The sequence below is a fragment of the Anolis sagrei genome, chromosome 2, assembly GCF_037176765.1.
Source record: "Anolis sagrei isolate rAnoSag1 chromosome 2, rAnoSag1.mat, whole genome shotgun sequence".
In the NCBI taxonomy this organism is placed as follows: Eukaryota; Metazoa; Chordata; class Lepidosauria; order Squamata; family Dactyloidae; genus Anolis; species Anolis sagrei.
This window is the reverse complement of record NC_090022.1, coordinates 52,379,929-52,452,017: the sequence shown is the minus strand read 5'-3', so window position 1 is coordinate 52,452,017 and position 72,089 is coordinate 52,379,929. Positions and strand designations below refer to the sequence as shown.

Here is a 72,089-nt window from a genome sequence, read left to right as displayed (position 1 = left end):
CCAAACTCAAGATCAATGCCCATGAAACTCTTCCAGTATTTTCTGTTGGTTATGGGAGTTCTGTGTTTCAAGACTGGTTCAGTTCCATCATTGATGGTGTTCAGTATGCTCTTTGATTGTAGGTGAACTATAAATCCCAGCAACTACAACTCCCCATTGACAAAATCAATCTCCACTCCCCAACCCCAGGAGATGCTCGGATGTTTTGTCATCCTGCGGGAGGCTTCTCTCATGTCCCCCACATGGGAAGCTGGAGCTGACAGATGGGAGCTCACCCCACTCCCTGGATTCAAACCGCCAACCTTTTGGTCAACAGTCCTGCCAGCACAAGGGATTAATCTATTGTGCCACCGGGGCTCCATTTTGATGGGGAAAGCTATTTGCGCCCAAAAGCACCAGCAAGGAGGATTTGTCTGCCAAAATTGAGCTTCCTTCCTCATCTTAAAGGCAGTTCTAGGGTCCCTGTCAATGGTTATGTTTTCCTCTGTAATATATTGACAGTTGCATGAGGAGCACGTGCCTCTTGTATGTGGAACCCCACAAGTGACTTTGTGTGTAATAAAACAGGCAGATGTGCAGAAAATGTTATATTTTCTCTCATCCTCTTGAGCAAAAATATGAGAAATCCAGATAGGCTGTGAAGAGCAGAGAGGCTGTGCTGGAACAGCTTCAGCATTAAGCAACAACAAAAACATTGTATAGTATTTCATTCCTGGAAAAGATACACCCAGGATGAAGTGGTCCTGGATCTTGGACAAGACAGTCAAGGCCTGTAGAACTCTAATTCTGAAACTCCGTGCCAGACTGCAGGAGCATACTCGAAGAAAACTATTTGCGTGCCAAAAAGAGGCTCCTAGGAGCTCAAGGGACCCAATCTTTTTGAACACACTGCCAGTCATCTCTCCGCATGATTCCCTACTCTAGCTACCCATAGTTCTCTCATCCCTAAGGGATGGTTTATCTGCCATAGGATCTCTTCATATTGATTGAAACTGGCTCATTGGCTCAGTCTTGATGCTGGAACATAGCAGAATCATTCAGGCTGAGAAGTGAATTGAGTTTCAGAGAAACTTTGAGAGGCTGTATTCCAGTAGAGGGTGAAGTAAAAAAGACAAGATCAAAAAATATTGAGGTGTTTTTGTTGAAGTTCTTGCTGCTGGTGAAAGCCAGTGTGGTGTAGTGGTTTAGATATTGGACTATGACACTGGAGACCACCCTTTGTATCCACACTTAACCTCAAAACCCACTGAGTGACCCTGGGCAACTTTCAACTCCAGAGGAAGGAAATGTCAAACTTCTTCTGAACTTTGTTAGTGCAAAAAAACTGCATAGTTTCTCTATTTCCCACCAGTTCTGAGTGATTGTATTTTTATGAAAAAGGGATCAGACTTTTCCACCTTTCTTGTTCTTTGTAATTCTATGGGGAGGTGTAACCTGAAGCCATCATCTCACCTGTTAGACTAGAGCTTTCAAATTTGTGTGTCATGACACGTCTGTGTGTTGGCTGCAGTGTGTGTGTCACATGAACATAATGAGTGTATGTGAAATAAGCAATCATATTTTTAAAAATTATAAATTATTTATTTATTTATTTATTTACTGCATTTGTTGACCGCCGTTCTCAGCCCTAGGGCGACTCACGGCGGTGTACAACATATAAAAACAGTTTACAATGAAGCAATAACACAACAGCATATCAACATAACAATCAGCAATACAACAATAATATAATTACACTAAATCATCCGCGCCGTCTCATCGTAGAATCATAAACCAATCTCGTAATCCATATTCCGTTCCAGTTGTCATTGCCAATTGTTATAGCACTTAGTTAAACACCTTCTCAAATAACCATGTCTTTAGGCTCTTGCGGAATGACATAAGGGAGGGTGCCTGTCTGATGTCTACAGGGAGTGTGTTCCACAGCCGGGGGGCCACCACCGAGAAGGCCCTATCTCTCGTCCCCGCCAGACATGCCTGTGAGGCAGGCGGGATCGAGAGAAGGGCCTCCCCAGACGATCTCAAGGCCCTCGTGGGCTCATAGGCCGAGATGCGGTCAGCAAGGTATTTTGGGCCGGAACCGTTTAGGGCTTTGTAGGCCAACACCAGCACCTTAAATTGGGCCCGGTAGCAGATCGGCAGCCAGTGGAGCTGGGACAGCAAGGGCGTTGTGTGCTCACTGCGTCCCGCTCCTGTTAGTAACATGGAAAGGTTTTCATGAGATATAGTGTGTCCCCATACATTTTATTATTACAGTGTATGTATGTGTTTGGATCTCTTATAAGGGGTTTATTTCACCTCTAGTTTGCTAGTAAAACTAAATCACTGTGTTACGAAATGATGCATTTCTAAAAGGTCTGTCACCAACATCAAATGTTTGGAAAGATCTGTACTTGACCCTTATTTGAATATCTGAAAATGTCTCTTGCCCATACTCATCTCAAGTCTAATACTTCAGCAACTTCCCCAGATGCTTTTTTTGAAAGCAAAAATAATGATACATTATTAACTTTGTATAGAAAAAAACAGGATATCAGCTATGATTTAAAGATGAATCCACATAAAATACAGTAAATGATTTACTGACCAATACAACACTGTTAGTATTCATAAATCACAATGAAAGATTGGAGTCTTGAAGGGTTGTTATAATTTATATACTCAAAAACAGGAAAGCAGCTATCATAAAGTACTATCCTGTGCTTCATTATTTCTCACTGCTCACAAGTGTTGTGTACATTCTATCAAATCTAAAATTCCATATTCTTAAGGAACAGCAGAATAGCACAGTCCTATCATCTGAGCAAGCTTGTTTTCTGCTGCTCCAGGTGAGCTTGATCCATTTGACTGACAAACAGATTCCAGCAAACTATTTGAAAGACTCTCCTGCTGGTAAGAAATATGTGACAGTGAAATATAGTTCCTTGAAAACTCCTTCATCCCAGATTTTTCAAAGAGACATTTGATTGGCATCAATCAGCAGGGCTTTGGTATTGTATATATGATCCTTTGCTCTGCCTTTTAGTTCTATGATTTTAACATGAATTTATATAGGTTTTCTTTCCCACTTTTTCCATACCAGTGACTGTGGTTATGTTTCCATCTCACTGTAGGTTTGTTCTGAAGTTTAATGTTCTTCGCTTTCTTGTTCAGTATCCCACCTTTCTTCTAACATGGAACCCAAGGTAGGATACAACCTTTAAAACACAATACTTATAGTACAAAATTTAAAACATTAAATTATATTTCTGTTTTAAAAACATTGGTTAAAATGCAGGTAAAAATCCATTTTTCAAAACACATATGCAACATAATGAAACAGAAAGAATCCCCGGCATGTAAAGTTCAGTCTGCCACATTGTATTAAAACCCAAAGGTCACTTTAATAAAAAGGCCTTTACTTGTTAGCAGAAAGGCAGCAGGGAGAGATTCAACTGTATCTCATGTGGAAGGAAGGCCTGCTTTATGACAGCAGTCTCCCATGTCCTCTCCAAACTTGTCTATGGCAGTGATTGAACTAGGGTGGGGAGAGCTTCCTCTATAGATCTTTGAGCTTAGGTGGGTTCATACAGAAAGATAGAAATTGTCTGGATCCAAGCCATGCAAGACTTTAAAGGTCATCACCAGCACTTTGAATTCTGTCCAGCAATGGATTGGCAGCTGATTCAACAAGAAGACCACATGATCTCCTTAACTTGCCCCAGTCAGCAGCCTGGCTGCAGCATTTTGCACCCACTGAAATTTGCAAACAATTTCCAAAGGCAAATCCACAAAGAGTGTATTAGAGTAATCCAAAGAGGATGTAATCAAGGTGTGTGTATCAAGAGCCATGTCGGGCTTCTCAAGAAATGGGTGCAATTGGTGCACTAGTGTTAGCTGTGCAAATGTACTCTTGGCCAAAGCAGATACCTTGGCACCCAGACTCAGCTCCGAGTCCAGAAGTGCACTCAAGCTGTGATCCTGGCATTTCAAGGGAAGTGTAACCTCATCCAACACATACTGAACCTCTAGTTTTTGTTCTGATTTTTGACTGACCAAGAGTACCTCTGTCTTGTCTGGATTAAGTTTCAAACTGTTTGCCTTTATTCAATACATCATCATACTGGTGACACGCAACCCCTAAACTCAAGAGAACTTCTCCAGCAGTTTCATTTATATGTTAAATAGCATAGGAACCCTGCAAACCAATGACCATGGGTTCAAACTGGAGTCCAACAGCACTAAGTCCTCCTTCTGAGTTTGCCCCTCCAAGAAAGACCAGAACTAATTCATAACAGTGCCCTCAAGCCCCATCCTAGAGAGGAAACTCAGAAGAATACCATGATTGATGGTATCAAAAAGTGATGACAGGTCCAGCAGAACCAACAGAGACACACCCCATATCCAGTTCCCTATGTAGATGATCCACCAAGGCAATCAAAACTATCTCTGTTCCATTTCCAGGCCTGAAGCCAGATTGGATATCGATAGTCCATTTCATCCAGGAACCTCTGGAGTTGAGAAGCCACCACAAATTGCAGAACCATGCCCAGAAGAGGACTGTTCTACTGCCACAGAAGACACCATTCATCACTTTCCACAGAAAAGCAACTTCTAGGCAAGTAGCCATGAAAATTCAGACAATGAAAAGTTGCAAGACTATTTTACTATTCAAATATAAAAATAGTAAACATATTTTAATTTTATTTATTTATTGCTTTCATATCCCCTCTGCTTCCTGAAACAGTTCTGTACATCCAATATCACCACATTAATGCATCTCACTATCTCTAACATTTATCCTTAACAAAGGAAAATATGTAGTCCAGCTTTCATAGTGCTACATAGGAAATATATAGGAAATGACTTTGTTCCGTTGTTTCTGATCTGTGCCAAGACAAGAGCACCAGGTTATCTCTTTACATATTTATCTCATCCCCTTGTTTGACATTTTCATTAAGTGGCATTCCCAAATTAATTTTGTTCTTTCTCTCTTTACCTATTTATTGTAAAGCTAATGAGATATTTTGAATTTCTTGCAGGATTGTTTTCAGTCTAGCAATGTTCCAAATTTGTGAGTAGCCATATTGGTTTGATTTGACACTTGAAATAAAAACAAAGTAGTATAATTAGGGACCCATTATATAACCTACAATAACCATTTTTTTCTTATGTAAAATTTAATCAAATGTATCCTCTTCATAAAATTAACAGATGGCATAAAAGAGAGGAAGAGAATGGAAATAATTTTTGATATTTCCTAAAAATCTCATAGGTTAATTTTAAAAAGAAATTATTATTTTTTTAAAATCCTATCATGCTTTCATTCCTCTGCAGGATCTTTCCTGAAATCGGGACTGGAAAATCTCAAACATTTAGCTACTTTTTGCTTGGTTTAATAAAGATGTATTTTACAGTTAAGATGAAAGATTGGAGGAATTTGCAGACAATCAGATTACATTCTAACAGACCTTGCAATTGTTTCAGGGAACATATCTGTTTGGACACTTCCTCAGTAGCAAGTTCAAAGGTTTGTTGGCAGTCCTAACAGTGGTAAGCTCAACTCTGATTCCAATTTTCTTTGGGTTCTTTGACCTCTGCTGCCAAACTGTGGGGAAATCTAGCAGTGCAAATTGATGAGTATCCCTTTAGGAAACCCATCTGAACTGCACATACTGCCATTTGGTAACTTATTAACCGCGTCCCCTGGATCGAACTACCATTATAGGATTTCTATCACTCAGTGACAGCAGCTGCAATCTCATCAGGAAACCTTAGCGCTGCTGGTGTTGAAATGATATACAGACAGGAGATTGCAGGCTTTGACGTCATTCCAATAGGACAAAACTCAGCTGTTTGTCCAAAGTAAAGATTGCAAACAGGTGCCTTGGAAAACAGTTCTTATGCAAGGGAAGAAGCATGTATTTGATCTGAAATACTATTCTGCTTTCTTCTGCTTTGGTCAGGCATCACTATAATGTCCACTTCTGGGTACCACAGTTCAAGAAGGATAGTGACAAGCTGGAACATGTTCCAAAGAGGGTAGTGAAAGACCAAGTGGGTAGTGAAAAGTCTAGAAACCCAGCACCATGGAGAATGAATGGCTTGAGGAACTGGGTATGTTTAACTTTGAGAAGAGAAGATTGAGAGCCATATATTTGAAGGAATGTCATGAAGAATCAGGGTTATTTCTGCTGCTTCAGATATTAGTACATAAACCAATAGATTGAAATGGCAAAAGAAGAAATTGGTTGTTGCTGTGTGCCTTCAAACCATTTACAATGTATGGTGATGGTATCATGAGGTTTTCTTGACACTGTTTATTCAAAGGGGAGTTGCCCTTGCATTCCTCTGAAGTCAAAAAAAATGTAACTTGCCCCAGGTTTCCATGGCTAAGCACATATTTGAACCCTTATCTCAAGAGTTGTAGTCCACTACATTACACTGTTTCTCAAAGGAAGAAGAGGAGGAGGAGGAGGAGGAGGAGGAGACGACTGGGCAGGCATATACTGAATAAACCTGCAAGTTATCCCTCAAGGCAGTAAAAAATTATTCCGAAGGATGTGTAGTCTTTTATTTGTTTGTTTGTTTGCTTGCTTGCTTGATTGTTGATTTATATCCCACTTTTTCTCCAATATTGGGACACAAGACAGCTCACAAACCTTAACAGAAGTACAACTAAAAGCCTGTACAAAAATGCAATCATATAAAGTTATTGTTAAAATAAAACAAAATAATCTATATACAATTACAAACATTCAAAACAAATAAAACAGCAAAACAGAACACTATTAGACAGATGTTCCTGCAGCCAGTTCTCAAGAACAATAGATTGAGTTTTTTCTCAGACCCACCACCATCACAGTTGCATTTAGTTACGATGGTGGGGATGGTCTTCTCAGTGCCTGCTACCAGGCCATGGAACCTTCTCCCACAGGAGGTTCAGCTTCTCATTTCAGGAGGTTCAGCTTCTCCTTTCTCTGCTGTCTTTTCAGCAGGCAAAGACCTTTTTATTTTCAAAAGCCTTTGATGTTTTCATTGATTATGCAGAGTATTTTTAATATAGTGTCGCAAACTTTAATCTTATATTTAAATATGATTTCAAATGATTTTACATTAACGTTATCAACTCTAAATAATACAGTACAATCCTTGTATCTATTGGTGATATGTTCCTAGATAGTCCCACAATATTATATATTGCTTTTATTATATTTTCTTTTCTCACACCATATTGGGAGAAAGGCAGTATATCCCGGACATCCCGCAAGAGCCATACACACTTGGCCAGTCTTGGGACTAACATAGTCAACTTTAGATGTCTCATCCTAGTTATCAAGATGGAGGGGCTTCCTGGTTTCATGTTTTAAAATGGCAAGTTACAAACAATGGCAGCTGGTGGGGCTAACAGTGGGATGGGGCTTTAGTTTAAAAAGAACTCTCCAAGTTGCTGTGCCCTGTTCCCACCATAGGTTTGGCAGCATGCAAGTTAGGTCCTTTAAAGTTGAAACTGAAACCTGGAGGTTGATTCATTGATCTGGCATCAGAGTCACCAGCCATCACTGATGTTACACCCAACCTTGGACAGGTAATAATTAATGTAGCAAGGACACAATTTATTTATTTATCATGTCAGAAGCAAGTTGAGGGTACAGTTAAAATGCATTTAAAAGCCCAAGCAAAGTTAAGAAACTTGGCATTATGCTTAATGTCCTTTGACCAGTGCCTCTGGTGTCGCTGTGAGAAGATCCTCCATTGTACATGTGACAGGGCTCAAGTTGCATTGTAGTAGGTGGTCTGTGGTTTGCTCTTCACCGCACTCACGTGTCATGGACTCCACTTTGTAGCCCTGTTTCTTAAGGTTAGCTCTGTATCTCATGGTGCCAGAGCGCAGCCTGTTCAGCACCTCCCAGGTCGCCCAATCTTCTGTGTGCCCAGGAGAGAGTTTCTCATCCAGTCCCTGCCACTGCTGGGTTTTAACCTGCCACTTTTGGATTCTTGCTTGCTGAGGTATTCCTGCGAGTATCTCTCTCCATCTTAGGAAGCTGTTTCTTGATTTAAGCCATTCACATGCTGGCTGATATCTGAACAGAGGATGGGCTGGAGATGTCACTGTCTTGGTACTTTCATTATTGGCTGCTACTTCCTGGCAGATGTCAAGGGGTGCAATACCAGCTAAACAATTTAATTTCTCCAGTAGTGTGGGGCGTAGACATCCTGCGATAACGTGGCATGTCTTATTAAAAGCTACATCCACTGTTTTAATGTGGTGCAATATATTCCATAATGAGCACAATAAAATCACACCCCATAAATTATGTGAGTGTGAACAACATCATTTTTATTGATGTAATGAGTTTATTTTCCAGTCAATCTTCTTCATGCACAACAGGTAAAACACACAGTTACTTTTTTCAAATTGTAATAAATAATTATATATAACAATTTTCAAAATAAATGTAACAAATAATGGCCATGAATTACTTTTTGAAAAGTCAGTTTCTGGCTTCAGTGTTTATTTTATAGTTCTTGCTGTGCTGTTGGGCAAAACAGGGAAGCACGAAATATCTTTGACCTCCCACAACTCAAGATTGTCTGGATAGTGACTGCTAAAAATAAAAAAGAAGAAAGAGAAGAGTTCCTAACAATTATCTGCATGTTGTTTTTTCCCCATGTCCAGTTTCATGCCATGTGCTATGTGATCAAAGGGATCAGGAGCTTTCACCCCAAGGTGCCAGAATCAGGCACTTTCTTTATGCCCATTGGCTACAATGACTTATTTGCTTGGAAGCTGTCCAGGGAGCAGATGACTTATGAATCAGCAGCATCAGTCCATGGATTAAAGCTTTGAATTCCACTGTTCTATATAAAAATCAGAGGGTGTTTGGGACTGTGTACAATCCCATACATTTCTGTATTACTTGAAGACCCTGCCAAAATGAACAGGAGTGAAATACGATGAGGGAATTCTTTACCCTAGGACTTATCTTGCACACATGCAAGAGCAGATAGTGATTGATCTTGCCTAAAGCAAAAAGTGGATTCCTGAGCCATTTTTCAAGCAGAGACATATTGTTCTCTTTTTAAAAATTTCTCCTTGTTTAATATTTCTAAGAAGAAGCCAAAGCACTAATATATGTTATTTCACGCTGGGAGCCTTCTGCAGCCACCTCCTGCCCTGGGCCTGAGCAAAGCAAAAAGCTGAAGGATATTTTGCTTCCGTCATTACAGCTGCAAGATCACAGCAGGTGCAACCAGTCTATTTATAGGCCTCTCAAGTGTCGGTTCAAACTGTTTGCACTTTCTATAGATTATACATCAAGTGCAAGCAGAATACTCTTTGGAGACGGAGGAATGAATTAGCCCAGGTAAAAGCGGCAGCCTTTTAATTGAAAACATCTGGGAAAAGACACGTTCTGGCCTTATGCCCAAGCCTTTGCACAAAGCTCTCAGAAAGCCAAGTTGATTACTTGACAAACAACACTGAGTCCAAAGGAAAGTTGCAGACAGATTGTTGTTCTTGTTATTGTTGATTTGCATTACCACCCAAATAGATTTTTAAAATCTCTATTTTATTCCACTGTTTGTGGTAAGTATGTGTTGTTTGACCTTATTATGCTTTAGAAAGTAGTATATTCTTAATACATCTGGGGTTATGAAGTTATGACCAAAGCTATTCTTAATAATCTTATTATATTAATTAGGATCATGGTAGATTTGTAGTGGAGGAGTGGGGGAGGGTAGGACCAGGTTGGTAGGTGGTCACAAAGGTTGCATGGTCACCTAGAATAGCCAATCATTCCTTCCAAGGAAGGGTAGTTCCACTGTTTGTACTGGCATCTGGAAAAATGGTCTCCTCCCCCCCCCCCATTTTTTTCTGAATATGGTGTTATATGAGAAGATTTGGATACATATCATTGCAGATATTAGCTGGAGTTACCATAGATCAGAGTTCTCCAAATATTTCATGTTGGTGATACAGACATGCATCATTTTGCAACACGGTAATCCAGTTTACTAGCAAACCAGAGGTTAAGCCAATTCCTTATAAGAGATACAGACACATACATAAATATATGGGGACACAACATATCTCATAAAAACCATTAATTAATTAATTAATTAATTAGCTGTATTTATATCCCACCCTTCTCACCCTGAAGGGGACTCAGAGCGGCCTTACAATAGGCAATAATTCAATGCCACATAGAACTGACATATAATAAAAACATATATATTAAAAACATACATTTAAAAGACATAATAACATTAAAACTGATTATTAAAACCACACAATCCGAAATCATAGTCCAGAAGCCATTCCAGTCATAATTGCACATACTTATATTTTTAAAAATACTTGATTTGTAGAATAATAACATTTCCAAGATTTTTGTCACAATATGTAAATATGTACAATAATTTTAAAAATTCTACCTTTGCAACACACCTACACATTGCAGTTGTCACACTTTGGAAAGCTTTGCCATAAATTCATGTGGGAGAACCAAGATTTCTAGGGCCTCCTGTGCAATTCTATGGTATGCTTTGGCTAGAAAATTAAAATGTCGTTTATTTCAGGTATGAAAAATAGGGTTCCACATTATACATGGAAATCATTATATATGAAGGATCCTGGAATAAACCCCTTGTGTAATAAATAACTGGACTGTACTTGCTATCCTGAGAGTCTCTCACATCACCTGCCCATTATGTGTTCAGGCTGTTTTACATTACAGACACACAAAAGTACCTCTTCAAAGCTCAATTTTCCCCATAATACTTGCCTCCAATCCACCTTTAAAATGTATTCATTTTTCTAATACCGCACACTTTCAGCAGGTCTCCCTTCTCTCATTAAACCCACTGTTATAGCAACATTCCCTTTTTTAACACTTAAGCGGTGTCTCTCTGTGTCCTGGAAAATATGGTTTGACCCATATAGCCAGCCTTTGCTTCCAGTTGCCTCTTGCAGTTGCTGCTGAGTGTGTGAAAAGGAGTCCCACGCTATAGCATCTAACATATGGAAAAACTCTTATACCCTATCTTCTGGAGTTTCTCTATATTTCAAGTATTCCATTCCATCTATCCCCCAAAAAGATTTTCCTTTGATTCTTTCAGGTTTTTCTCCAATAATTGTGGAAGAGTTGTACGAAGACAAACACATACACCCAACACATGTCATGAGACACATCACTGTCCAACAAAGGCAGAAGTGTAAAATCCCATAGTACATACATAGAAAGCAAGCCAGTGGAAAATACTGATTATTGTTTCTTAATGAGTTTTTCCTGGAATTAGAAAACTCAGAGGTTTACTTGGAACAACCAAAGACAAGAAGACATCACTTGGATTGAGCAAAGGCACACAAAGTAAGTATCCACCATAGCATGTTAAAAAGCCCATCTGGATTGCCTCTCTGAGATGTAGTGGGGACGGAGCTGTGAGGAAAATATTCGGGTTCTGTGAAGCGATTAGTGATATATGATCATTTGCTACCACAAATGGTGGAAGGAGCAGAATGAAAGTTTTAGCAACAGCCCCCTCTGGCAGCAAGTGTTGTCATCACCACCGAGGGAGGGCATTGACCTGCTGTGCAAAGTGTGGATGGGAAAACTCGCAAAGAGCAAGCTTAAATGTAATATTGACACAAGAGGACATTTAGCTAGAAAACAGCTTCCAGGATCCGTTGACATCCTGGTTCATGGAACAGCTGCACTTCCAAGCAGGTGTGGCCTGGGGGAGATCAAATGATTGGCCAGGGAGTTGGATCCTTCCAGCTCCATGTGGGTTGGAAGCAAATCAAGGGATGACGGCTGCTTCCAGGATGCATAGAGAGCTAGAGCCTTCATTTCAGAGTCGCCAGATGACTCGAAAAACCTGCCCTGGGCTACTCCTGTGCCATTAACAGCAGCAGGAACTGGTAAAGGGAGCAGCGGACACTGTTGATTATGGAGAAGAGTATTGTGTGCCTTTCCTTACTTATAATGCTCTTTGAGGGAAATGAATGAGAGATACTCCTGAAAATAAATCCACACAAGATCTGTAATCTAATCGATCATGTGATGATTTTTCAGGAGTTCCTTTTAACAGGGACAGTTCTCATCCCTTTCTTCAACCTAAGTAGTGCCTTCTCAGTTTGGAGCTCCGCAGTACCATTAAGATGTTTTAATGTGTTGCTTTAACAAATCTTTCATGTTTTAGTTGCTCCCGTTTTATTTGATTTTATTATTAGCTGTCTTAAGACGCATCTTATTTTGTGCAGGGAAAGAGAAAAAGAGAAGGTAAGATCCAAGTAAACAAGCAAACTTCTCAGACAGCTATGGCACAAAGGCCATGCTATATTTAATCTATAGCCTGCAGCTGCTCCGCTGTATTTTCTTCAACTAATTAGAGAAATGTGAAAAAGGAGTTTCTGGTAAGGCAGAGGAGATTTAGTTCCTTTCTATCCAGCATCCATCCCCCATAAAATCTTTCATTCAATGATAAGGAAAATATAACTCCTAATGCCACAAGCATATGAAAAATCACACATTCTCACTCTCCTGATCCTAGAGGAAATCCTAGAGAAAGCTTGGTAGTTTATTTAACCTCATTCTGAAATTTTACCAAGAACTATTTTCTTCTACATTGTTAATTAAATAAAGAAAAAAAACTCTGGCATAGCTGTTGGCTACATGTTAAACACTGTGGGCATTATATGACACTGTTCAAGTGCAATTGCTGCACTATAATAGCGTATTTGTCTGGCGATTACTACATGGAGCATCTTACCATAGTTGGATTGTTTCCAACTTGCTCTTGAATAGTGTATTTTGATTTACAGGGGAGATGTATTAATGGCTCCAATATCATTGTGGTTGCAGCACTATTTCTGGTGCAATAGTTTCCCTTGGAAACAGTCTTGTAATTGCTGCAGTCAGGTACAGAGAATTCGTGTCAACTACCTCCAGTGCCCTTCCTTTCCCAACCGATATGTGGTCATTGAATGCCACTGGGCAAGGCAATGCCACTGGGCAAGGCAAATGCACGAAAGGAGGAGGAGCCAATGTGACCATGTAGAAGACTTGTCACAAGAGGAACGATCAAAAAAGTGGCAGCATTACAGAAACAATGTGATTACTATGAGACCTCAAAGTGGTGTGATAAAGTTCATTGTGGTCTTTTAGTCTTGAGAACTCAATTTTAATATTTCTTTCTCATTCCATGTTTCCCTACATAAATATGTAGGCCTATATGAGAGTATTACACCTTTAAAATTTCAGTGTCTGCAGTCAAGAGCAACTTACAGGTAGTAACCACAAAGCCCCCTTCTACACTGCCATATAATAGGTTATCAAATCTGATAATCAAGTTTTTCTATTTTGTACTGGTTATATAAGTCTACACTGCTATATAATCCAGTTCAAAGCAAATAATCTGGATTTCATCTGGTAGTGTAGAAGGGGCCAAGGGGAACTTACTAAGAAGTGTGGGAATCATCATCATCATCATCATCACCATCATCATCATCATCATTATGTATAGCCCATTCTATCTCCCCAAGGGGACTCAAGGCAGCTTACAACAATATAATTTACTTACTACTACTTAGGCGATCCCTCGTTGTCTAAGTAGGATTGTTTTCCAAGGTCAGTGTACTGGCAGTGGGTACAAAGGTGACTGTGGAGCCCTATTCTTGATCTGCATCTTCTCCCACAGTAAGGGCATTGGTTTCCAGGTGGAAGGTGGTCCCAGTTGGGTTTGGCTTGATGCGCCTTCCTCTTGGCACATTTCTCTCTTTCGCCCTCCATTTGTGCCTCTTCAAATTCTACAGCACTGCTGGTCACAGCTGACCTCCAGCTGGAGTGCTCAAGGGCCAGGGCTTCCCAGTTCTCAGTATCTATGCCACAGTTTTTAAGGTTCACTTTAAGCCCATCTTTAAATCTCTTTTATTGCCCACCAACATTCTGTCTTCCATTCTTGAGTTTGGAGTAGAGCAACTGCTTTGGGAGACGGTGGTTGGGCATCCAGACAATGTGGCCGGAGGACCATCACTTCAATGCTAGTGGTCTTTGCTTCTTCCAGCATGCTGACATTTGTCTGCTTGTTTTCCCAAGAGATTTGCAGGATTTTTCAGAGTCAGCGCTGATGGAATTGTTCCAGGAGTTGCATGTGATGTCTGTAGATAGTCCATGTCTCGCAGGCGTATAGCAGGGTTGGGAGGACAATAGCTTTATAAACAAGCACTTTGGTATCCCTACATATGTCCCCGTTTTCAAACACTCCGTGCTTCATTCGGAAAAATGCTGCACTTGCAGAGCTCAGGCGGTATTGTATTTCAGTGTCAATATAAAACACAATGGCAAACATTCAATGCTAGGGAAGCATATAACAAATATAAAACAGCTTAAATAAACATGACATAATACATTTAACACATTTAACATATTAAATACATTAAAAACTCATTAAACCCAATTAAAATAATGGGGTTTAAGATGCTATACAGCAAATTAACAAAGATTAATATACAACAAGGCAGGCTGAATATATGGGATAGTTTAGTTAGTCTTCCTCCTCTCCATATGTTAAAGGACATAAATGTGTTTTAAAAAGCTTTTTAAAGGAGAGGAAAAAGGGAGGCAATTTTTAATTCTTTAGGAAGGGATTTCCAGACCTGGGGCAGGTGGGGGGGGATGATCATGGGGAAGACCCTTTCTCTCGTTCCCACCAAATAATAAGATATAGTCAGTTCAGTGATATATTCATAGTGTTATCTACTAATTGGAGATAGCAAGAGCTGCAGAATTAAGGGGCAATTTGTTACAAATCCTCCAACCATGTTGGACCACAACTATGATGAACAGGAACCAGTTGGTCCAATTTCAATTAACATTGCAGAAGACACTGGTAAATAGGTCTTGAATAAATGAATAAAGAGCGAGCAATCTTAACCGCAGAGAAGATCCATTTTGGATATAATACACCGCTCTATATTAAGTGCTGAATAGAATCACTGTGTTTGTTCTCCATCTAGCTACTTGTGGAAAAAACAATGCTTCAGCAGCACTAGGAGAAAATTAGCAGCAATAATTTGGCAAAGCTAGAAAAATGTGTAAATAAAAACTTAAAGGTGGACAATGTGTTTTTGTATTAAACTAGCCACACCCAGATAATTGATGTTACTCATGGTCTGGAGAAATGGTCAAAACAGGAGCTTTAAAAATAACAAGTATATCCTACGAAGCTGCTGGCTTCTGTCTGACTCACCACGCATATGATTTGATTGTTGGAGGTGGGGAGAAATTGACATTTTTGTACAACTCATGACCAGAATACACAACATAAAGCCTGCCCCTTCCACACAGCCATATTTCCCAGAATATCAAGGCAGAAAATCCCACAATATCTGCTTTAAACTGGGTTATGTGAGACCATACTGCCATATATCCCAGTTCAAAGCAGACAATGTGGAATTTTATTCAACTGTGTGGAAGGGGCCCCAGAAATAGAAGGCAACACAGCAGAAAGTAAACCACACACAAATGTGCTATGAAAGATCAGGGGTGGGGCAGAGTTTTCCCCTTTACACATTTAATCTAGTACAGACTGGGGAAGACTGGATTTAGGCAGTCAGAAGTGTTAAGTATTAAAAATAAAGCAAGCGATGTTTACAGGTCAGAAAAGAGACCTGCAGTCATGCATCCTCAAATCATAACAACTTCAACCTAATAATAAAATACTAAAACATGCAATTACACAAGCATAGACATCTGATTGCAACTTAAAACTATCCTCGTGGCCATAAGAGACCTTAGATACCCCACAGAGAAGCAGATAGTTTTTACAATTTTTATTATCAAGTTCATCAGCTCGGGCCAAAAACATTAATAAAAAACACTCAATTTTAGTTATTGTGTTATTTATGTATTTAAAACTGCAAGCTTATCCACATTCACGCCAACTGAGTTTAGTTGTGCGTGTTCTAACCTTTCTGCTGAATAGATTGTCTTTAAGGTTCATCCAATCCCCCCCCCCCAAACTTCTTTCCAAATAGTTTGAAAAAAGTTGAAGACACATAGCTATCTTGATAAATGTTGCCCCATGGGAAACTCCATGTTTTTATTGGGAAATCAGGACATTTCTTTCCTAAGCAAGTGCAGGCCTGGGTAGACCTCCTTACAGCCTAACATTTAAGCAGCAGTCTAACCAAACTCTCACTTCTGCTTGATGGGATTTTTGAGGCTATGGGTCCAGTGCTAGACATTTTTATTTATTTATTTATTTTTACAGTACTTACATTTTGCCCTTCTCACCTGATGGGGACTCAGGGCAGATCACAGAACACATATACGGCATACATTTAATGCCGATTATACAGTGACAAGACAGACAACAGATAGAGGTATATTTAGGCTTTTTCTTATCATTCGGCATCTTTAGGAGGCTGTGCTCAGTTCTGGCCACAGGGGGTGCTATTGCACCATCTCCTTGCTGAAGAGCTTTCTTTGTTCGTAAACCTTCCTCCAAAATGCCATGCCTAAAATACCTTCCGGTTTAATGTGGTTCATGTTCATCTACTCACATTTCTGTTTTCGATCCGCTGGGTGGACGGGGGAGCTGGGCTGAAGGTCAGGAGCTCACCCTGACCCGACTTCAAACTGTCAATCTTTCAGTTGGCAAGATTTACTGCAGCTGGAGCTGGTGATTAACCTGCTGTGCTAAAGCCAGCCTTACCTTACAAATCAGCTTGGGATCTGAACTATTTATAGGAGTATATTATGATGGCAGTTTGATATTTATTATTTATTTATTTCAAATATTTGTACCCTTCCCTTCTCAACCCCTGGAAGGGGACTCAGGGCAGCTTACAGTCGGCAACAATTTGATGCCCCCATATACAAACAAATAAAATAACAGTTACATAATAAGTAAAACAATAAATTAAATTAAATTAAAATCCATTTAAAATAGTACTAAATTGGTTGGCCATATCTAAATCCGAGTTCTATGATCAACGACTTAGTCCGAAGCCTGTCTATAGTCCATTTTCCATAGCATTGTCATCATTTTTATTTTATTATCAGCCTGCTACCCAAATGCCTGGTCCCACAACCATGTTTTCAACTTTTTCCTAAAGGAAAGGAGGGAAGCAGTTGACCTAATTTCGCCGGGGAGTGAGTTCCTTCTTGATACCACTTCAAGTGTCCTTCAGTGATGGCTGGTGCCTTCAATGTCAGTGGAGCACTGAATCTGTTCTACATTTTTGTCTGAACTTTAAAGAGCTGTTCAGGGGGGATGGAGGACTGGTATGGTTCAACACCTTGGGAGTCTCTTTAAAAATTCAGACTAGCACTCAGGACAGATTCACAGACCCATCATAGGATGTGCAGTTTAGTAAGATTCTTAGAAGACTCTGTTCTTGTTCATTCTCCAGAACTACACTAGATTCCTGTAGCAGAGAAATGTCTCACCAAACTGCAAATCTTATGGTTCCATAGGATGCCATCATTCCAGTTAAAGTAGTATCAAACAGGTATGACTATAGGAACAGAATTGCTTGATTTTGTAAACATCTGGAGAAATGCAAACATTTATGTTTTGTACATTTATGTTTTGTAAGGTAAGACCAGACTGCAGCCCTACACTGTAGCAGGGATCCTTTGAATACAGCATACCTAGTGTCAAATGAAACCTGAACTGGATTGAGCAGCAGTACTACTTAGTGATAGGACTTCTCATGAGTGATCCACCTCTCCACTGTTCTTCTTGCTTATGGTCAACTGTAGATCTAAAATAAATATAACCTTGCTTAGCACAGCCTCCAGAGCCATTGAACCGGTCTCTTTCAGCCTCCGGAATGGCTGGTCTCTTTCAGCTTCCAGAATTGTCTCTTACAGCCTCCAAAATGGAAACAAGTACCCCTCTGCTCTCAACTTACTTCACCTTGGAAGTTTACTAACTGTGCTCTTTTATTTACCCAAGAGTGCAACATTTCAAAATGTTGTGACCAACCCCTTCATCTGGTCAGTTCAGCTGGATTTTGTACAGCTCTAAATAACAGCAACTTGGCATTTCATAGTTGTCCTGCCCATATTGAGTGAGCGAGTTTATCCCTGAAATTAACTTGGCCTTGCTTGAACTATGAAGGAGTGAAAGCACTCTAAGTCACCCTCACAATGGACAATAAGGCATAGCGGAGAGGCATTCTATCCAGTTCTCTCTGTGCTTTCTTTAACTCCCAAGCAACACACCTAGAAGAAGCTAGCAGGAGTCTCTGAATTGATGTAGAAATTCACTGAAAGCCATCACAAGTTGGCATTCAACGCGACCCTTCCAAGCTTCCTGGCAGCTTATAACTATTTTAAAAACATCAATTTGAACCTTTAAGTTGTTTGTTCACTTGTGGCAATCCTATGAATTTCAAATACTTTATTTAGTTTTTGTATTTCTTTTTTGTAAAAATAAAGATTCTCAAGATAATTGATGGCAATAACACAGTGGAATAACATTTAAATCCTATAAATCAACAGTATGTAAATAGTTAAAATGAGAAGTAGAAGTTAACACAATAAACTGATATGTTAATCAAATAGTAAAAACAGCCATTCATAATAGCCATAAAGTTTCTTAAAATCAAAAAGAAGAAATTATGGTCATACACATAAAGAGTTTGTTACTAGAAAATAGCAGGTAGTTGGCGCATGCAGCTCACTAGATATTGCATCATTGATCACCTCGTACCACTGGCTAAGATGACTAGAGTTTACAGAGGCAGTAGCTTAATGGGATCTGGAGGATGATACATTCCCCCAAAACTGATATTTTGTACTCTGGAAATGATGGATACAAAAGTTCATAGACTGTCAAAGGTATCATTTTACAGCAAGGAATAGCTAAAGCAAAGAAAGAAGTTAAACAGAAGTTGTGAGACATGAACAAATGAGATTTGTCCATCAGAGGTTCTAGGGTTGCCCAACATTTTTTCAAGAATATTTGGCCCTCAGAAAAAGCAGATATTTGAGAAGAAAAAAAATAAGGTTTTGCAAGAATCTTATGTCAATAAGGTAATATTTATAGTGGGGTGTGTGGTAATAAAATGGGTGATGAGGCTGGATTATCCCATTTCCCTGGGCCAGATGACATCAGGGTCATCTGGCCCTGGAGAATGCTGTGACTTGTACTCTGGCAACAACCAAATGGTCACACAATACCCACCCTGGCTCTAGGAGGTAAATTTTAGAGAAACAGGGATGGAGCCAGAATGAAATAACCAGCTGAGTCAGAGTAACCTGGTAGTGTCTACTATTTACTGCCTACTGGTTACCTGGGAGATCACAATTTTGCAAGCTGGGCAACTACAACATTGTTTCTAAAGCTGTAAAATTGCTAACAAATGAAATATCTGCATTTTTTAAAAAATACTTGCTTTGCCTAAGATTCGGGGTTCTGATGGAGTTGTTCCTTATGGTTTGCATCATCATGAGGTCAATATATACCAAGAACCTTCAGGAGTTCACATTCTGTTGTGATAGTAACCTCTTCCCAAGGCTTTGTTTCTATTAATTACCATCAGGTCAACTTAGACTTCTCGGAACCCTTTAAATGACAGACCTCCAAGTTACCTCTACTCAAGTGATGCAAACTCAGCTTCCTTTATTGAGTCTATCCAACTATAATACAGCCTTCCACTTTTCCTGCTGCTTCCATCATACCAAAAGGTATTGCCTTTTCTAATTAGTCCTGTATTCTCATCTCAGTTTAGTCATCTTGACTTCTAGGGAGAATCCAGGCTTCATTTGCTTTAAGATCCAATGATCCAGTATACCTGTCTGAACTCATCTCTTCCTATGAACCATCTAGGTGTTTAAGATCTGGAGAGGCCCTGCTCTTGGTCCCGCCTTCTTCACAGATCCGATTGGCGGGAGCGAGAGACAGGGCCTTCTCAGCGGTGGCCCCCCGGCTATGGAACACTCTCCCTAAGGACATTAGATCAGCACCCTCCCTCCAGACATTTCGTAAGAGAGTTAAGACCTGGCTTTTCGAGCAGGCATTTGCAGACACAGTATAACTGCTTAATTGAGACCCATGGAACGACAGGACAATGCGATGGAAAATGATTTTAATGATGAGATGCTGGGAACTGTATTTTATAATTTTAATTGTTTATTGTTATTGTTTTTATACAGTTTATACCAGGGGTCCTCAAACTCCAAGGTCATTTACCCGGCCCTCGCTCAAGGTCAACCTATGTCTGAAACGACTTGAAAGCACACAACAGCAACAATCCTATCTCATCAGCCAAAAGCAGGCCCACATTTCCCATTGAAATACGAATAAGTTTATATTTGTTAACATTGTTTCTCATTTTAATTATTGTATTGTTTTTAAGTGTTTTTTACACTACCAATAAGATATGTGCAGCGTGCATAGGAATTCCTTCTTCTTTTGTTTCTTCAAATTATAATCCGGCCCTCCAACAGTTTGAGGGACTGTGACCTGGCCCTCTGTTTAAAAAGTTTGTGGATCCCTGGTTTATACTATATGTAATTGTTTTTGACAGTATTTTATCTTGTGGGGCCAAAAGTAAACCACCTCGAGTCGCCTCTGGGCTGAAAGGGGCAGTATACAAGCAAAATAAATAAATAAATAATTTTGTCCCTTTGGTTGTCCCCAGTATCCACAGAACTCTTTTCCAGGAACATATTTCAGATGAGTTGATTCTTTTCCTACTAGATTTCTTTACTATCCAGTTTTCACAACCATGCATAGAAAACAGAAATAAGAAGGCATAAATAATCCTGACTTTGGTATTCAATAATATATCTTGATACTAGATGATCATGTCTAGTTCTTCATAGCTGCCCTTCCAAGCCCTAGTCTGATTTCTTGACTGCTGCCTCCATTCTGATTAATGACTGAGACAGGAATGGAAAATCTTAAAATAGACAACTTAACACCTGCATAGAATTCAAAGCACCAAAAGAAGCCATGCTTAGAGAGAGAAAATAAATTTCTTCTGAAGATAGCAGATATGGATTGGATAATCTCCTCTAGATTAAAGGCACATAGTAGATTTTAACAAATTAATAGATCAAAGTACTACACTGATCAAATTTATTGTATTAAAAACTCTAAAATTATAACAGTAAAATAACACACAAACACAGGGGAACTCCAGACAAGAAACAATCAGGGACAGCTAATCACCCCTCAACAAAGGATTCTTCCAGGCAGTAGTATGCCACACTTAAAAACTGCCAGACCATCAAATGCTAATCAAGGTGGCCAATTGCAACATTCACACCTAGCTCCAACAGACAAGAGTTCTTTCTCCCACTCTGGACATTCCACAGATACATAAACCCAATTTTCCTAGTTTCCAACAGACCTCACAACCTCTGAGGATGCCTGCCATAGATGCAGGTGAAACGTCAGGAGAGAATGCTTCTAGAACATGGCTATATTGCCCAAAAACTCTACAACAATCCAGTGAGTCTGGCTATGAAAGCCTTCAACAATACATCAAATTTATCGTGTTGTTGGGAGAATCTGCTTCAAAGCATTATTATTTGGGATTGCAAACACTCCTGAAATCTTTTTTAAAAAGACAAGATGCCTAAAAACATAGAGAACTGTATAGTTCTTTATGGACAATACAGTTTCATATTTGGATCATTACCAGCAGACCATGATAATATCCTTCAATGGAATTTGCACGTCAACAATAGTTCATTTAAGAAAAATGCAATTTTTTTTCAGTACATTAAATTTCTGAGACCTTTTCACACTGTAGAGTTATAATGACATGATTGGACTTTAACTGCCATGATAATATCCTATGGAATGCCTAGGCTTGCAGTTTAGGGACGGATTCTTAAAATTCTCTGCCTGAGAGCTCTGGCTCCTAATCAAACTACAAATTTAGGATGCAATCCAATATAGGTGAAAAATGCAATAACATAACTAGGTTGCTGTGACTTTTCCGGGCAGTATGGCCATGTTCCAGAAGCATTCTCTCCTGACATTTCTCCCACATCTATGGCAGGCATCCTAAGAGGTTGTGAGGTCTTTTGGAAACTAGGCAAGTGTGGTTTATATATCTGTGGAAGGTTCAAGTTGGGGAAAAGAACTCTTGTTTATTAGACGTACATGTAAATGTTGCAATTGGCCATCTTGATAATCATTTAATGGACTTGCAGCTTCAAAGCCTGGCTACTTCCTGCCTGGGAGAATCCTTTGTTGGGAGGTGATAGGTGGCCCTAATTATTTCCTGTGTGGAATTCCCATTTTCTATGTGTTGGTCTTTTTTTACTGTCCTGATTTTAAAATTTTTGAATACTGGTAGCCAGATTTTGTTCATTTTCATGGTTTCCTCCTTTCTGTTGAAATTGTCCACATGCTTGTGGATTTCAATGGCTTCTCTGTGTAGTCTGACATGGTGGTTGTGAGAGCGGTCCAGCATTTCTGTGTTCTCAAATAATATGCTGTTAATTGAACTCAAGAACAGGTCACGAAGAGTCGGAGACGACTGAACGAATGAACAACAACAATTGTTAGATAATGAAGTATCTAGGAGATGACTAAAAATCCAAGATGTCATCAAAAAAGGCAGGAGGCACACTTTTACAATCCATCAAAACAAAGCCTTAAAACTCTAAACAAACTCCTCTATTTTTCCCTCTCTTGAAAGGAGAGCAAACCCCAATATTGGATGACACCCTGTGGCAGACAGTGGTACTGCACTCAGCAAAGGATAAAATACTTTCCCCTGTTTTCAAGGTAGAACCCCATCTTATACTATTGTGTTCTCCAAAATATAAAGCCATTGTCCTCCCAACCTTGCTATACGCCTGCAAAACATGGACTGTCTACAGACGTCATACGCAACTCCTGGAACAATTTCATCAGCGCTGCCTCTGAAAAATCCTGCAAATCTTTTGGGAAGACAGGCAGACAAATGTCAGCATGCTAGAAAAAGCAAAGACCACCAGCACTGAAGCAATGGTCCTCTGCCATGAACTCCGCTGGACCGGCCACGGTGTCCAGATGTCTGATCACTGTCTTCCAAAGCTATTACTCTACTCTGAACTCAAGAACAGGAAATGTAATGTTGATGGTCAGGAAAAGAGATTTAAAGATGGTCTTAAAGCCAGCCTCAAAAACTGTGACATAGACACTGAGAATTGGGAAGCCCTGTCCCTCGAGTGCTCTAACTGGAGGTCAGCTGTGACCAGCAATGTTGCAGAATTCGAAGAGGCACGAATGGAGAGTGAAAGGGAGAAACATGCCAAGAGGAAGGCATGTCAAGCCAACCCTGACTGGAACCGCTTTCCATCTGAAAACTGATGTCCTCACAGCAGAAGAGCATGTGGATCAAGAATAGGGCTCCGCAGTCACCTACGGATCCACCACCCAGACACCACATCTGGAGGACAATCATCCTCGGGCTACGAGGGATCACCTAAGTAAGTAAGTAAGTGGTCTGTGAAATGGTGCCAGTCCAAAGCTATCACCTGCTGCTCCATGTTGAATTTCTAGGGAAGAAATAAAAATGTAGCCAATGGGAATCAATTTAATGCTGGTCCTTTGCATCACATAACTTAAGAATCATTCCTCTATCACAGGTGTGGGCAAATGGTAGGCTGTTAGGAATTTTGGGAGTCCAAAGTCCAAAACACCTGGAGGACTGAAGTTTGTCCATGCCTGCTCTATCATATTCCCCTATTGAGAAATGAAGAAAACAGATGAGGAAACTTCTGTGTTGCCTTTGAAGGATTGGGTTAAGTAGAAGAAGATCTTCCACATCAACTAGGATTTGGGGCACAGGACCACCATGAAAGTGAAAAGTCACAAATAAATAAATTGCTGGGGGGGGGGGGGTTAGCCTGAGAGAACACCTTTCTAAGAATCTCTAGGTCCTCCAGCAAGATTCTATGGTCAACTTGCATCAAAAACTTACCAAAGAATTGCATTGGAGAACCTAAAGAGTCCTAGGGAGTGTTTTCTCTAGACAGTGTCCTCCAGCATGACTAGAGAAAACTGATGACTTACACTGATGGACCTAGAGATGTCTAGAGAGAACACTTTAAATTTATTTTCTTTATGTATTTATCATGTCAGAAACAAATTGAGAATACAGTTATAGTTACAGAAAAACCACAAACAAAGAAATGCTACACATCAACTAGAGGAGGCAAGGCACAGGATTCCAGTCCCTTCCATGGTTGTGTAGAAGAGTGGGATTGCAGCAAACGTTGCTTATCTGCTGAGATTCCCACATCGACACAATCATTAAAGCATCATGGACCTCATCCCTTATTTCCAGGGGCAACCCTACAATAAATGAAGTAATTAATATATTACTGATGTTGTGTTGTACTAATAACATAATATATTGTAATAATATATACACATATAATATTGATAATAATATTATAATGTAATACAATATAATACTAATAATAATACTACAATATAAGAATTATATATTTTATATTACATATAATTTTACTAATTATATTACATTAGAGTGGTATAGTACAATATGATAATACATAATACTAGTTCAATATAGTAATATATATTACTAATATTGTGCTGTGCTGATAATATATTTTATACACATATAATATTGATAATAATATAATATAATATAATATATAATTATATATTTCATATTACATGTAATATAAAATATTTAATTATAATATCATAGTAGTAGTAGTAGTAGTAGTAGTAGTAGTATATTGTATTACATCATAATATAATAAATATTATACTTATATACAATATATTATATTACATTATATTATATATTATACAAATACCCAATATACTCAAATTTGAACACTGGTACGGTTGGGGGTAGATTTTGTCATATGGGAGTTGTAGTTGCTAGGATTTATAGTTAACCCACAATCAAAGAGCATTCTGAACTCCACCAACAATGGAACTGAACCAAACGGCACACAGAACTCTCATGACCAATAGAAAATGCTGGAAGAGTTTGGTGGGTATTGACCTTGAGTTTTGGAGTTGTAGTTCACCTACATCCAAAGAGCGCTGTGGACCCAAACAGTGATGGATCTGGACCAAACTTGGCATGGATACTCAATATGCCCAAATGTGAACACCGGTGGAGTCTTGGTGAAACAGACCTTGACATTTGGGAGTTGTAGGGTTTATAGTTCAACTACAGTTAAAGAGCATTCTGGACTCCACCAATGATGGAACTGAACCAAATTGGCACACAGAATTCCCATGACCAACAGAAAATACTGGAAGGGTTTGGTGGGCATTGAGTTTGGGAGTTGTAGTTCACCTACATCCAACCAATGATGGATTGGACCAAACTTAGCACAAATACTCAATATGCCCAAATTTATTTATTTATTTATGTGAACATGGTGAAGTTTGGGGAAAATAGACTTGACATTTGGGAGTTGTAGTTGCTGGGACTTTTAGTTCACCTACAATCAAAGAGCATTCTGGACTCCACCAATGATGGAACTGAACCAAACTTGGCTCACAGAATTCCCATGACCAACTGAAAATACTGGAAGAGTTTGGTGGGCATTGAGTTTTGGAGTCGTAGTTCAGCTACATCCAGAGAGCACTGTGGCCCCAAACAATGATGGATCTGGACCAAACAGAGCACGAATACTCAATATGCCCGAATGTGAACACTGGTGTACTTTGGGGAAAATAGACTTGACATTACTCCCATGGCCAATAGAAAATACTGGTAGGGTTGGTGGACACTGACCTTTATTTTTGGAATTGTAGTTTACCTACATCCAGAGAGCACTGTGGACCCAAAAAATGATAGATATGGACCAAACTTGGCATGAATACTCAATATGCCCAAATGTGAACACTGATGGACTTTGGGGAAAATAGACTTTAACATTTGGAAGTTGTCGTTGAAGGGATTTCTAGTTCACCTACAATCAAAGATCATTCTGAATTCCACCAATGATAGAATTGGGCCAAACTTCCTACACAGAACCTCCATGACCAACAGAAAATACTGTGCTTTCTGATGGTCCTTGGCGACCCCTCTGACATTCCCTCCCGACCCCCAGGTTGAGAAACGCTGACTTACAGCACCGCTGTCTCCTTCCCTTGCAAACTCCCAGACTGGGGGCCATGCAGCCTGGCTCAGGGTTGCTGCCCTGTTGGGAGAGAAGTCTCCTTCCGCTTTGTGACGTCGGCATCTCCTGGCAACGGGAGAGAAAGGTTGCCTGGGCAAGGTAAACAAGAAAGGCGAACAATGGAAGAGGCAGAACGGAGAGGGTGAGGATGCTGCCGAAGACTCGCCTTCAATGGGGCTGCGACTTGTAGAGACCTTTGGCGCATTTTTGGGGGGGCGTGGGGACTAGGGACAGATCGGGGGGAAATCAGAGTAGAATTTGAATTGCTTTCCTTCCCTACATTTTGTTATTCTCCTCTTCCATCGGATCAGAGAATTCAGGGTGAGCAATGAGCAGCATATTTGCCTTTTATGGCATCTCCCTTTCTTCCAGTATTTTGATAAGGAAGGATTAGAGCAGTGGTTCTCAACCTGGGAGTCAGGACTCTGGGGGGGGGGGGGGGGTCACAAGAAGGTGTCAGAGGGGTTGCCAAAGACCATCAGAAAACACACTATTTTCTATTGGTCATGGGGGTTCTGTGTGGGAAGTTTGGCCCAATTCTATCATTGGTGGGGTTCAGAATATTATTTACCTGCTGCAATGCACCCTGAGCCCTGCCACGTGCAGAATGGAGGACCTTCTTCCGGCAACCCCAGAGGCACTCCAAGTGGCCAGATACTGGTCAAAGGACATTTAACCAAATACCAAATTTGCAAAATCTGTGGGTTTTTTTTCCTTTTTCTTTTTAATCTGTGTGTTTGTTTTGCTCTGTTAGAATTGTAATACAATGGTTGCTGATGACACGATAAATAAATAAATAGAATATTATTTCATTGTGGGTGAACTATAAATCCCAGCAACTACAACTCTCAAATATCAAGGTCTAATTTCCCCAAACTCCTCCAGTTTTCACATTTGGGCATATTGAGTATTCGTGCCAAGTTTGGTCCCGATCCACCATTGTTTGAGTCCACAGTGCTCTCTGGATGTAGGTGAACTACAACTCCCAAACTCAATGCCCACCAAACTATTCCAGTATTTTCTATTGGTCATGGGAGTTCTGTGAGCCAAGTTTGGTTCAGTTCATCATTGGTGGAGTCCAGAATGCTCTTTGATTGTAGGTGAACTAAAAGTCCCAGCAACTACAACTCCCAAATTTCAAGTCTGTTTTCCCCAAACTCCACCAGTGTTCACATTTGGGCATATACTCCAAAAAACTCAAGGTCAATGTCCACTAGACCCTCCCATTATTTACTCATGGTCATGGGAATTCTGTGTGCCAAGTGGGGTTCAATTCCATCATTGGTGGAGTTCAGAAGGCTCTTTTATTTTAGTTGAACTATAAATCCCAGTAACTCCAACATTCCCAAATGACAAAATCAATCCCCCACCCCTCAACCCCACCAGTAATCAAATTTGGGCATATTGGGCATTTGTGCTAAATGTGGTCCACTGAATGAAAATACATCCTGCATATCGGATATTTAAATTACGATTCATAACAGTTTCAAAGTTACAGTTATGGAAGGAGCAACGAAAATAATGTTATGGTTGGGGGTCACCACAACATGAGGAACTGTACTAAGGGGTCGCAGCATTAGGAAGGTTGAGAAATACTGCATTAGAGTGAAAATTGTCAAAATTCTCAGGAGGGGAAATTACAGATTTGATTCTACAAGCAATCCCCACTCCTGGAGTTCTACCCACCCACAAATATTTATTCACATACCAAATAGAGAGAGAGATTGACTGAGAGAGTTGATGCCCAATCTGTCCTTCCAAAATATTTACCTCTACGGTAATCCATCTGCCTCTTAAATTCCTGTCAAGGGCTTTAAAAATATTTTCAGTGCCTTCTCAACCCAGGTAGTGTTTTGCTCCTGGCGGGTGATTTATAGATTTGTGCTTTGAAATACAACATGGCCATTCAAGGCGCTGATGTTTTATGTTTGTGGTTTTCTGGCGCCTCACCTTTCGGAAAGGGATCAGGGACTGAGAGAAGTGACAGTCGCCCAAGGTCCCGCTGGCCTGTCCATATGGAGATGAGAGAGTCATATTACATATTGTAATATTGCATGTATGGTTTAAAAAAGGCAGAGGAACAAGAGACCAAATTGCCAATATCTGCTGGATAATGGAGAAAGGCAGGGTGTTTCAGAAAAACATCTATTTCTGTTTCATTGACTGTTCTAAAGAATTTGACTGTGTGGATCATAATAAATTGTGGCAAGTTCTTGGTGGGATGGGCATACCAAGCCACCTTGTCTCTCTCCTGTATAAGGACCAAGTTGCAACAGTAAGAACTGACCATGGAACAACAGACTGGTTCAAGATTGGGAAAGGCGTACGGCAGGGTTGTATACTCTCACCCAACCTATTCAACTTGTATGCAGAACACATCAAGCGATGTGCGGGGCTTGACAAATGCAAGGCTGGGATGAAAATTGCTAGAATAAACATTAAAAACCTTAGATATGCAAATGATACCACCTTGATGGCTGAAGGCGAGGAGGAGCTGAGACTGCAGCCAGGAAATCAGAAGACGTTTCCTTCTTGGGAGGAGAGCAATGTCCAATGTCCAGTCTCGATAAAATAGTGAAGAGTAGAGACATCACACTGACAACAAAGATCCACATAGTAAAAGCAATAGTATTCCCCATAGTCACCTATGGATGTGAGAGCAGGACCATAGGGAAGGCTGAGCAAAGGAAGATAGATGCTTTTGAACTGTGGTGCTGGAGGAAGGTTCTGAGAGTGCCTTGGACCGCCGGAAGATCCAACCAGTCCATACTTCAGGAAATAAAGCCCGACTGCTCATTGGAGGGAAGGATAGTAGAGGCAAAGATAAAGTACTTTGGCCACCAAATGAGAAGACAGGAAAGCTTGGAGAAGACAATGATGCTGGGGGAAATGGAAGGAAAAAGGAAGAGGGGCCAACCAAGGGCAAGATGGATGGATGGTATCCTTGAAGTGACTGCCTTGACCTTGAAGGATCTGAGGGTGGTGACGGCTGACAGGGAGCTCTGGCGTGGGCTGGTCCATGAGGTCACAAAGAGTTGGACGTGACTGACTGAATAAACAACAACAGTCCACCCTCAGCTGTGGAAGGAGGCAGGCAGGCCATAATTCATCAATGTTTTTAGCTTCTTCACTGCAGGAGAAGAGTTGTGACACTTCTCCTGTTCACATTTTCAAAGGCAGATCGAAAATACAGTTATTAGGAAAGCAGCAGTCCTTTGCAAACTTACGTAGGAGAAAGTTGGATTCTGAAACAGTGGATTTGCATCTTTTATTACATAACTTGCTGAATATATGTAGTTCCTCATAAACCTACTTTGGATTTTGGGCTAGCCATTTTATAGTTAATGCAGCAGGTTAAACCACTGAGCGGCTGAACTTGGTGACCGAAAGGTTGGCAGTTCAAATCTGTGGGCCGGGGTGAGCTCCCACTGGTAGGCCCAGCTTCTGCCAGTCTAGCAATTTTAAAAAATGCAAATGTGAGGAGATCAATAGGTACTACTTCTGCAGGAAGGTAACAATGCTCCATGCAGTCATGCTGGCCACATGAATTTGGAGGCATCTACGGACATTGCTGGCTCTTTGGCTTAGAAATGGAGATGAGCACCACCCCCAGAGTTAGGTGCAACTAACTTAATGTCAAGGGGAAACCTTTACCTTTACTTAAATAATTATTAGCTTAATGATTTTCTTTTTAAAATGCTGTTATAATAATTATATTATAATATACTTATATTATACTTGTAATTTTGTGATACAAAATCCAGTGTGTGTGTCATTTGCTGTGTCATACTGTGTTTTTGTGTCAGTAAAATAATAATACACTTTATTTATATTCTGCTTTATTTTTTGCTTTTAAAGTCTCTTCTGCTGTGTTTTTCAGTGTTTTAATGAGTGATGGACACTCATTGGCCTGATATGTGTATTGTGTACAAATTTGGTGTCAATTCGTCCTGTGGTTTTTGAGTTATGTTAATCCCACAAATGAACATTACATTTTTATTTATATAGACTAGCCGTCCCCTGCCACACGTTACTGTAGCCCAGCCTTGGTATATGTGTTTTGTGTGTGTATATACGTGTATATGTGTGTGTGCATATTTGTGTATATGTGTGTTTGTGTATATACATTATATATGTTAATCCCACAAATGAACATTACATATAGATAGATAGACAGATGGATGGATAGATAGATAGATATTAGGTCCTCCAATGTGATTATATGGTATGCTTTCAGCAAGGTGCAGTTGAAGTATAGGATACTGTATTGCTTTTAGTGTTAAGATACTTTGAGTCTCTTTTTAGATAGATAAAGCAGGATACAAATAATAACTTTCAATCCCGGTCCACTCTTTGAGGTATCCATAGAACAATATTGAAATGTATCTCCTGTGGTCATACTGTATCTTGAAAATGTATATTTTTTCTACTAAAATTGGTGACTTTCTTTATGAATTTGAGTACAATGGATGATATCAGCTAACCTTCCCCTGTTCATGACAGGTATTTTCTGCTTATATTCTAGGAAGTGAACAAAAATATAGCTTTGCCGGGAAGCAACCATCCAGTACCAACCTTGTCCTGCTTTTTGTGAAGACTGACCGCCTCAAACATGTCTGCAGTCTCTTTTGCCCGATCAAATACAACTCTGGAGGCAGAGAGCTCTGAAAGCAATTACAGTAAGATTTTGTTTTCTTCCTTTCACTAACGGAATTGGCACCTTTGGTGTTTGAGTTCATGTCACGATGTGAGCCGCTTCTCAAGTAGAATTCAGGGAAATGTCATCAAGCAACCAGACGGGCGGAGGATTTGATGCCCAAAGATTTAATGGCTGGAGTATTTGCTCTGTTCCAGGAGTTAAAAGGCACGCTTTTTGCAAAAAATACAGTTTCTTGACATTTATCTCTATAAAATATATGTTCATTCATTGCTGCTACATCAATAAGAACTTCTCATAAAAGATGAAGTATATTCATCTATATACCCCCCAGGAGTAATTTTAATGCAATAGTAAAGTACTCAACAAAAGGGCCCCCTGTTGGCGCAGTGAATTAAACCACTAAGCTGCTGAACTTGCTGACTGAAAGGTTGGTGGTTTGATTCTTGGGAGCAGGGTGAGCTCCTGCTGTTAGCCCCAGCTTTTGTCAACTTTTGGCAGGGGGTTGGACTGTATGGCCCACGAGGTCTCTTCCAACTCGAGGATTCTATGATTCTATGACGTGCCTCTTTTCACTCAAAAGGATGCCATATTTAAGCTGAATAGGGCATCTATCTTCCAGCATCCTTCCAAATTTTTATAATTTCAAATGAATCCCAAATACCTTAAACTGGTTCTTGCTGAGACTTTTTTAAAGATGAAAGTATGTGAGACATGTACTTTGGCTGGTGGTCCATTCACACTTCAGAATTATAGCACTATCCTACTTTCACTGCCACTCTTCTGTTCTGTGGAATGGCATTTAATTGGGGGTGGGGAGAAGAAACTATTATAATTGTGTAGGGTGAATGGATTCTGGATGTTCGTTCAGACTTTACCTCTTAATGAGTCCTGTTTCTTAGGATTCTTCATTATTCATTGGCACTTAGTCCACATCACCCTTCCAACAGACTATGTGGGTGCATCTACACTGTAGAATGGATGCAATTTGACACCACTTTAACTGCCATGTTGCAATGGTATGAAATCACAGGAATTGTAGGTTGCTGAGTCACCTGTCCGTTGTGGCCGAAAAGGCTAAAGACTTTGTAAAACTACAACACCCATGATTCCATAGCATTGAGCCATGGTAGTTCAAATAGTGTTAAGGTGCATTCATTCTACAGTCTAGATGCACCTTTTTTGTCTCCCGATACAGGATTGTTCTCTGTAGAGTAGAAGATGTATGGTCACTTACAGCTGGCATTTTAATGGCACCATCTCAAGTGCCTCTTCTCCTACACCGTTACAAATGGTTTCTAACTCGTAATATATGGGCAATTAAAATAGGTTTTGTTCTGTATTGGAACAGGATTCAGGCTTGAGTCTCGGCAAACAGGAGATGTGTTTACGATTCCCTCACAAAAGTCTATCTCTGGACAAGATGTGGAAGCCTCAGGTAAATTGCTTTCTCTGTTTATGGTTAACACCTTTAACCTTCTTTGCTTAGCTCTACTTTTGAGGGATGAGGAGATAATTAATGAAAGGTGGTTGATCTCTAGCAGACTAGCAAAAAGTTCTGACTTCCAGTTATTTGCAAGAGACAAGAATGTATGGCTGTTTTTAATCTTTGTTTTTTAATGGTTGGTATCTAAGAGTCTTAGTAGACCACATAGCCAGTGCCTGCCAAGAGCATCCCCATGAGTCAGGGTCACTTGAAGAAGATATGAAGTTACAGTACATTTCCAGTTTGTTCCAGTTTCTGTTGTTTTCCACCTGTTTGCTTGCTTAGTAATAGTAAGCTAATCAGAATGTATTAGATAAGCATAGGCCAATTGAATGGGACAGTGTGTTAACACCAAGCAAAATGTGCTTTTTGTATTTCTGTAAAATAATAAAAGATTGTGACCCCACCTTGGGGACATGGCAAGATTTTCAAGCCCAGAGCACAGTTACTGCCATTTGCTTTGGCCGGCAAATAAAGCTATGTATCTTTAGAGAGATTCAATTCATTGGCAGTTCCTTCTATGCCATCTTCCTGAGTCAGAAGGGGACTCCTGAGAACGTGCAAAGAGCATGCCCCTTCATGAACATAAGTCAACATGTGGCAGCTAAAAAAAGCCACTACAAATCTAGGCTGCCAGAATAGAATATTCTGATATAAAAAAAGATTGTTTCTGAATTTCTTGCCTATAATAGTTTAGATGGAGATTTGTATTTTCTATTTTATTTGTTATGTGAGTTCAGTGTCATGAATGCAGGGTTTTCAGGGTCCAGGTAAATATGCTCAGAAGATATGGAGATAGAGATAGAGATAGATAGATTCCTTGAATTTCAGCTCCCAGCATTCCTAGAATTCTCTCAGCCTCTTTTTGCTTGAGATGTAAGCTTGTTATTTATGTGTTTGTTGTAGTCCTAAAAAACAGTGCTGGTCTTACTGGATCAATGCCATCCTTTTTCTTGCAGATTTGGCCCAGGAGCAAAATCTGTGGTTTGACAAAAACCCGTTTAAAATCCCATCAGATGTTGATATCTTCTTACTGCGGGACAAATATAAGGAAAAGGCAAAAGCGGTATGTATGAATCAAAAGATAATCATGAAGGGAATCATTTATGATCTAAACAGCACGGCCCTACATATTGATGGACCACCTCCAAATAGCATTATTCTATATAATTAATATTGAAGGATGATGAGAATGGTAATTCATCCAGCCAGAATGAGAAGATTGCATGTTCTCTATCCCTGTTTGGAAGCAAATCATGAGAATGATGTGTTAATTCATTGTTGAATATGCTAGAGGGTATTTCTAGATGTCCATACTTACAGCACTTTGATCCCACTTTAGTTGCTATGGCTCCATCCCATGAAATCCTGGGATTTGTTGTTTCCTAAGGCACATGGAATTAATTGCCTGAGAACTGCAGTTCATGAAAATAGATTAGAAAATTGTAAATATCCTTCTCCAAACTACAAATCTCAGAATTTCTTAAGGTATACTTATGGCAGTTAAAGTGGTATCAAACTGATAGAATCATGCAGTGTGAATTCACTCTTTGATACAGAGTAGGATATGAAATTGTTATTCAACAGGGCTGGAAATAATATAGAAGAAAATAGTCCAATGATCATAACCTGAGGGGAATTAGTTAGGAAAAAACAGTAATAAAACCAGTGATTGGGTGTCTATATAATATTTTGATTTGAGTCTGACATGCATTACCTTTTGAAGATTCCATATAGTAGGGGTGGGCAATGTCAGTGGCTGCACTCTATAGAACCTTGAAGAGTCACACTGACCCCTTGCTCCCAAACCTGAATTAACTGAAAGACTTTTTCATGTAATTGGTAGTTAATTAGGGGAGGGGGGAATGTCCACAAATGCTCCCCAAGGGGGGGATGGAGAGCCATATTTTGCCCCAAAATATGAAGATGGCTTGTAGTTTGCTAGATATAACATTCAGTGGAGGCTGGTGACTCCCATATCAGGGCACGGTGACCCTGCTTCAGTTTTGCTTTTCTAGGACCTATCTAGTGTAGTGAATGTAATGTGAGGATAGGATTCAGCAGCATGAACATTTCCTTTAAACTTTCAGAGCAAAATCTGAAATCTGAATGTGCTGGATCAAACCAGTTTGCAACATAATATTTTAGAGGTCATCTGAAAACTCAATAATCTCTCCCATTCCCTCTAGGAACGAGAACGAAGGAAAACCCTGAAGGTCCACGAGAAGATGACTTGCTCCACTTTGCAGAATGCTAAGCATTCTGGGTTCAAGAAAGAGATTCAGCTGCAAGAAGAAGCTGAGGATAAAGAGCTGGCAGCGGAAGCAGAGCGGCTCAAAGCTCTCCGAGAAAGCATCTCCTGGAAGATAGCAATCACCAAAGGTAGCCAAGAAAACTTTGCAAGAAATGTCCAGATCTCAGGACATGTCATATTCAAGGAGCCTGTTCTAGTGGTAGCTGTGGATTCAGTCTAATGAACTCCAGTTTGGCTGAGGCTGATGACAATATACAGCAGACTCTTACTTATCCATCATAAACGCACCAGCAGAATGTTGGATAAACAAAAACGTTGGATAATACAGAATCTCCTACTGTTACCCGTCTAATGTGGTGCTAGACACTTAGAATACTAACAACAGGGACTCAAAGGGTTAAGGCAAGGCAACACCTCATGGTGTTGCCCAGCCTAGAGTGGCCCAGCAGAAAGTGCCTGGATGCAGAAGAGGAGCATGGAAATCATAGAGGGAAGGAGGGAGGATGCTTCCGCTTCTGGTCCTACCCCTTTCCCCCCTTTCCTCCCTCCTCCTCCTCCTTGTCTTGATTTTTTCACTTATTGGCAATGGAGAGATAGTTGGAGAATGCTCCTTTAATTGAAGAGGAAATGCTGGAGGAAAAGGGTGTGTGTGATAAAACGGGATGTCGGATAAGTGAAGGTCGGATAAGTAGTGGGGGCTGTCAAAGTCATTTGGAGTTAGGACCCTTTATACTCTTTCTCCTCCTCTCTCTTGGAGATAAGACAGTTTTTAAAAATACAAAAATTGGTGAATCCAAGGCACGATCAAATCGAAGGCACATTTCATTTTTGGAAGTTCCCTTAAATGGGAAAAAGTGTGCCTTGGATCCCATGAAATACAGTGTTCTGGCACTTTTATCTATGGTGTAGTTAGGCAGGTATTTATAAGTGGCTGTACAGGATTAGAAAATGTTGAAAAATTTATGACAGTGATGGAAACTGAGCAAATAAGGTCAGTGGGGAAGATTCCCCACATAATCCTGCCAATTCCCTACCCATCCCCCACAGTTTTGGCCGTTGTGGGGAGCATGATGTTTGGGAGCTTTTGTTGTTGTTGTTAAAGCATTTTTAAAAAAACTAAAACCTTCAAACATCCACAAGTTTTTTTTTACTGCTCATAGATCATCACTTCCAAATGGTGGCATGCCTCATGGAGAGTTTTGGGGTCCTCTAAAGATCTCTTCAGTACTTGGATTATGGTAATGGGAAGAGACTTGCAATTCAGGTTGCATCATCATCCCTAAGAAGAGAGAGTACTGAAGCTAGAAATAAAAAAAAGGTGGTGAACTCTTTGTGCTAACTGATGGACAGCTGTTTATTCCTTTTAAAAAGCTCGGCCATCAATTAGCACATGAGGCTCATCTTCTTTTTTACTTCCAGTCTAATTCCTAAGTCAGACATGTCTCACCGTCTCAGTGAATTAATCAAGGTTCCTGAAATCCATTAACACATTTTTGCAGTTAATCACTTTGATTGTTCTGACCTGCCCAATTTCCATATTCTCCTTTCCCCCAGAACAAGTTGTAGAAAGAGAGACCATTCATGACTACATCAATCAGAAACGGAAGATGTTCCTGCTACAGGTACTGGACTGTAGTTTGTGGCTTTACAACTCTCCTTTGATTGTAAAACCTCCTGTCTGGTCTTGAAAGTTCACTGCATACTGAGATGGTTGTGGAAATAAAAATAGATGAGATGTTTTTTATTTCTGGATTTTGTAGGGAAGGAGGGGAGGTTAGAGATATGAAAAGACATGAGGTTCAAGGCAGGGGGTTGGACTGGATAGCTCATGTCATCTCTTCCAACTCTATGATTCTATTATTCTAAGTCCTGATTTTCAACTTTCAATGAGTTTTTTTTAGCTGAAGGGGTGTGTTTATGTGTGTGTATGTCGAGTTCTGTGTGGCTTCTGAAACAAATTGTGGTTCTAGGGGGCTAAAATGTCTTGTACTACATGATTTATGAAGGCTAATCAGGGATGGGACACTGAGAAGAAGACATGTCAAGCAAATCCTTGTCATAACCGCTTTCCACCTGGAAAACTATGTTTTCATTTGCAATAGACCATGTAGATCCAGAATAGGTCTCTATAGTCATTTATAAACCAACCACTAAGACTCTACCATTGGAAGACAATCATATTTGGCTACGAAGTTTCTCCTGTAGTAGTAATTGCGGTGGTGCAATGAGTTAAACCCTTGTGCCAGTTGAACTGCTGACCAGAAGACCTGAAGATCTGTGGTTTGAATCCATGAGACGGGGAGAGCTCTCATCTGTCAGCCCCAGCTTCCCACGTGGGAACATAGAAGCCTCTCATAGAATGGTAACCCATCTGGGCACCCTCTGGGCAATGACCTTGCAGATGGCCAATTCTCTCACACCAGAAGCAACTTGCAGTATATTCTCAAGTCACTTCTGACACGATAAAAAAAAATCAGGATATAGGTACTTGGGGAGGTGTGTGTGTGTATGCGAACATTATCCGCTAGTAAGAATTGTGTTTCTTAACAAAAGTTTTTTTCAGTCCCCACATTTGTAGCATTGCAAGATATTAAATATTCTTCATACCTCAACTCTTCCTTTTTGTTACATTTGAATTCCTTTGGTAACTTGCCCCCCCTGTAGTTACAACCTAGGATTCAGGAAGACGATTGGCCCAGTCTTCTTCAAGGAAACCATTTCTAGAAGCTAACAAAATATATGACACAAGATCCCAATCCCCCACAACCCACTTGTCTTCTCTATTTTTAATAGCAGCCATTATCTTATTTTGAAAAACCAACATTGTTACACCCTCTTCACTCCTCCCTCCAAAGTAACATACTGTGTGGGATTGTTACTTCTAATATGTTACCTCCAAGTTCCCGAGACCCACAAAAACATTAAGAGGATACTGTTGTTGGCAAAGTAGAAGTAGATTCAACTGTCATCTGACTCCATTACATCACATGGATGAGGAAAGTTTTAAACTGGAGGTTTTTTGCTTCCAAGAAAACACCTTTCCTCATCAGGAGCATACATTTGAATAAGACATTGTAAACATCATACAAGTGGGTATTGAGGAAGTGGATTCCTAATCTTGCCACAGGTTTTTCTTTTCTTCACATTGCTTTGAAGGAACTGTGAAGTATTTTTTGTTTTGTTTTAACTTCTTTCTCAACCTGCCTTTCAAGTGTTGCTTTAGCATGATGATCACCAAAGGTGAACAATGCCCAAAAGTCCTAGCCAACAATTAAACAAACCCCCAGTGCAAACGAATAGGTTTTCTTTTCTCTCTCTCACACACTCTCTCATTCTTTGTTCATCTTCCATTTTAGTATGCTGTAACTGTAAAGAAAGATGAAATTCAGAAACTAGAAAATCTCGCTATTAAAGAAGAAGCCAAACTGGAAAAAGCAGAAGAAGAACTAGAGAGGGATGCTGCCATGTTTGATGAATTCCTGAAGGAGAATGACAGAAATTCTGCCCAGGCCTTGAAAATGTAATGGTAGCATGCGAGCTCTATATGTTAGCACTTGAGGGGGGAAATGGATCCAAGTGTTGGCTGAAAGTGAGGTGTTATGAAAGCTTCATACCGGCAATATCTAGAGGACCATATCTTTTCTGACCATTGCTGTATCATACTGCATCTTCTTATGCATTAGGGCTGTGCAAAACTTTGTTTGTGCCTTGTTTGTCGTATGTATTTCATAAGATTTGTACATACAATTTAATATTAAGAAACACAAGGGCACTCACACACAAAAAAGTAAGATTTAAAACACTGACCTATGACTTTTCGGAAGAGTTATGTAAATCTTGTAGGTGGCTCCAGGTCTCTATTGCAGGCACTGCTTCTCCCCCAAAAGGGCTGGGTTTGGTTCCCCCAAAGAGCCCCAAGGAGGATGACTGGGCCCAAAATTGAGGGAGAAGTCCCACTCGTTCCCCAAAGGGGGCGGTGAGAGGAGCCCGGGGCAGGCAAGCGGGAGGGAGAGATGCCTGGCTGGATGGCCAGGCAAGGAAGAAGCCCCTCTGGTGCATAGCCAACCTAGAGAGACAGGCAGAGCCCACAATCACATTGAGGGTTTGATGAGGGCAGCCCCAGTATTCAGAAGTGAGCAGAATTCTAGGAAATGTAGTTTAGGGCAGGGGCTTTTGAATAATCTGGCACAGGGGTCATCGTTTTCCCAAATTACATTTCCCAGAATTCCTCCCTGAAAGTTTTAGTGTTCATTCTCTAAAGGGATTTTGAGATAAAATGGGATTGTTGAGAGTTGAATCAACCCTGTGAAGTAGCTGTGAGGTAGGCAAAGTTGAGACGCAGTAACTCCAGAGTTTACCTAGTAGGTTTCCTATTAGTATTATTTCAAAGGCTGAATGAGCATCTATTGGGGTGCTTTGGCTGTGTTTATCCTGCCTGGCAGGAGGGGGTTGGACTGGATGGTTTTTGGGGTTTCCCAGTGAAATAGTAGTTGATTTATGTTGGTTAAAATTCTCACAAAATCATTGGATGTGCAAATCTTTCTGAAACTTGGGGAAAATGATGTCCTGGTTATGTTGTATCATTGAAAACAAGAATTCAAGGAGATCGCTCTTGTAGTTTTTTTAAAAAAAAATATGTATTGTCCATAAAAACTTTTTTAAATTCCCAAAATTCCGTGGATGTGTGAAATATTCTATAACTTGGAAGGTAAGAGTGGTAAATGTATTCTACCACTGTAGCAAGTTTCATCCCAATAGCTCTACAATGTGGGAGAGAGGAGCCCCAGAAGCTTCCCCACTTGTGCAGTTACATAATGAAAAAATAAGGAAAATTTTGTTATATCATTACAGTTACAATACAGACCCCTTAGGATATTTTAGAAATGATCACCATCCCAATTTAGTAATGAGTATTGAAACATTTTTTCATTGATTGCACAGTCCTATTATGTGTAATTCTAGAAATTTTAAAAATTGACCCAATAAATTGGCTCAGCTTAATCAAGGATCACTGTAAGTGCTGTCCCTTAGCTTTTTGTGCCTTCTTTAAAAAATCCCCTTCTCTGAATAAAGTGGCTAAATCACTACCAATATATATGTTCACTTACACACAAAATCTAGATGGAGAATGTGAGGGGGAGGGTCAGAAATGGAACAAAATCTGGAATAAACTTGTCCCTCCTTTAGCAACTGCTTCTGATTTGGAAGACCATTGTTCTTGTTTGTCATGACTTGTTGCTGTCCAGTGTTGTGCATCTAACTGCTACATGTTCACCTTCCTCTCCAGTGCTGAAAGAGAAACCAAAGCCAAACTTGAAAAAATAATTGAGATCCGGGAACTGACTGCACAAATGATGAACATCCAAAGGTAGCAATCGTTCAGAAAAATATCACAAAGAAATGAATGATTCACAGCATGCCTTTCTAGGTGCTTGCATACTGTTCGTTTAAGGATCTGCTCCATATTTTCTGGTATTGATGTCAGGTTGACTCGTCAGTAGTTCTTGGATCCTCTTTTCCACCCTTTTGAAGAGGTGGATTGTCTTTCTCTAGCCTGCTGAGATTTCTCCTGTTCTCCAAGAATTTTCAAATATTATTACCAGGAGTTCTGATATTTCTTTGATCAGTTCTTTTAATACTTTTGGCTGAAAATCATCTCAGCTTGGGGACTTGAATTCATGCAGAGTAGCCAGGTATTGCTTTCCTACTTTTTTACCTGTTCTGTGATGCATTTTCCTACTGTGTCTTGTTCTCTATTTCTACAAGACTGAGCATTATATATATCTCTCTCTTTTTGGAGAAGACTGAGGCAAAGAAGGTACTGTGTAGTGGTCGAATTAATCTGAAAATCCTAAGAAAATCTTTTTATGTCTTAATGTTTAAGGAGAGAGGCATTTTTCCCAGTTAGGAGACAGAATTGTGATGTAACAGTTTGCTGCTGCAGTAGAAAATGTAGTAACTGCTGCTGACATGTAGTAGTCCTTTCTGTGTGTGTGTTTTTTTTTGTTTTTTTTTTGCCCAGACTGTGGGCAAGTGAAGTTTTTTTTTAAAAAAAACCCAGAAATTCAGAAAGTTACTTTTTGCTTTAGGCTCAGTTGAAGACTGGAAATGATTCCATATCCTATGGGGAGATATTGACATGGTTTATTGTTCTCCTTTAGTGAAATAGCAAGGTTTGAGGACACATTTCAGGAGTATGTGGTATTTAAGGACTTCCTCTACCAGCTCTCTCCCAAAGAGTGGCGGGAAGATTATGAAAGACGGCGGATGAAGGATAAAGGGATGAAAACAGTTTCTGGTACAACAGAAGACAAACTTACAGTGATACCATCGAAAGGTTAGAATTCCAGCAAAAATGTATTAATTCTTTTCTTGCTCTCATGTTCAGTCACTCACTCATGTGTGTGCATGTATGTGCCTTCAAGTCACTGGTTGACTTATGGCAACCCCCTGAATTTCATAGGGTTTTCTTAGGCAAGGAATACTCTCAGATAATTTGGTCAGTTCCTTTCTCTAAAATATCGATGCACATATAGTAGCAACTGTGATTGAGAGAACAATTTGCATCCAGATTTAGGAATGTGCAACTGGGCTGATTTCCTCAGAGAGACGGTATAGCAACATGGTTTGAATGTTGTACTCTAACTTTGGAGACCAGGGCTCAAATCCACACTTGGCCATGAAATCCACTTAGGACACGGTCACACTCTCTCAGCCTCAGAGGAAGGCAATAGCAAATTCGCTCTTCATCTTTTCATGAAATTTTCTATTTTTGTGCTCTGTTCAAGAAAAAGGCAGACGTCGGGGCATGAGTATAGCAAAACACTCCAGTTTTGACCAATCTGCATCAGAGATTAGCTCCTCCAGGACACCAAGTCAAATTTTGGGTAGAAAAGAATCTTTGAGGATGAGCCGAAGGTCTTCAAGGGGGACTATCCGATCATCTCAAAGCAGAAAAATGTAAGTATAAGAAAAAGGTGGAATAGTGTCTGACTACAATCTGTAGCACTCAAAATCCAGATAATCCCATGATGACTCCATCTTTTGAATTAATAACTTGCACTCTGGAACTCTCAAATTAGAATAGAAGTAAAAGAAATTTATGTAAATTAGAACAGGGAAATTTATGTAAATTAGAACACACTGCCTCACAGGGTGGGCTTTTCTTCTTTGGTGGTTGTTAAACAAAGGTATGGCCCCTTTTCAAATGCTTTTGTCACGAAGGCCAGTATTAGACTAGAATGGTTCTTGTAGTTCCATCCACCTATATTTCTGTGATTCATCTGAGGAAATTAGGGTGCCTCTACACAATAGAATTAAGGCAATTGAACTCCAGTTTAACTGGATGGAATCATGGGATTTCTAGTTTGGTGAGGCACTCTTTGGCAGAGAAGGCTAAAGATCTTGTAAAACTACAATTTCCATGATTCCATAGCATTGAGCAATGGGTGTTAAAGCAAGTGTTAATTTCATTAACTCTACAGTGCACCCTCAATGAATTAAATTTGTTCTCCCAGTTAGTCTCTAAGAACCCTTTTGTGTATTGATATCCCCAACTAGTTATGTTTTTACATTTCTAAATGTTCACTTGGTGTTTTAAGTCATCCCAATGCTAGAAATTTGGAAATAGAATGAAAATGTCATTGGGGTGGGGTTCTTCTGTGGTGGTACCCTACCTTATCTGCAGCTGGTTTGGAGACATGTTGTTGAAAAAGTGGGAGGGCTGTGGATGCATTTGCCCTCAGGGAATTACTAGCACGCCTCCTGTAACGAGTGGGCCCCTGCCACCAGGAAGAATTTATACAGGGATCCAGTTCTTCCACTGGCTGTGAAGAGTGAATGTTGCTCTGCTGTGTACTATATGCTGCATCATTCACCATCAATGTTTCTGCAATAAGCAGTATACTATGTCCAATGTCTGGCATTGAAAGGACCCTTTCAGAGGCCTGGAACTCCACCCAGTTTTGGAAAAAGACTTCTCTTTTCCTCATTCTTCAGTAGCTAAGTTCTGCAAGGAGAGAATGGCTGGACTTACCTCCTCATCACACAGAGAAAATTAAGTGTCCTACCATGCTTCCAGGATGCTTCCTCCATGGAGCTTGTTGGATGCCATCAGACAACATAAGGCAACTTCTGGCAGGGCTCTGTAGAGGAAGCATCCTGACAGCATGCTAGGACGCTTCCCTGGAAATATGGGACAGGACACTTCTTGTGTTTCATAGAGAAGAACAGGAGGAAGCTGAGCGGCAACGCTTCCTCCCATGGGATGGGATAAGAGGTGCAGTGCATGATGAATCCTCCTGCTGCCCCGTGGATTCGTGATGAGGACTTGAGGTATCTGCAAGCAATGGAAGGAGAATGTTCTGTTCTGCATGTCGTTTTTGCTTTCTCCCTCTGGAGACAGAGAATATGGCACATTCTTTCACAACATAGGAGGTTTCCCAAGCACCATAAAACTGCAGCAATGATTGGGTATTTTGTTTTTATTGGGTTTGTTTTGTTTTGTTTTGTTTTATGGCTCACAGTGTACTGAATGAAACAAGACCATGGCAGGGCTATATGATAAAATAAATACTGTTATTATATTAATAATATGATAATAATAATAATAATAATAATAATATAATATTTTATAGGCCCCTTCTCTTTTACCATTCCGAAAAAAAGTCAAGACTTGCCTTTTGAGCAAGACATAGGAAAATGGAACGACTGGATGATGTGACTGAACAATGTTTTTAACAAGAAGACCCTAATGATACATGTTTTTATTGATTTTGCTTTGGTTTTATATTTATGTAAATGTTTTTAATTTTATTTTATGGTTTTGATGCCAGCTATAAAATGCCCTGAGTCATCTGCGAGCTGAGAGGGGCGGTATATAAATATAGTAAGTAAATAAATAAAACGATTAAATCAACCTAGAACTATATTATTATCATAGTGTTCATTGTAGGTAGTCACTTTATACATACATCTAACTCTGTTCTAACTTCTGCAGGAGCAGTCTGAATCCCCCATCAGAAGACAAGCTCATTCCAGAGATAAATGAAGAGGAAGATGATGAGGTTAGTGACCATGATTTCAGCTCTATTACTTTTGATTTGCTATATTTGAAATCTTTGGTTTCATTTATCCATGTTCCCCCTTAGAAGAGTTTATGGACCTCTCCAGGTCCCCCCCCCCCCCGGGTCAATTTTATATCCTGCTTCTGGCCCAGATATAGTAAAAATACTATTTTCCATGTTTTAAGATATTCATGAGGAGTCTTGGAACGTGTCCCCTGCAGATAAACAGTACCTCCAAATAGGACATCTTATCAAATAAAAATCTTGCCTAATTAAAGAAAGTTTGTCTAAAATCATCTTATCAATTTACTTCAAAGGGAAGGCTCAATTTAATGTTATTTATTTAATAAATAAATAATGTTATTTATTGTTATTTGATTTAATGTTGCTGCTACAATTAAAACAGGGAAGAGGGTACATGGGGATGCATCCTCTTTCCAGGAAGAACCACAGAAGGGGGAGCAAGACCGAGGTGAATGTGTGCAAAATGTGATCCATCCCTAATTTAAACAATTTGTTCTTTTTCATAATATGTATAAATAAACATTAAAATAAATATACAGTAAAGTCTCGCTTATCCAACCTTCGTTTATCCAATGTTCTGTATATCCAAAGCAGTCTGCCTCCTGCCCAGATCCACAGCTGTATTGGTGCTAAATTTGTAAATACAGTAATTATTACATAACATTACCATGTATTGAACTACTTTTTCTGTTGATTTGTTGTAAAACATGATGCTTTGGTGCTTAATTTGTAAAATCATAATGTAATTTGACATTTAATAGGCTTTTCCTTAATCCCTCATTATTATCCAATATTTTCGCTTATCCAACGTTCTGCTGACCAATTTATGTTGGATAAACGAGACTCTACTGTATATGTATGTATGTATTTTTCAAGATGACTCCCACATCCAGAGAGCCCTGTTTCTCCTGCCAACAATGCATCTGGACCAAACTTAGCACACAGACCCACACCCCCATGACCAACTTTAGATACTTGGGGAGGACTGACCCTGGACAATGGGAGTTGTAGTTCACCCACATCCAGAGAGCACTGTGATTCCCACTGACAATGGATCTGGACCAAACTTGGCACACATGTCCATCAGGACCTACTTTACATACTATAACTAGGTTTTTTTTTAATGTCAGAAGCAATTGAGAAACTGCAAGTCGCTTCTGGTGTGAGAGAATTGGCTGTCTGCAGGGACATTGCCCAAGGGACGCCTGGATGTTTTACCATCTTGTGGGAGGCTTCTCTCATATCCCTGCATGGGAAGCTGGAGCTGACAGAGAGGGGCTTACCCTGCTCTTCGGATTCGAACTGCCAACCTTAAGGAGTTATCCAGCATGCTTCTACACAAAAAAAGCTTCAAGCTTCCAATTTTAATGTTATTACAACCCTTCAACCATTTAAATAATTACATTACCATCCAATTAAACTTTTTGCAAATATAGGACTACCTTTAAAATAATTTTTAGTTTCTCTTCTTAAGCCAAAAAGGAGGCAATTCACCAAAGCAATGTGGTCAATGCAGGATCAAATATCCCTTTAATTACAATCAATAAATCTCACCTGTTATATGGGGAAATGGTTTTAAAAGTAAGGCACCAGGCTTATTCTTATAGGCTTTTGTTTTGGCAATATGAGCATAGCTGTATCCTCAGGAAGGTTCTCTACTCCAGCTGTCTGACTGCTTCAGTTTCCACAGTCACCATGGAATTAATGAGATTTCTAGGCACTTGTGGCTGATCTTCCATTATCCCTTTTACCTGGGGAGAAATTCACTGACTGGAACTGGCTCCTGTGCCAACCATATCCAGAAATGGATTTACAGTATGAATTTTTCACACCAGCATAATTTGGGGTCGTGAATCTGCAAGGTTAACTTTGCAGTTAAGAGAATTGCTATTCACAGTGGCATTATCCTTTCATTCTGTCCTGCTAAATGTACCCACTTCCTTATTGAAAAATTCATATGTTCGTCCTACAGTTCTCCAGGCTGGGTAACAGAAAGGTTCCCTTGGTGTCAATCTTTCCTTTTGCAGGAACCTGAATTATACTTCACAGATCCACACCAATTGTTGAATTTGTTCACTGAACTGGAAGAACAGAATTTGTCCCTAATTCAGAATTCTCAAGAAACAGAAGAAACCATGGATGAGCTTCGACATACCCTGACTAACACCCGGAATAAAATGTAAGTGATTAAAGCCTGCTCCCCACAATAAATCACTACAATCCACTATAATTTTAAGGGACTTGACATTTGCAATTGTTGCAATGTATGTAACAGGGGACGTGTACTTCTGCTCAGACTGCTATCTTGCTGCTGTTGATAGTACAATGTAACACGATTTTTATTCCTGGGTTAGGTCTGTCATTTCTAATTGGTTTTGTCATAAAACATGGGAAAAGGTTTATTAAACTGCAAAAACGTTATTTTTGTGAGACATCTTACAGCACATTTTTGCTATAGTTTTTCAATGAATACCTCGTAGTCTAATCCAATTCAACATAGTTTGTGGCAGCCACAAAAATGAAGTTTCTGGAGTGTAACAACTACTTTCAAAGTAAGTACCACACAATTAAAGAGGAAATAACACTTTCAAACCAGGAACAGAAAATGTTTCATTTTTTGTTATATTAAAGGTAAAGGTAAAGGTTCCCCCTGCCATTACATCTAGTCATGTCCAACTCCAAGGGGTGGTGCTCATCTCTATTTCTAAGCCAAAGAGCTGGCATTGTCCGTAGACACCTCCAAGGTCATGTGGCTGGCATGACTGTATGGAGCGGTGTTATCTTCCTGCAGAAGCAGAACCTATTGCTCTTTTGACATTTGCGTGTTTTTGAACTGCTAGGTTGGCAGAAGCTGTGGCTAACAGCGGGAGCTCACCCTACTCCCCAGATTCAAACCACCAACCTTTTAGTCAGCAAGTTCAGCAGCTGAGCAGTTGTTATTGTATACCTTCAAATTGTTTCTAACTTATGGCAACCCCAAGGCATTGCTATCACAGGGTTTTCTTGACAATATTTGTTCAGAAGGGAGTCACCTTTGCTCTTTTCGAAGGCTGAAAAAAATGGCATTTGCCCAGGGTCACCTACTGAGTTTTCACGGCTAGGAGGAGATTCAAATCCTGGTCTCCTGAGTCTCAGTCCAATGTTCAAATCCTTACACTGTTGACAGGTGACTTCAAATATCCTCCTTCCACTTCCTTCTTTAAACAATGCACATACAGGATATTCCATCTGTTCTCTCAAAAATAGAACACAAAAAACTGTAAATCCAGGATATCTAGATCTTATTTACTAGAAAGCTGAATGTGTTTTGAGTGATAAGTAAATTCTAATAAAACTGCCTTCCATTTCTTTTGGATCAGGGACCATGAAATTGAACAGCTGAAGCAACTTACTGTCACTCTTCAGTCCAACATCATTAAAGAAGAGGAAACTGCAGCAGATCTAGAACTCAAATCACGTGTGTTTTCCTTTGGAGAATACAAAGCGGAAGTTCAGGTATATACGTAAATCATGTCAATGAATAAAATGAATAAAATACAACAGCTAAGAGAATGGCTGGCACATATCTATCTTGTGGACAACTCCTACAGTCTATAGAGTGGACTGTTGCTAATGTAAGGTGGGCAACTTGTGGCCTTTGAATGTTGCTGCACACATCACCCCTCACTATTTGCTATGTCAACAAAAGCTCATGAGAACCATAACATCTGAGAGGTCATAAAGATATCTTTGCATTGAGGGGAGGATAACTACTCTTCCAAGAAAATATATTCAGTATTAGTTGGGAACAGTTATCAAGACCAACGTAAAATAATTGTATATTGTTGTGTGGCTTCAAGTCATTTCTGACTTATGCCATCCCTAAAGTGAACTTAACAGTTTGTTCTTGGCAAATGTATTAGAGCAGTGGGAAGTTGGGGGGGGGGGGGGGGAGGAGGGGCGGATAACTCTAAAGTTGGGTGTTTGTAGGTTTTTTCAGCCTGTGTGACCATGTTCTAAAAGCATTCTCTCCTGACATTTCACCTGCATCTATGGCAGGCACCCTCAGAAGTTGTTAGGTCTGTTGGAAACTAGAAAAATTGGGTTTATGTATCTGTGGAAAGTCCAGAGTGTGAGAAAGAACTCTTGTCTGTTGGAGCTAAGTGTAAATGTTTCAATTGGCCACCTTGATTAGCATTTGATAGGCTGACAGTTTTTAGGTATGGCTTCTTACTGCCTGGGGGAATCTTTTCTTGAGATTAGCTGTCCCTGATTGTTTCTTGTCTGGAGTTCCCTGTGTTTTACTATTGTTCTTTATTTACTGTTATAATTTTAGAGTTTTTTAAATATTGGTAGCTAGATTTTGTTCATTTTCATGTTTCTGCCTTTCTGTTGAAATTGTCCACATGCTTGTGGATTTTAACTCTACAATTTCTTTTCAGTGCTAGATTAGTATTTGTGCTTTCCTGCAGGACAAAATGCTGGCAAGTTTGAATAAAAAGGTGCTGGAAGTCTATCGACGCTGCATTGGCACAAATGAGGCGAACCTAGGAACGCTGCAGATGCTAACGGTGATAGAACACCAATTAGATGACTTGTTGGAGTGTCTTGAGAGGGTACCTGCAGCAAAAATAGAACAAGCTGAGAAAGCCAAGGAAAAAGAAAGAAGGATGAGGTGAGAAGGCTATCACAGTGGGAGAGTTGTACGTATGTTGTATGCAATTAGAGCTTCCCACCAAAAACCCCCACTTCTGTCCATATGAGAGGGACAAAGTTGACGACTCCCTTCAACTTTTCCAAATCAGTTGCACGGTCTGAGATTCTCCCCTAGATCAGACTTGGGTGGAATGGGAAAAGACTACTTCCTCAACAGGGGATCTCCATGAAATCCGCATAGCATAAACGGCTTGAGGTTCTGTTGAAATGCACAAGCCTAACCTACACCATAGAATTAATTCAGTTTGGCACAATTTTAACTGCAAAGGCTCAATGCAATGGAATCCTAGGACATGTAGTTTGGTGAGACACCAGCACACTTTGATAGAGAATGCTAAAGACCTTGTAAAACTACAGGTCCCAGGATTCCATAGCATTGAGGCGTATCTATTAGGTTTGTGAATGTATGCCTCATGAATGTGGGGATTGTATTGTTAACTAAAGGAAGAGACAAATTGTTGACCTCATCATATGGGGCAAGATTTGGCGGCAAAAAACGACCTATCCCCTGTCACTCACGGAGCCAGCTGGCTCCTAACAAAAGGCATTGTGCCGGTTCCGTGATTGCAGAAGGGTGGAACTGGCGTTTCACTGCTGCCCTGGCAATACGGGAGGCTTCCCGTGTTACCCAGTTTAGAAGCCGCATCTACCATGCATGCTCCATGCTTCCACTATGTGATTCGCTGGGTAATGTGACACCTGGGGTGCTAGATTCCCCATGCCTTGTGGCAAAGCAGACCATCATCTCCTTCTGCCACAGGTCATCTGATGAGGTGGTTAGTGCAGAAAGAGGGATGCTAGTGCACTTGTATTGCCTAAAGCAGGAGTAAAAATGGTGTGGCTCTCCAGATGTTTACCTGCACCTCCCTGCAGTCTTAGCTTAGGCTAATGTGAGATGCAGTTCAACAACATCTGAAGGACGGACCGCACAACCTCTGGCTCAGCTTAAAGTGAGGCAAGGCCACTTAAAAAATCCCATTATCCTGGTTCAGTTTAGATGACTTGGTTAAGAGAATTTATCAACCTTCGTTTCATGACAGATGTGTAAGTTTTTTTGCTTCTTCCTTTTAGTGGCAGCCTTCACTTACTGAGCAAGGACAGGAGCTTTCACAGTAACACCCCAGCCCAGTGAGAACATAGGATAACTAACCCAAAGAAAATTGTTTTCTTCTTTGCCTGTACATTGCAGCAATTTCAGCTAGATCCCAGCCTGTAACTAACTTGTTAGGAATTAGATCAGACTAATATTGTTCCTATACTTCACTGTTGGCCTGGTTCTTCATTTTACCAGAATGAGGGAAGAAAAGATAAGGCAGCAGAGACAACTGCAGGAGGAGAGGCTGCAGCGGGCTCTGGCAAGAGCACAAGCAGATGTTAAGAAAAAGGTATGTTCAGACAAGGGAACTCATGCTAATTTATTTGTACCCTCTTTTGCAGTTTCATCTAGTTATACAGGCTCTTCTTTTCAGTGTCCTACAAGAGCTCCACTGAACTGTCTATACAAAAGGATAAGCATTGATTTAATATACTGATTGCGCACATTACATGCCCAAAATAACTCGTCGGTGGCTTTACATTGTACAACAGAGGCTATGATGAATATAACTGTCTCCATATTATATGGCTTACTGAAACATCGAAACAGCAACCAAAAGCTAATTTTAGAGATTAGTACTCCAGAGGTCAAAAGTAGCCCGTGGTCCAAAATTGAAATTGACTGAGGCCAATTCCATACATTTCAAAGGGTTTTCTTAGACAAGAGATCCTCAGAGGTCTTCTCAGTTCTTTCCTCAGAAACATTTTATAGAGCATGTTATTTGTTGGCAGTCTCCCATCCACCTGCTAACCAAAACTTACCCCGCATAGCTTCCAGATCAGTCAGGGTATCTAACCCCATACTCACTATTTTTCTAGCTAAAACGTCCAAATGTGAGATTTCCTCTGGCCCAAATAATTTATGATGTCCATCATATCCCAACTGCAGTCACATTATAATTTGATACTTATATTTAGTCCCTTTCATAATGATACCCAGTATGTAATTATTTTTGTTGCAGCTTCCACACAATATTTTGATCTACCCAGAATTTATTTTACAATCAGAAGAAATAGAAACCTTGTCCAGTGTACATGTAAACTTTTAAGCTTTTACCTTTATTAGATAGTATTTGCCAGCCTCACAATTTATTTTTGTCACCCCGAATTTGGTGTTACCTGCAGATTTTCAATTAAGAAAGCACATATCATTCTACAGAAATTCAAACCTTACATTCCTCCATTGTAAGGTTTGTTTGTGCATAGGCTTTCCCCACTCCCTTTTCTTTCACCACTTACCATAATATTGTGAGAAAGAAAATCCCCTCATATCAAATTACTGTAGCCTTTTAAAAAATCTCAAGTTTACTGTCTACCAAATAATTTATATGGTCGCTGAAAATCTATTATCCCTGTTATTAAAGAACTGTAAGATCTTTTAGAACAGAGGCAATATGGATTTTCAGGTGTTGCTGGATTATATTTCTCAGAAGTCCTAACCAACTGTGAGAAATGTTGGGAATGTGGAAAGCCTTGATCCCCACCTATTTTAGATATTCAGCTCTTTTCTACCAGAAAAAAATCTTGATATGCTCCACATGTGTAGGGCAGCCTGATAGCACTGGCTCAAAGTGTGGGTGGTTATGGCAGAAAGGCTGAAGCACTACTCCAATAGTAGAATTTGATGTAACACAGAATTTCTTCCTATACATAGATAAAACCATTTACCACTTAACTTGTTTCCAAATATAGAAACAAAATAGATCACAACTTGCTTCTCTGCTTTTGTCAGTTGCCTTGAACTGTTTAACAGTTCCTCTGGCTTTCAATGGGATGAAAGCATGTTTAGGCAGCTCCCTCCAATCCATGACATGTAAACTGGTATAGTTCAGATATATTGCCAAACTGATTTCATATTTTCAAACTTAACTGCTGTTATGACAACATATGGAATTTTTGTGCAATATATATATATATATGGCACTCTCAGCGCTACTCTTAGGACACATTTTGTATAGATTGCATACTCCATTTGGAGCATTTAAGCAATAAGGGTATTTGTTTTACAGTAGCATTACAGCAACTTACTAGTTACTAGGCATGGGCCCGAAATGTGTCTTATTTGTCTTATTCATGTTTTGTTCCATCCATTCGAATGGCATGAAACGGAAAGGCCCTTTCTGAAATGAAAATGTGATACGAAAGGCAGACGGGAGCGGGTACCGACTCCAAGCCTGCTTTTCAGATAAATTTCCTGGGGCCTGGCAGGGCCTGCAGATGAGCACAGAGTAAGGAGCGTTCCTTACTCGGCGATTGGCTGCAGACCCTGCAAGGCCCGGGTGCATAGGGCCAAAGCCTGCACCCATAGGCCCGGGTGCTTTGGGCCTACAGGTGAAGACACCCCCCCCCCCCCCCATAATGGGCCAAAAGAAAGCAGATCATTTGGCCCCGAAAACAAAAAATAAGTATTTTGGGAGACTCAGATGAAAACTGATAGGGCCCCCACCGAAAGCAGGGACACGAAACGGATGAAGGTAAGTCCCAAATGCACATGACTACTACTACTTATTGCCTGGGAGCTTTTACTTATGTTTTCAAAGCTAAACTATTCCCTTTTTCTAAACTAAATGCACTCAAGACATCTGCAGCAGCATCATTGGTGCGGTATTACATAAGTACACTGCTTCTCCACCCATGTTTAGCTTGTCAGCTATCTTAAGCATGTTCCTGGTTATATGAAAAGATACTATGGATTCTCCCAACAATTCCAGTTTTGGTCAATGCTGTCAACATTTGGCTTTTCAGTGTTTCAAGCCAAACATAAGTAAAAACTATCTGTTGCTCTTGCACCTCTTCCTTTCCTACAGATAAAACGGGGTAGGAAGAAGACAGATGTAGCTTCTGCTTTTGTTGATGGACCTGTGGTTCAAGATGGTTTTAGTTGCTTAAAACCACTTTTCATTGTTCTTTTTTAGACTGGCAGAAGATTGGTTTTCCGTTCCGAGCCTCCTGCCTTCAAGGAGAAGGAAGATGACGATCAAGGGCTCATGGACAAGGAAAAGGAAGAGCTACTTTATTACTTTACTTAGCAGCTCAAAGCTGCAAGAAGTTATGAAGCGTACAGAATGTGACAAAACTGAGTGGGAAGATTTTGGTAGATAGTGTGCAAATTATTTGAGGAAAAAAACCCTACACTTCCTTAAAATGTAATTTCCTAATACTAGTTACACACTTAAAGTAGATGAGAAGAGAAAGTGCTGATCCTGATAAATCAAAATTACTTCATAACAGCTTTTGGGGAAAAGTCTTCAAAATTGTTAAAGCAGTAGGATCACAAAAGAAAGCATCAGAAAGCTAATTTACATATACTGTATAATAATTTTAAAACAAAAAAGAGGCATCAATGCATGATCATATTTCTTCTACTGAATGTTGAAAGTTTCCTAACTCGGAAATCTTAGTGAGAATCTTTTGAGGTCAGTATGGAAATAACACAAAAAGAGACTGAAATGGTGAAACTGGACATTGGTTGTTTTTATTAATCCTTTTTATTTCCGCAATGTTTTAATTGTCCACTGCCAGCAATGGACTTTGCTGGAATAAATCTGATGCTTACCCTTAAGCCATTAGAAATGTACAGTAATATACAAAGCCAAGTAAAGAAACTTTTTAGAAGAAATGCATTTACATGTTGTCTAATAGAAGTGTTGACTCATTCTTCAGGAGGCATGATTCTGTACAAGAGAAGCACCACGTAGGAGGGATCCAGTTCAAACTCTTACCCAGTCAGTGATCTTCTTTCGATGATAAAAGTGCAGGGATGCTACCCACAAACCAGTCCACCATTCACCTAAGGCTGGGGCCAAGAACTGCCTGAAAATCAATGTCCTCACCATATTTTGGACAGCTGCAACCCAAATGTGTTTTAATTCCACATATTTCAATGCACCATTTAGGGGATGTGTGCAACAAATCTGTCATGTTTTCACCACCCCCCCCCCCCCAATCCCCATTAAAATGCAAAAGCATTTGAAGTCAAAGTAAGTTTTCTTCAAAATGTTGCGAATCAAAAGAAAAATGTCCCTGGGGCCTACATGCTGCCCATTCTTCCCGTATCACAAGTCTAAGATAACGGAATGGATAGAAGTTTATTGAGGAGAAATCTGTATCCCAGAAAAAAGAAATTTGGGGCAGTGAGAGTATCGTGTAAATGGGCCATTTGCTTCATGCTGAAGGGAGGGGCAGGATTTGCCCATGTTCTCCGGAGGATCACTGGCAAGGTAAGTGTGCGAACCACTCCACTGAGTAAGGAATTTGAGGTGAAACAGCATACTTTTACATATTTTGATTTCTCTTAAACTGAATTTCAGTGTTGTAGAAGTAGGTAAAGCCAAAGGCTTTAAACATCTGTATTTTCGTAACTCCTTCTGGCTTGGAGATTTGTATAACCGCAATAAAAATTATGTATTGTACACATTTGCTATTGCAGAAGTACAGTAATGGCTAAATACAATGGTCAAGCAGGTTTTGTATACTACTGTATTACAGAATGATAAATTAAACCAGTTAAGGGTTTTTTAAAGGATGATGCCCAAATATTAAAATGCAAGGTAAATAATCCCTACAAAATGTTTTCAAATAGCTTCATATTTTTCCGGACACAGAAAAGGCACAGTAAGTAATTAGGACATATCAAATTATGGATTGGATGCCCCCTCATAGTTTCCATTTGACTAAAGTGAAAATGATTAGCGGTCCAATATGGAAAGATTGGGAAGCAGTTGTTTTCGAGGCCATTTCAACCACATTGTGCTCCTGATGACACAACCAGAAGTGATACGAGAACCAAGTAACTGGTGTCAAGTAAGACCCCAGGACTCCTAGCATCCCTAGGAAGGAGAGAAAGAGACCTTTCTGGCAATAGCCCAGTACCAGCCTCCTCTTATATACGGATGCCAGGAAAGTTTCAATGGCAACAGGGCAAATCCGTTTATTCCTGAACATGAACTTCTGAATATAGCCGGGTTTTTTGTTTGTTTGGTTGGTTTTTTTTTTTTTTTTTTGCGGTGGGGGGTACTAGGCAACTGATGACACCCGCACTACTGTTATTTCTAATTGACATATCATTTCAGTGCATTTCATTACTGCGAATAAATATAAACAAGGTTAAGATGACAAGTCTTCCTTTCCAGGAAATCTTGTTTTTCTTTAAAAATATATAGAAATGCATTTGCATTTGCACTCACAATCAAAAGGAATAAAAATGCATACATACATACACAGCTTTTAAACCTAAATATGTATGACTTAAATCTAGGTGGCTACAATTCCAGCCTCCAGATTTGTTGTCAAATATTGAGATCTTGTCTGTTCTAGATGAAATTTTAATATTTGCTCTTTTAAGTCCATACAATTATCTTCCAAATGCCTAAAATAAAAAGGCAGATTTCTTTTTAAAGATGCACTTATCAGTCAATAAGTTACTTACCTATTTACTTACTATGAATACTAGTTGTATGTTCTTTGCTGAAGCAAAGACCTTGTGTAATGGTCAACAAGCAAAGGATACAACCTTTTGAATACTTACATTAAATCCTACTAAACTCAGCAAGATTTGTTTCCGACCAAACATGGATATGATCGAGCTACACATAATTAAAGTGACACCTTAAAAAGAAATTGCAATACTGGCTTGTATTACTGTAAACTTGATCAACAGTTGAAAGAATTAAAATCTGGCAGGTGGCCTACTAAGGGGCAACCCATAAAGCAAAATGATCATATGGTAAGAACAAGAAATATACTGTTCTTTTTCAGCATCTGCTACCCCCAAGTACTGTACTATTTCTTCTGTTTTGGTTCCCTGGAAATGTATTCAACATTATCAGATAACTGTCAGTTTGTGGTGAAACATTTAAGTCGGGGTGAGCGACTGCAGAAAAGTAGGGAATCACCACATTAGCCCCCTAGGAAACCTTGTAGAGCTGTACCTGCTCCTGGCAAAAAGAAAGAAAGAAAATGCCAACTGCTTTTGTGGAGCGCAGGAATTTTTTTCCATGCCTGCATTTCAAAAGCCTTGTCCTGGGATGAAATTGGTCTGCAAAATCTGGTGGAAATGTACCCCATGCCCTTAATGGATTTTGGAGCAATTCCAGGCAAAAAAAGTTTTTATTTTTTGCAATACTCATTTGGGCCCCTAGGGGTCCAATGGGCCTCCAAAGGTGGTGTGAACATCCTTTATATTTCCTAAAACACATTTGGTGGCATTCTAAAGCAAAAAAAAAAGGCAATTTGTTTTTACCCCTGGGGTCCTCAAAATGGCCCCTTGGGCTACTTGCAACCCACAGGCAATACTTTTCCCACCCCTGATTTTAAATAGTCTTCACCATCATGCTGCCCTTTTAGTATGGAAACCTCTTGTCGTCTGCTTCTTTTGAACATAAAGAAAAAGTGCCAAGCATAACTGTTCATTTAGTAGAGAATATCATCACAGTATGTTCACTCCAAGACAGCATTCAAAGTCATCCACCGCATAACTTAAAACACTCTGCTGTACGTATCTTTTCTGACCACAAAAAAGAGTATATCAAGATCTCCAAAAATCCGATGAACAGTTTTTCATTGCACGGTAACCATCAGGCAAGCCACAAGGTAGCACAAGCGTGTGCATGCTCCCACTTTGCCACTTCTCTTCATCGATGCAAAAACACGTCTATTTCTCAAGATTTTGCTTCATGCGAATGACTGGATCTCTTTTCCAAATGCATTTATTCAAGATCTTGTAGATTAATGGTGCTTCCTGTAAACTGAGAATTGTCAGAACTGGCATCCTCTTCAGCAGAATTGTGTGTCTCCTGTTCAAATTAATTTTAAGAAAGGAAAATTCACATATAATATTCACTGTAGTTGTTTGCCTGCACTGCACTCTTTAAGGCTCACTGATATTTATGCTTATTGGATTAAACTTACAAATTTTATCCAATACCAAGGTTACACATATTAACTAACAAAAACACATAGTTGTCTGCTACACTTCTTTGTCTTTGCAGTTCCTTTATAGAGAGCAAAACCGACAGGAAAGAAACAGGCTTTTACCACCCAACTTGCAACACTGAGGAGTCCTACCTGAAGGATATAGACAGGTAAGTCCACTGTCAGCTGAGAATTTGAAGAGGAGGATTGAGCACTGAGCTGGAAAGGCAGATCTCCTTCTCCCGGGGAATCATCCTAAGGAAAAGGAAATAAATCATGAATTTCCAGCTAGGGACATTACCACATCCAATCTACTACTACCAGCACATGGCAATATGTTATTAAGTCGCCCTCCTGAGAGCAGCAACACTACTACTGTAGAAGATACATATGTCATACCAGCACTGGATGACAGACAATGCCATTATCTCATTACTATGAGCATCATTACAATAAGTCAGAAAAAGGTCATTAGCACAGTAAACTAATGTTGAAGCCTATAACAACACAGGCAACTTGAGAACAGCCTCCACTGACTTGTTGGGATTAATTTTTTTAAAAAAAACTAAGATTGAGCTGTAAGAAAGGAGATTTCATCTGAACATGAGGAAGAACTTCCTGACTGTGAGAGCCATTCAGCAGTGGAACTCTCTGGCCTGGAGTGTGATGCAGGCTCCTTCTTTCGAAGCTTTTAAACAGAGGCTGGATGGCCATCTGTCAGGGGTGCTTTATGCAATATTCCTCCTTCTTGGCAGGGGGTTGGACTGGATAGCCCATGAGGTCTCTTCCAACTCTATGATTCTATTATTCCCAATACTTTTCAAAGAACCAAGCCAAAGAGAAGTATCTTAAAGCATTTTATTTCTTCCATTAACAAAATCTCTTCTGAAGTTAGTCTATTTCTCCAGTATCCCCTACTTCCGTGACTATTATTACCATTATTACCATGGTCATCACCACCATTACCCCAATGCATATCAGTCCAATTTTCCTCCCAACATGATGATCAAGTTTATAGAAAAAGCAATTTTGCACACAAACATCCATTTTCCTACCACATCCAACATCCCGCTAACCTACTATAGGCATGGGAAGCATCAGTGTTCTTAATCTTCCTCCCACTTTCTCACTGGTTTCAATGGGAAGAAATATGCAAAGCCAAATAGGGATAGAAGAGCACCAGGGCCATTTCAGGGACAAGATAAAGACACAAGATGGTTTAGGATCGCACGGTATTGGGTTTTCTTGAGATTTTGCCACACAAAGAGGTTTTTGGAGGCAGATCTTCCCATTTGCAGCTTTATTGCTAGCTTCTAGCCCCATTCACACAAATATTTCAAAGCAATCTGTTTCCAATAAATACAATAATAAGAAATAAAAATCTGTCCTGTGACTGAAAAGAAAAAAGTATATAAATAATTTTTCAAGTGTGCAGTATTGCACTAGACATTTATGCATCCTTGTACACTGTGAAAATCATCAGTCTCTAATATGTTAAAGTCAGATTTATCTTAAACATTTCCTATAGAAATGATAAGGAAAAATTCCATACATTAGGTACAATTTTCTTACCTGAAGCAGCTGAATCTGAACAAACTGTGTACCAGCTGATGCATCTCTCACAGTCAGACTTCCATTTGGTAAAACACTGTTGCATAGCCGACTCCCATGGCTACAAGAACTAACTTTATCACTTTTGCCTTTTCTTATGCCACAGTTAGGGATTCCTGAAATTAAGTTATGTGACATAATGTAAAACCATGTTCTAAGGTAAGTTCTCTGTATGAAACTATTACATTTAAAAATATTACTTTTTTAAAGAGTTCTATGTGAAATAGGGGTGTGAAATTTGAAATTTATTAAATTTATACCTATTACGCAATAGCCAACGTGCGGGCATAGCCTGTGCCAAAAACATAAGAATCAAAACTTACCCAATACTTTTTCTTTTTAATTTTGTAAATCTCGGAAGCCTCCCAAAGTCAGTTTTATTTTCAGCGCAAGCGAGCAAAGCAAAGCCAAAAAGGCTGCCTTTCCTCTTTAAATTAATAGCCTCTCGCCATTAGGAGAGGGAAGCAGCAGGGAGAAAGCAGAGTGAACTGGGAAAGAGACTAAAAAAGCACAGGATTCTGGGAAATGTAGTTTGGGAAGGCGAGAAGCCCTATGCCAGAGGATTCAAAAGGCCCTGCCCTAAATTACAGTTCCCAGAATTCTGCTCAGCATCAGAAAGCCCCAATAAAGATAGGGGAGAGATCTGTCCCTCTGTAGCAGCAGCCCAACAGAGTTCCAATAAATTGTTGAACCTGCAAAGAGGAGGACTGAATGATACTTCTAGTAAGTACATCGCTGTGCTGGACTGGGCTGGGCTGGGAGGAAATTCCTAAACAGAAGTTCTGTTGGTTAATATGAGAGACATTCAATGAGATAGCTGTTGTGACTTTAAAAAAACACAAAAAAGTTTTTGTCAAAACCTTTTAAAAAAAAATCTCCAAAATCAATAGATATATGAATATTTCTGAAAGTTGGGGGGAATTATCCCGCTATCTTGTATCATTGTATAGAAAATTCAAGGAGATAGCTCTTGTAGTTTTTAAAATATTTACAAAAAGGTGTGGAAATTCCCCAAAACTAAGTGGATAAGTGAAAAGTCCTGAAACTTGATGGGCTAACAGTGGTAAATGTGTTCTACTATTGTAGCACGTTTCATCCCAATAGCTGTTAAAATGAAGGAGGAAGGAGCCCCTGAATTTCCCCACTTCTGCAATTACTCTTAACGAAAAAGTAACAAAATTTCATTATTCCTGTTACAGTAATGAAATTTTCACTAAGGATTCTTTTGAAACACTTGAAACAAAACCCCAACACCTCCTAATTTTTAATGACTTTTGAAACTTTTTAAAATCAATTGCACAGTATATATACAGTGTGTGTGTGTGTGTGTGTGTGTGTATGTATGTGTGTGTGTGTGTGTGTGTGTATATATATATATATATATATAAACAATTCCCTTGTTGCAGCAGTTCCACTGGCTACTAAATTGTTTCCAGCCAAATTTAAGGTTTTGACTTATAGTTTGGGTACAAGTTGCTTGAAGGACCGTATTTATCTTTACGAACCTGTTAGAATTCTACAATCATCTGGAGAAGGCCTGCTCACCACCAGGTAAAGCACAATTGATGGGAACAAGGGAGAGGGCCTGCTTTTATATTAATATAAACATACTTTAATATTTTTATGTCTCAAGACATAAAACATTTGGTTTTTGTAATTTTTATATTTATATTGTAATACATTTGCATTGTTTTAATTGTACTGTTTCATATTTGGTGAGTCCCAATAACAAGAAAAGGGTGGGATAAAAATAAATAAACAAACCTTTAGAGATTGAAAAGACAGGGGATTTCTTTTTCCTAGAGCTCCGCTTATTGGAACAGACAAAACTAATCATGGCACTATAACACTAATTTGTTGTCTGATATGAGATAACAGTCTTGCATCAGTTTTGTTTAAACACTTAAACGTATTCCTTTGTGGAAATGATATTATCTCCTGAAACAGTACTTACCAATGTCATTCTCACTTCCTTTCTGTTTTCTTTTCTTGGCAAGCTGAATGGCTCGATAATCTGTTCTTGCAGACCCACCACTCTCCTGATAAGAGAAAAAAATGTTTGTTTGTTACCAAAACATTAAGACTCCAAGGTTCAGACCATAAATATATTTTCCCCTAAACAACACTGATAGAAACCTAGCCGTTTCTCTCAATATCATAGACTATGTTGTATTCAAATCTTTCAAATCTATTCCACCTTCCTGTCACAGTTTTTACCACCCTTAAAATCTGTACTAGAGACCTATCGGACCTTCTAGAGCAGACATGTGGAGATGGAGCTGTAGAATGGAGAAGAATATGAAATTCCACTGACCAAAATGAAGTGCATTTACCCAACGTTAGATCCAGTTATTTTCCTGCATTGTCTAGAGTTAGACTGGAAAGTCCATGTGATATCTTCCAACTCTATGAACTTGGCTAATCAGTTTAACATTTTGATGGTAACAAATGATACAAAAAAAAAAAGGAACCACATATTTACTTCAGTTCATAGAGCACTGGAACAACTTTCAAAATACACAATGCAGATGCAATAAAATATTAAGCATTTCGTTTGTTCTTCCTCAACTGCCCAATGCAGCTCCCAATAGGAAATGCTATGCTAGTATGAATGTTCTTAACTTTTGACTGCAACCCACATGTTATCATGAATGCAAAATACACATGAGAGTAAAATAGGAAACTGAAAGGGGAACATCTCAGTCTCCTTTGCTTTTTGTTCTAAAAGCAGTGAAAAGTCACCTCTTCCGCTGAATCCACCCTAATCCACTCATTTCCGAGTTTAAGTACTTACAACTACTTGGGAGGAGAGGTAATAAAACTAAGCTCAGGAGTGGGGATATACTCTTTTCACCAGGTATGATGCACATAGTGTAACTCTTGCACAGGCAACCACAATTTTTATCACTTACATTGTAAAAAATATAGTGTGACATCGTTCATGGAAGACATTCCACAAACCCATTTGATCTGGTAGAAAGGATGGCTCATACATAGCCATACAATATCCTCAAAGCTAAGACACGAACGAAAACTAGTTATCGAGAGTTACTGCATACCAGAAAAGAGCTGCCAGTCACAGAGCTCAGATCAGTTTCTTTCTGCGCACTGTAACTTCCTGGGGGGTTGGAGAACACAAACTGAGTCACCACTTTACTGCCTTCTTGCTGCCCCACAACGTCCAGGCTAGGAAGCAAAGTCTGTTCCGATCTACTTGGAGCCAGTAAATCAGATCCGCTGTTTCCGGTGAGGCTGTTGGACGGAGTTAAAGTGGCTGTGTCTACGGAGAGATTATTGCCGGAAGGTAAGCCATGCAAGTCTTGACTAGAACTCTTTGCTGACAAAGAAGCTAAGGAGCCTAGAGCTTCTGCATTTACATTCTGTACATCATCCAAACTTAAAGTGCTTTGCTGTAAAACGGTGGTGGTGGTGGTTCCCAACAGAAGAGAGCTATCCAGGCTGTTTGGAATGTCACTGCCAGCCACTAGAATCAGCGGGTCAACCGTCTGACCAAGAGGATTGCTACCAACAGAAAGATTGCCTCCAAGTGTGGCTCCAACAGAAGCAACATCTATAGTGAGAATTCCAGAGTTTATCAGAGCCATATCAGTCGATATTCCAGAAGTGTTCCCAGATGCATTGGAAAAGAGGGACACAAGATCTACATTACTGAGGTCACTCTGTCCTGAATTGGCAAGTTCACTGCTAGGTGTGAGGGAACCAAAAGTTTCCATCTGATTTAAGAGATCTGGAGGGAAAAAGATTTGTCATGGTTATTTTACAAAACCAACACATTACATCCTGCCCATGAGAAACGAGAATCACAATCCAACAAGTATCTTAAATGTATATATTATTGCTCACATACCAGAATCCTAGCTATGGAGCCACCGAATTGCTTGTATGGTATTTTGATAATGTATTGTTTACTTATTTATTAATTGTACAATTTTTTGGCTATATTGTAGGGGTGGGCAATGTTGTGAAGGCCATACATCCTACAACAAGCAAGGCATGTTGTGAGTGGACTGACTGGAGGTTTCTGGATATGGAATGTTTAGATTGGATTTGGCTTTGAAAAAGAAACACAGTATAGCTGGGAATGCAGGAAGATATTTGCAGATTATTGGGCAGTGATCGTTCATTTTTATGTGGTTGGTTGAAATGCTCCAGATTGCATGTTTTTGAATGTTGCAATGCTTGGAAGCCATTCTGGAAAGCATACATGAATGGAAAGCCTAATATAAAATATATTCATTCATACATATTTTTTTCAAGAAAATGTGTTTTAAAATATAAACAAATCTTAGTATCGTTGTTTGTTAATGATAACATACGCCAGTTTCCTTGTAATAATTAAAAAGAAAGAAAAACAGCCTTAACTATTTGTCCCAGTAAAACCTCCATTGTAATTCATGCAATAATTTCAGTGGTCTTCAAATTAGTGTACTTTTCAGTCTTAGTGGACTTATTGTATATGCATTTGTTATACCTTTCCTGCCACCTTGTGTCCAGAATGGCAAATTGTATGGTTTGATTTATCAATTTAAAAATTGTTTTTAAAAAATCCAACAATGAATCCCAAACACTGCCTCTACCTGGCCATGCTCCAAATTTCCAATAGTCAACTGTCCTAATTAAACCTGCCAAAACCCCTCCCGTCAGGTAGTAATCCATGTTGCCAAACTCTGCTATTAAGCCATTTCTCTCTGTCACTATGGCTACTTTCAGCTTGCTTGACCTTGATCCCTAAGGCTATTTGTTTCCTACCAGAAATTCTATCTCCTTTTGGTAAAACTAAAGCTTAATTTATATCTATGCACAGTTTTATGGCTGCTTTTCAAAATCACTTTCATACAGTCAATGCCACATGAAGCTATATTGGATCTGAATGAGCTTTCTGCACATGCCAGCTAGACTAAGTGAGAGGTGCTGCATCCCTGCAGAAGGCTGCAGTAACCATTCAATTTGAGTTATTCGCATAGGAAACACAACTCAAGCTCTTCCATCCACACAAAAACAACTTTAATGGCAAGCAAGCTATTAAGTAATTGCAAAAGTCCATCAGAAAGATATCTGAAATAACATTCTCCTTGAGCCATAATGGAGACAATAGAACACATTAAGCTCTTCGTACCTGTACTAAAGTTGTGTTGTTTGATCATATGAGTTTTCATACTATGCTTGGATGTGAATACTTTATTGCAGCTTGAAACAGGGCAACGCGTCTTCAGCGAGTCCACATCTTGAAGGTGTTTTTTGGAGTGAATGTACAAACTACTGCGTGCTGAGAACTTTGCACAACAACCTGAAATAAGATGAGAGGTTTAGACACTAAATCTAAAATATGATTCTGACCCATGACCTTACTTCAAAATTGATCTAGTTAAAAAAAAATGGCAAGTAATCATGCTTTCCCTGTCAAGATAGACCTCTTGACAGGGAAAGCTTTGTCTAATACATGATTAGCAATGTCCTTACTGAACAACTTTCATCAATACAATAAGAATCCAGGTAACTTGGAAAACTGGGAAGAATGCAAGCCACAAAGTTTAATGTAAAGCACTGCAGAAGTCCAGTTGGCATATCAGAGGAAGTTGGTGGTAAGCACTCATGACCATCGCATCTACCTGAGCTTACATTTGGAGGAGTAGATCCAGGAGTACTATTAGTACGTTCTGGAAAAACCTAAAAATGCAATGCCTCCTGTACCCTCATCATGGCACTGCTTCTGGTTTTTTTAATGCCTGGGTGGGGAAATGCAGCCTCTGTGTACCAGTGTTGCCCCTGAAGCAACACTGGTACATTCCCCTCTCTGCAGAATAGCCTTCAACATCCACAGGTCATATCAAAATCCATATCCCCCCCCCCCTCCAGTCAATTTAGGTATTATGTCAACTTATACGTGAGTATATGTGGTACATAATTCAATAGGACACACCAATTACAGTGCTGGATAGAAGCAAGGACACATCCTTTCCCCATAACTGCTTTTTAAACAAACTGTTTATTTTTCAGTGCGGGATTCAGCAATTCCCTCCCTCACAAGAAAAACGTAGTCATTGAGAGATTATGCGTTTGGAGTCAAAATTACCAGCTCTTTTCTTTCCATTGTGCCTTGATAAGCTTTCCTCTTAGAATTATGACTCAGCAGCAACCCAATCCTGATGCACAAGACTGCTATAATTTAATCAACTCTGTCTCTCTCCACACAATGAACAATCAAGGAAGAAAAAGGGAATATACCCATTCACAAATACCACCATTACCTTCTACTGGGCATTCGAACGGCTTTGTCCCAAGATGAGTTATACTATGGCCTTTCAAGTGTTCAGCTCTTGTGAATGATTTCCCACAGCCTTCTACAGAACATGTAAATCTCCTGTCATCTTCATGTTTCCTGCAACAATTAAATGTATTTTATATTAGCGAGGACACACGGAACTGTGTATTTGGTCCTCTGTATCAATACAGATAATCAAGACTTTACCTTTTGTGTCTTAATAGCTTTGACATGCTAGTGAAAGACCAACCACAACCTTCAAAGTCACAGATGAAAGGCCTTTCACCTGAAGAAAAAAAAATAAAGATTTTGACTATCTTATTCTCTAGAAGGGGGAAAAGCAACAATCTCATTCTGAAATTATGCTGTATCATTTGTACCAGATTTATTCCTGGATAATAAATCATCATCATCATCATCATCATCTCCTCCCCATAACAGCTCAGTTAGATTAATTTGACATTATTTAGCTATTTCTAGTTACTAACCCATATTCACCCTTACTCCTGGTGGCATCATTTTATAGTACTTACAAGCTTAAAAGGCTCTATCGACTACTAATTCGTCAATTTTAAAATAAATTCTAGTCATGTATCAAGCATCCCTTCTCACAGCATTTCTTCTCATTTCTCTCTCTCTCTTTTTATTTTTTTTATTTTTTGCTACCCTCCTACTTACAGGAGCCAAAATGACTGAACAGTAGGTACAAATGCTTTTGAGTTCTGGTGAATCCTTCCTTTGCATTTTGTGTGAATACAGCTTTGAGTATAATTATTTGATTCTTTAACAGCAGAAGACTGAGGCCCCATCTACACAGCCATATAATCCAATTCAAGCAAATAATCTGGATTATATATGGCAGTGTAGAAGGGGCTTCAGATTCCCTAGAGGCCTAGAAAAAAAATGAGCCTTTCAAGAAACAGATACCTTTTAATTCACTTATTGCTTATATGTGAAATACATTTAATTATTACACTAGCTCACACCTGTGTGACTTCTCATGTGGATTTTTAGTCGGCAGGCTTTGTCATACTGCTTGTTGCAACCCGGAAAAGAGCAGGAAAATAATTCTTGTTCCCTGAAGTGGACTCGATTATGAGAAAATAATGCACTCACTGTTATGAAGGTCCTCTCACAACCTAGAAAAGAGGGAAAGATCAAACTGTGTTCCAAGAGGAAAGAAGGCACAAAGAATGCAACCGTAGTTAGTATTCACAAAACTCTAGAAAACATTATGGAAATTATCATTTTCTTTAAGGGAACAGCTATAGTCAAAGAGGTTCTAAATTAAGTTATCAAATATTTTTCTTTCAGTTGTTCAATAAGAGGGACAACTTATATCACCTTATACCTAGTTCTAAAAGCTGCTGTGGGGTTTTTCTTTTTTTTTTTCCAATCTTGACTAAGTTTCTTCATTGGGTTAATAGCATTTGTCTTCCACATCTAATTTCTCAGTGGTCCAATATGGTAATGGGCAAGTGCTTGTCGCATTCATATGCCTTGGGACACTCTGCAATTCATGCCGGACTACCTATACCAAATGTGCCGGACTACCTATATTCTACCAGCCGCAGCTATTATGACCATGTGGAGGAAAGATTGAGCAAGGCTTCTAAGAAATACCTCATTTCATCCCAATGCATCAACATAAATTTTGGACAAACTGAATACAACTGGAGATCTTTAAACAGAGGCCATCTGTCAGGGGTGCTTTGATTATGTGTTCCTGCGTTGCAGAATGGGGTTGGGGGTCTCTTCAAACTCTAGGATTACATATTATTATTATTATTATTATTATCATCATCATCATGATCAGAAAGCAAGGCATGACTATTTTCCAATTTTGGTCTATAGGAATTCCAGAAAGGGATGCTTTAACTGTGATAACTACTACTATTATTGTTATGTGAAAGAATGTGTCATTTTTCTCGGGGTTTTGGACTTTAAGGATTCCAGGTAACATAGCCCAACAATAAAAATGTTCTTTTGGTGTCTTGGGTTTTTGGTCTGTTCCTGGAGTTATTTGAGATGCAGAGTCAGAAAATTGCATTGGATAAACTGCATCAGCTCTAGTTTCTTATAGTTTATCATGGTTTTCTATGGGCAAGCAGATAGCAGCTAAAAAAAGTCATATGTTTTGTATCTCAAAAATTAGGACGGATGGAAGAAAACTGGTCCCATTTTTGGAATCAGCCGGTTAAATACACCCAGAAACAGGTCTAACATTTGAGGGACCAAAATTGGTGTTGGCCAGTGTTACTATTATCAGAAAGCAACGGTCTCACTATTTTGAGATTCTGGACTGTAAGGATTTCATATATAGGATGCTCAACTGTGATAACAATAACTACCACTGTAATAACAACTGCTATTACTATGATTATCAGAAAGCAAAGGTGTCACCGTTACTAAAAATCATAATCCAGAAGCCGTTCCAATCACACTGCTGTTCACTTCGTAGCTGTATATAACCCTGTGCTAATTATATAAATACATTCCAAATGCTTGGTTCCAAATCCAGGTATTAACTTATTTTCTAAAGCAGTGTTTCTCAACCCAGGGGTCGGGACCTCTGGAGAGATCATGAGGGTGTTTCAGAAGGGTCGCCAAAGACCATCAGAAAACATATTTCTGATGGTATTAGGAACCCCTTTGGCAGCGATGGCTGAAGATCTCTCAGCCTATCCTTCTCTTCCTTTTTGAAAACAGACAGCGGTTAGGGGAGAATAGGTGTGTTCTACCTTAAATCACTGTTAATTCCTCCTAAATCCCTCCAGTATTTTCAAATTTGACCCAATTCTATCATTGGTGGGGTTCCAGGGGCTCTTTGACTGTAGGTGAACTATAAATCCCAGCAACTACAATTAACAAATGACAAAATCAATTCTCCCTCCCCCATCCCACCAATATTCAATTTTGGGTAGATCAGAGTATTTGTGCCAAATTTGGTCCAGTTAATGAAAATGAATTCTGCATATCGGATATTTACAGTATGATTCATAACAGTAACAAAATTACAGTTATGAAGTAGCAGTGAAAATAATTTTATGGTTGGAGGTCACCACAACATGAGGAACTATAATAAGGGGTCGCAGCATTAGGAAGGTTGAGAAACACTGTTCTAAAGGATAGGAGAGAGGGTGCCAATCTAATTTCACTGAGAAGGGAGTTCTGCAGCCTAGGAGCCACCACTGAGAAGGCCCTGTCCCTCATCTCTGTCAGCCGCACCTGTGAAAAAGGTGAGACTGAGAGCAGAACTTCTGTTCTGGAAACTGCCCTGAGTCCCCTTGGGGAGATAGGGCAGGTTACAAATAGATGACGACGATGATTATTATTATTAGAGTCTCAACAAACTCAAGGAATACTCCTTTCAAACCCTGCTACCCCTGACAGGTTGCAATCCTAACAGGTCATGATCCATCCATTTTTTAAATGTTAGGAGTAAATTGAGAAACTGCAAGTTGCTTCTGGTGTGAGAGAATTGGCCGTCTGCAACAACGTTGACCAGGGGGCGCCTGGGTGCTTTTTTGATGTTTTTAACCATCCTTCTGGGAGGCTTCTCTCATGTCCCCAGATGGAGCTGGAGCTGATAGAGCAGTGGTTCACAACCTTCCTAATACCACAACCTCTTAATACAGCTCCTGATGTTGTGGTGACCCCCAACCATAAAATTATTTTCACTGCTACTTCATAACTCAATTTTTGCTACTGTTATTAATTGTAATGTAAATATCTGAGATGCAGGATGTATTTTTATTCACTGGAACAAATTTGGCAAAAATACTCAATATGCCCAAATTGGGGGGTTTGGGAGATTGCTTTTGTCATTTTGGAGTTGTAGTTGCTGGGATTGACAGTTAACCTACAAAGAGCATTCTGGACTCCACCAATGTTGGAATTGAACCAAACTTGGCACACAGAGTTCCCATGCCCATCAGAAAATACTGGAAAGGTTTGGTAGGCATTGACCTTGAGTTTTGGAGTTATAGTTCACCTACATCCAGAGAGCACTGTGGACGCAAACAATGATGGATCTGGAACGAAGTTGGCATGAATACTCAATATGCCCAACTTTGAACACTTTGGGAGAAACAGACCTTGACATTTGGGAGTTGTAGTTGCAGAGCTTAACCTGCAATTAACCTGCAATCAAAGAGCACTTTGAACTCCACCAACTATAGAATTGGGCCAAACTTCGCACACAGAACCCCCATGACCAACAGAAAATACTGGAAGGGTTTGGTAGGCATTGACCTTGAGTTTTGAAGTTATAGTTCACCTATATCCTGAGAACACCGTGGATGCAAACAATGATGGATCTGGAGCAAACTTGGCACGAATACTCAATATGCCCAAAAGTGAACACTGACCGCATCTCCGTATATGAACCCACACGATCCCTCTGATCATCTGGAGAGGCCCTGCTCACGATCCCACCTGTGTCGCAAGCGTGTTTGGTGGGGACGAGAGACAGGGCCTTCTCTGTGGCAGCCCCCCGACTCTGGAACTCTCTCCTCAAGGACATCAGACAAGCCCCAACGTTGGTAGTCTTTAGGAAGAGCTTGAGGACGTGGCTGTTCCAGTGTGCCTTTCCAGAATAGGAAACTCCCAGCATCATGTCCCAAATGCACTTTACTAGAGATTTAAGATTGTCTGCACACTGCACCTACCCCTAAAAACCTATACATTCCACCTGTCATGTCCAGCACTTTTTAAATTTGATTCATTACATTTGGCCCGGCCTTTAGTTCTAAATGCATCATGGTGTTATTGTTTTAATGTTTATTGTTATTGCTTTATGTTTATTGTTTTGCTTTATGAGTTTTATTGTTGTATTTGTTATGCTGTTGTTTTATTGAGGGCCTTGGCCTTTTGTAAGCCGCACCGAGTCCTTCGGGAGATGTTAGCGGGGTAAAAATAAAGATAATAATAATAATAATAAAGAACACAGTGGATGCAAACAATGATGGATCTGGACCAAACTTCACAAAAATACTCAATATGCCAAAAGTGAACACCGGTGGAGTTTGGGACAAATAGACCTTGACATTTGGGAGTTGCAGTTGCTGGGATTTATAGTTAAGCTGCAATCAAAGAGCATTCTGAACTCCACCAACTATAGAATTGGGCCAAACTTCACACACAGAACCCCCATGGCCAACAAAAAATGCTGTTTTCTGATGGTTTGTGATACCCCTCTGACACCCTCTCACGACCCCCCTAGGTGTCCTGACCCCCAGGTTGTGATAGAGTGAGCTCATCTGCAATCTCCCTGAGTTGGGTTAGAATTGGCAACCTTCAGGTCAGCAACCCAACCTTGAAGTCATCAGTCCTACCGGCACAAGGATTTAACCCACTGCGCCACGGGGGCTTCCATCCATTACCCCAGTGGTTCCCAACATTTGGGCCTCCAGGCGTGTTGGACTTCAGCTCCCATGGTTTCTACCAGTTGGTAAACCGGCTGGGATTTCTGGGAGTTGAAGTCCAAAACACCCGGAGACCCAAACGTTGGGACCCATTGCATTATCCCCACCAGGCCTGTAGCCAGGATTTTGTTTCGGGGGGGGGGGGGGGGGGGGCTGAGTTTGGTTTTTTTTTGGGGGGGGGGCTGAGTCTGAGTGAAAAAGGGTCTCCCCTAGCAAACCTTTTGTATCGTTATCCCAATAGCCCCATGCATATGGGATATATTGAGCATGGTGATCAGATCATGATATGAAGAAACATAAGTTTAAATAATGTACCAGTAAGGCCTTCTCGGGGACCACCATGAGAATTTCGGGGGGGGGGGGGGTCAAGCCCGCTACATGCTTAGGTATAGGGGATATCACATGATGCTCAGATGTGTCTTCTCCTGTTCTTTGCTGCAGCTTCCCATCATCTTCCGCTTAATTCATTGTACTCTGACTAAAGGTAGGGCTGGCCCCTGTCACTCTTTAGGTGGAATTCCCTCCCATGCCTGATCCCCACGAAAACGTGCCTGGCGCTGCCTTACCGGGGAACTCGCATCGGTAGGGCCGCGGGGGCTGGAGGTGGCTGCGCCGGCGGTGGGCGGCGAGGCGGGCGCCGCTGGGGAAGCGCTGCCCGCAGGCCTCGCACTTGTGGGCCGCCGCCTCGGCCTCGTGGGCCCGCCCGTGCGCCCGCAGGTTGTAGACGGTGGTGAAGCGCTTGGCGCAGCCGGGGGCCGGGCAGGCGAAGGGCCGCAGCTTGTCGTGGGAGTGCAGGTGCCGCCGGAGCTTGTAGGCCGTGGCGAAGGCCCAGGCGCAGCCGGGAACCGGGCAGCAGAAAGGCCGAGGCGGAGGGGGTGGCGCCGGCCGGGACGCGTCCGCTTCCCCTTCCCCGCCTCCGTGGGCCGACAAGCGGTGGAGGCGCAGGAGCTGCTTGCGGGAGAAGGCCTCATCGCAGCGCGGCTCCGGGCACGGATACGACGACGACGACGACGCCGAGGAGGAGGAGGCCGCAGCTCGCGAAGGGGGAGGCGAGGGCTGCGCATGCGCGGCGGGGCCTCCCAGGCTGAGGAGGCCGTTCTCGAAGCGCACCAGGAGGCTCTGGTTGTTGATGGTGAGCGTGCCCGAGAAGGACGCCTCCTTCGCCTTCTCCCCCTCCGCCTCCCCCTCGCCTTTCTCTTCCTCCGAGGGAGGCTCCGGCCTAGGCGCCTCCTTCGAGGCCGCGTCCCGCACTAAATTGACCACCAGGAGCAGGGCGTCGTTGTCCGGAGGTGGCGGCGGTGGCGGGGCCGGCCCGAGGCCTTCTGTTTCCTCCCCTCCTCCTCCTCCGGCCTCCGCAGGCGGCTGAGGCAACGAGGGCAATGGCGGCGGCTGAGGAGGCGGCGGCTCCGGCAGCTTCTTCCCTTCCAGTAACAAGAGAACGGGGAAGGTCACGTCCAGGCCCCAGCTTCCCGGCGCCGCTTGCCGCGCAGCCGGCCCTGAGGAGGAGGAGGAGGAGGGAGAAGAAGACGGAGCCCCGTCGCCCGCCAGGCCTCCCTCGCCGCCATCTTGCCGGGCGCCGGGCTCCAAGGCGGCAGGCAGCCCCTGCGTTTCCATCTTGGGGGTCCCTGTAGCAGCGCCGCAGCTGAAACCGGAGCTGGGGGCGGAGCCTAGCCAGCCAGTGGGAAAGCCCGGACTGGAATCACGGAAGGGAAGTCCTGGAGCCCGGCACGGCGGCAGGGAGGGAAGCCCGGAAGCATGGATTCTCCCCTGGAACGGAGTCGATGGAAAAGGCTTGCTCTCTCTACGACAGGGGTCCTCAAACTTTTTAAGCAGAGGGCCAGGTCACAGTCCCTCAAACTGTTGGAGGGCCGGATTATAATTTGGAAAAAAACCATGAATGAATTCCTGTGCACACTGCACAGATCTTATTTGTAGTGCAAAAATACTTAAAAACTATACAATAATTAAAATGAAGAACAATCTTAACAAATATAAACTTATTAATATTTCAATGGGAGGTGTGGGCCTGCTTTTGGCTGATGAGACAGGATTGTTGTGTGCTTTCAAGTCGGTTCAGACTTAGGTTGACCCTGAACGAGGGCCGGGTAAATGACCATGGAGGGCCGTATTTGACCCCTGGGCCATAGTTTGAGGACCCCTGCTCTAGGGGCTCTTCCACACAGCCCTGTATCCCAGAATATCAAGGCAGAAAATCCCACATTATCTGAGAGCTCTTCCACACAGCCCTATAGCCCAGAACATCAAGGCAGAAAATCCCACAATATCTACTTTGAACTTGAATATATGGCAGTATGGACTCAGATAATCCAGTTCAAAGCAGATATTGTGGGATTTTCTGCCTTGATATTCTGGAATATAGGGCTGTGTGGAAGGGTCCCAGGATTCCGTCCTAGGTTGGAGGGAAAAGTTCACAGGCCAAGGGAGGATAAGGGAAGGTAGGAAC

At 40.4% G+C, this 72,089-nt stretch overlaps 2 protein-coding genes across 3 annotated transcripts; one reads left to right on the top strand and one right to left on the bottom strand.

Annotated features, from left to right (window-relative positions):
- Positions 1-26,154: 26,154 nt before the first annotated feature.
- On the top strand, positions 26,155-53,016 carry CFAP100 (cilia and flagella associated protein 100). Of its 2 annotated transcripts, none has more exons than XM_060766208.2 (16): positions 26,155-26,259; positions 30,643-30,796; positions 32,126-32,212; positions 33,220-33,326; positions 34,450-34,642; positions 36,069-36,136; positions 37,871-38,034; positions 39,802-39,882; positions 40,676-40,851; positions 41,303-41,474; positions 43,513-43,579; positions 45,631-45,782; positions 46,963-47,098; positions 48,055-48,257; positions 49,590-49,683; positions 52,309-53,016. In XM_060766208.2, exons 2-16 carry the CDS (start codon positions 30,730-30,732, stop codon positions 52,420-52,422), a joined length of 1,881 nt encoding a protein of 626 aa, XP_060622191.1. In that variant the 5' UTR covers positions 26,155-26,259; positions 30,643-30,729; the 3' UTR covers positions 52,423-53,016. The 2 variants fall into 2 exon arrangements, with proteins under 2 accessions (XP_060622191.1, XP_060622190.1); XM_060766207.2 differs by having other exon boundaries at positions 26,155-26,438.
- On the bottom strand, positions 52,844-71,307 carry ZXDC (ZXD family zinc finger C). The gene is made up of 10 exons (XM_060766206.2): positions 70,192-71,307; positions 65,186-65,338; positions 64,407-64,485; positions 64,186-64,316; positions 63,054-63,224; positions 60,976-61,664; positions 59,871-59,955; positions 57,878-58,032; positions 56,459-56,560; positions 52,844-56,187 (listed from the first exon to the last, which is right to left on the bottom strand). Exons 1-10 carry the CDS (start codon positions 71,237-71,239, stop codon positions 56,101-56,103), a joined length of 2,700 nt encoding a protein of 899 aa, XP_060622189.2. The 5' UTR covers positions 71,240-71,307; the 3' UTR covers positions 52,844-56,100.
- Between the last annotated feature and the right edge of the window lie 782 nt (positions 71,308-72,089).

What these genes read in the sequence shown, in the direction of transcription:
- CFAP100 (XM_060766208.2), top strand. Translation starts at nt 30,730, where the DNA reads ATGTCTGCAGTCTCTTTTGCCCGATCAAATACAACTCTGGAGGCAGAG. An exon ending in ACAAGATGTGGAAGCCTCAG is followed by an intron (nt 32,213 to 33,219) that starts GTAAATTGCTTT and finishes TTTTTCTTGCAG; the next exon opens with ATTTGGCCCAGGAGCAAAAT. An exon ending in AAGCAGATGTTAAGAAAAAG is followed by an intron (nt 49,684 to 52,308) that starts GTATGTTCAGAC and finishes GTTCTTTTTTAG; the next exon opens with ACTGGCAGAAGATTGGTTTT.
- ZXDC (XM_060766206.2), bottom strand. Translation starts at nt 71,239, where the DNA reads ATGGAAACGCAGGGGCTGCCTGCCGCCTTGGAGCCCGGCGCCCGGCAA. An exon ending in CTACCGATGCGAGTTCCCCG is followed by an intron (nt 65,339 to 70,191) that starts GTAAGGCAGCGC and finishes CCTCTTTTCTAG; the next exon opens with GTTGTGAGAGGACCTTCATA. An exon ending in AGGAAGTGAGAATGACATTG is followed by an intron (nt 58,033 to 59,870) that starts GTAAGTACTGTT and finishes ACTTAATTTCAG; the next exon opens with GAATCCCTAACTGTGGCATA.